At 45.9% G+C, this 67,478-nt stretch overlaps 1 protein-coding gene across 1 annotated transcript; it reads right to left on the bottom strand.

The window, feature by feature from the left end:
* Positions 1 to 11,048: 11,048 nt before the first annotated feature.
* LOC122922416 (probable carboxypeptidase X1) lies at positions 11,049 to 61,133 on the bottom strand. Its single transcript, XM_044273016.1, has 14 exons — positions 60,812 to 61,133; positions 48,289 to 48,393; positions 35,927 to 36,036; positions 32,179 to 32,318; positions 31,969 to 32,053; positions 22,916 to 23,066; positions 22,168 to 22,256; positions 21,327 to 21,450; positions 20,734 to 20,930; positions 20,478 to 20,657; positions 19,947 to 20,244; positions 19,729 to 19,868; positions 19,189 to 19,291; positions 11,049 to 11,967 (listed from the first exon to the last, which is right to left on the bottom strand). The coding sequence occupies exons 1-14, from the start codon at positions 61,065 to 61,067 to the stop codon at positions 11,708 to 11,710; spliced, it is 2,238 nt and encodes a 745-aa protein (XP_044128951.1). The 5' UTR covers positions 61,068 to 61,133; the 3' UTR covers positions 11,049 to 11,707.
* Between the last annotated feature and the right edge of the window lie 6,345 nt (positions 61,134 to 67,478).

Raw genomic sequence — 67,478 nt, 5'->3', positions numbered from 1 at the left:
CCCACCATCTCCCACCCCAACCCCTATTTTACATATTTACATATTAAAATGCTTTCATGCTCATCTAAAATCCATTTATACAAAACATATATACAAACATATATACAAATGTAATAATTATATGCCAGCCGTATATAAAAAACAAATATACAAAACACAAACAGAAACCTTAACTTAAATACTAACTATTAAACCCTTCACCAACCCCCACTGCAAACAGACAAACTGATCACCCTCAAGTTCAAAGGGAAAAGAAAGCCCTGAGCTCTGTCAGTCCGTAAGTTCATCCCCAGTTGGACTGGGGTCGACCAGTTTGTATCACACACAATTATTTTTTTTATTTTATTTTTTTATATATTTTTTTATATATTTAACCTTTTATTTAATTTTTTTTTTATATATTTTTTTAAATATATATATATATATATATATATACATAACACACATCCCCCCTTATATACACATATATACATATATCCCCCTCCTCCCCCCACACCCCCCTCCCAACCTAACTAAGCCCCACTACACCTTTACTAATATAATACAACATAACATAATATAATATGATATAATACGGTACAAATTACTACTTTCCAAAATCTACAACACCGAACACTTCCACAACTTGTCGGCTATGGTTCAGTAGCCCGTAAGCCTTTTCATCCTATTCTTATACAAAACAAAACAAAATTCTAACTGTGTCTTCTAGATCAGCCCACCACCAGGACAAGGAGTATTACTCAGTCAGGGAACCCCAAAACAAAAGCCCCTCCACAGGCGAGAGGCCTTGGGGTCCCCCCACTTTTCATACTCCAGAGAGCGCACCTTCACCAGGTCACCCATAATGTTCCTATATACCGTTTCCACTGGGAGGATTTTACGACTCGTCGAAACTAGACACCGTGCACACCAGATGTGATGCCTAACCACTGCACTAACTAAAAATAAAGTGCGACGGTCCCTGCCACCAAGGTCTTTGAATGCGCCATAGGCCCATTCCGCATAAGACAAGGCGGCCAGCCTGGGCCAACCGATGGAAGCCCCCACCCTTTTGTACACCTCTATATTAAAGGGACAGTGAAGCAGGAAGTGGTCCATGCTTTCTAGCACGCCCCCACACTCCTCCCGGGGACAACCCCTTTCCTCGGAGTTCCTGCACTTCATATTATCCCTTACATATAGCTTTCCATGAAAGCAGCGCCAAGTCACATCCCAAACCTTCTTAGGGATCCTTTCTGAATTAAGCAAAAGTAGCCCACCCTCCAGATCCTGACTTGGGCAATCCTTCAAGGCCAGCGGCGCCTGGAAGAAAGAAGACATGACCCCTCTGTCAAGGGAACCCCTCGACATGGTCTCTATCTCAGTCCTTCTCAGGCCCCACCGCCTTATGATCTTCAGAACCGGAGCAACGTAAGCCGGGAGATGTCCATGTGACGCACGCAGGTCTTTCACACGCCCTCCTGTCTCCCATTCCTGGAAGAAGGGCCGGAACCATTCCCTACAGGAAATTACCCACAAAGGAGCCCTCTCTTTCCAGAGGTTTGCAATGTTTATTTTCAAGAAGGTATTTGTTAAAAATACCACTGGGTTGACCATATCCAACCCGCCTAGTCTCCTTGTGCGGTAAGTCACCTCTCTCCTGATTAGGTTCAGCCTATTTCCCCATAACATCTGGAAAAAGAGGCTGTAGACCGTTGCCCAGAGAGAGCCTGGCAAGACACAAACACTGCTCAGATATAAAAGCACAGGAATCAGGTAAGCTTTGCACAAGTGAACCCTTTCCCTGAGGGATAAAGACCACCCCTTCCAGCGGTCCACCCTTTGGGCGACATCTTTCAGTCTACCCTCCCAATTTTGTTGATGATAATCCTCATCTTGGCCAAAGTTGATGCCTAAGATCTTTACTGATTTCTGGGGTTCTGGAAGAGTGCCCTGGAGATCGAAGACAGGATCCCCTTCCCCCAGCCAGAGAGTCTCACATTTGTCCCGGTTAATCTGGGACCCGGAAACTTCCGAATAGCGATTCACCTCCGACATCACCCATCCCACCTCCTCTTCCGAAGAGGTAAAAATAGAGACATCATCAGCGTACGCTACCACCTTCAGAGATGGCCCCCCCACCGCCAGTTCCATCCTCACCCCCGCCAACGGTCCGCGATCTACCCTTCTGATGAAAGGATCGATCGCAAACACGTACAGCAGAGGGCTTAAAGGACATCCCTGGCGGACACCGGAAGCCACCTCAAAAGGACGACCCAGCCAACCATTAACCAACGGGAAACTCTCGGCCCCTTTGTACAAGGTTTTTAGCCAATCTACAAACCTCCCGGGTAGACCATACCACAAGAGGACAGACCACAGGTATTCGTGATTCACTCGGTCAAAAGCCTTAGCCTGATCCAGGGATAACAAAAGCCCCTTCCAAAGACCCGCCCTGCCCCGTTCCACGGCCTCCCGGACACTGAGAACGGCGCTAAAAGCGCTCCGCCCGGGAACTGAACAATGCTGGGACCCCGAAAGGAGCTTCGGCGCAAATTTCGCCAGTCTGCAGAAGAGTATTTTTGCCAAAATCTTTCTGTCCACATTGAGAAGCGATATGGGTCTCCAATTCTCAATGCGGGATGGATCCCTACCCTTTGTCAGAAGAATCAGGACGGACTTTCCCATTGACCTTGGCAGATTGCCCGAGGAAAGACACTCGTTATACACCTCGGTCAAGAGAGGAACCAATTGTTCCCTAAAAGTCTTATACCACTCGGATGTTAAGCCATCCGGACCTGGCGATTTTTTGGGCCTGAGCCCATCAATGGCCAGTCTCACTTCCTCTTCCCTGATAGGTTCTGTCAAAATATCAAGAGAGGGGTCCATTCCCGCCCCGGGAATCGCCCCAGCCAAGAAAGCTGAAAGACTGTCCCGATTCAGTTCTTTCCTACCAAAGAGGTGAGAGTAGAAGGACCTGACGACCTCCAGGATCCCTGATTTGGACCTATTCAGGGAGCCTGTACTGTCAACCAGGCCCATCACTAGTTTACTTCTTACTGCCATCTTACAGTTCCCGTAAGGGTCGGGCGAGCGGTATTTCCCGAAATCCCTCTCGGCAACCAAAGAGGCGTACCTATCATACTGACACCTCTTGAGCAAGGATTTTACACGAGAGATATCCTCGCGGCTATCTCCCGTCGACACAAGTCTTTCAAGTTTCTTCCTCAGTTCCTGGTACAGACGGTATCTGTCCCAGCTCCTGAGGTTAGAGAGCTTTCGGAAAAACCTCGCCGTCCTTTTTTTAAACATCTCCCACCACTCCGACTTACTGTTGCACATGTCCACCAAAGGTTCCTGGCTCTGAAGGAAATCCTCAAAGGATTGTCTTACCATCGCTTCTTCCAGGAGAGACGAATTCAACTTCCATATTCCTTTTCCCATGCGGGGAGTCTCTGTAACATTCAGAGAGAAACTAATTAAACAGTGATCGGAGAATTCCACTTCCTCAGCTTGTAAAGCCGAAAAAACAGCCTCCTCCTTTAAATAAAACCTATCTATTCTAGACCTACGATTTCCCTTATTAAAGGTGAAATCCACGTGATCCGGTTTGTGCCGTAAATGAGCATCCACCAGACGAGCTTCCTCAACTATTCTACTCAAGACGACGCCATCAGTATCCAGCCCACCTCTGGGGACCCCCCTATCACAGACTCTAGTCACATTGTTAAAGTCTCCTCCAAAGATCACTTGTCGGCTGGTAAAAAGAAAAGGCTTAATCCTCATAAGAAGACATTTACGGTCCCACCTACTTTGTGGTCCATAGATGTTGATTAATCTTAATTCTTGTCTTCCCATGAGGACATCTAGAATCAGGCACCTTCCCATTTCCAACTCGATAATCCTCCTGCATTCTACTCTTTCGGCGGTTTTAAAAAGGACCGCCACCCCGCTACGTGGCTCGGCCGCAAGAGACCAGAATGACGGACCGAGCCGCCATTCCTGCTTGGCTTTCGCCAGCAACTCAACACTTGTTAACCAGGTCTCTTGCAAAAATAAAATATCAGCATCAATACGGCTGAAAAAATCAAAGGCCATAAAACGGGCCACGTCTGACTTAATGCTAGCAACATTAATACTTGCCAGCGTCAACAGGGTGAGTTCCGCCATCATACATGATCGAGTTGGATAGCTTTCTTTTTCCCCCCTCCACCACCACTCTCCTCATCATTATCTCCTGATCCTTCATTTTCCTTTTGCCTTTTCAGACACACTGATACATCCATACCGTTCTGTTTGCCCACGGAATCAGGCTTAGCCCCCCCTCCAGAAGAAGGAGGGCAGGGCCCGGCAACCTGCGAGGAGGCCTTTGCGCCCTCCGGTACCACATCCTCCTCCTCCCCAACTGGAGTTGGGGGATCCTCGTCAAGGACCTGATACCGGTTGGAGAGATCCACAGGAGGGGCCCCGACTAATTCTTCCTCTGGCATCTGGTCAAGGGTGAGTGGGACAGATGAATCCCACTCCAGAGAGGGCTTGCGACCCTCTCCTTTCTTTTTCCTCCTGCTCCGTTTGTTCCTCCTATCCCCCAACCACCTCCTGTAATCCTCGTCCATGCTTTCGCCGTACGAGGATGCGGATGTAGCAGAGGGGTTGGCTTCCTCAGGCTGAACCCCAGGTCCTCCCTCCTCATCGCTGTACCCTGGGTCGCTACAACCTGGATCCCCAACTAAAAGGCCTGCCGGAGAATCAACTAAGGGACCAGCTGCCGCCTGCTCCCTATCCCTACGGCGTTTTTCTTGCCGTTTAATCCTGGAAGGCCTTAAGTTCTTAACTGTACCCTGTCTGCTTCTTCCAGTGCTGGTATCACCGGCACTCGTCCCTTCACCAACCGGCCCAGTCCCGGCAGCAGGCCCTTCTTCAACAACAGACCCAGCTTCATGGCTAGCATCCGCTTGAGTCCGGGCCCGGCCCTGAGCCTTGTTGGAAAAGGCAAGCGGACAACGACTGAAGGGATGACCCAGGTCCCCACACAGGTTACACCGAATCCGCCTACAGGATGCGGCAAGATGGCCAATGTCACCACACTTTGCACACTTGCGAACATCGCATTGTGCGCTAAAGTGAGTGGGACTACCACACCTATAGCAGACCTTCGGCTGTCCCTGATAGAAAACCATAATTCTATCTCGACCCAAGAAAGCAGAGGAGGGGATATGAGCAACTGAGTTGCCCTGTGCCCTCAGCTTTACGCTGAAGGTCCAGGCACCTGACCAGATGCCGTGATCATCCAAAACTTTGGCGGGGAATTGTCCAACCTCGCCATAACGACTGAGCCATGTCATAATGTCCACGCTAGAAAGTGATTCGTTACAGGTTAATACCGTCACTTTCTTGACCATCGTCTGGCGGGTTATAGCCTGGACAGAAAATCCCCGCCAGGCCGGGGTGTTCTTTGCCAGTTCATATTTAGACCAGAAGAGCTCAAGCCCCTCTGGTCTAACAAAACTAACATCGAAACTCTTGGTGCCGTAGGGATGGATTAGGGCAAAGATGTCATTTGCCACAAAGCCCATCCCCAGGAGAAGTTCCACAACGTCTTTCCTAGAAGGCGTTGCTTCTTCACTCCTCCAAGAGAGACGGGCCACATTCCTACGGCTCCCCCCAGATGTAGGGAGAGACCAAACGGTCTCTCCCGCTCTTTCCTCTCGGAAGGTTCTCAGACCATGTCTCTCTGTCCAAAAAGACAGTTTAACCGGTTCACCCTCCACCTGCATGGAAGTCTCTTTCCCCTTCCTCAGAGCCTCCAAGAGGCGCCGTTGCAAGTTACCATTACCTGATTCCTTGGGCAAAGAGTCACCTGCAGCCACACTAGCATATGATCTCCTATTTGGACTTACACAATCCCCTGCTTCCCTTGCAACCTGCCTCCTCCCATCAGCCTCTTCCTCCTCGACTTCCGTATCTGCTGCATAAGCAACTTCCAATTCCTCATTCATACTCTCACCAGTTATATCTTCATTTGCCTCACCATTCATTTCCCTATTTACATCCTTATTTGTAACAACGTCCTCATTCATACTCTCATTCATACTCTCATTCATACTCTCATTTGCGTCTCTTCCTAAGTTACCACTCGCAACATCTTTTACCATACTTACAATCCCATCGCTCTTCACTCCCCTCAGACTGGTCGGGTTCCCTAGAGGAGTACTGGCGTCATTGGGGGCAGGGTCTGAAGGGCCCCCCATTTCAGGAACTGCGGAGGACTTCCTATCCCCCACACCCCTCACCCTCTCTGCAGCCCGCAGAGCCCCCGAAGATTCTGCAACCTCCACAGACTTTAATGGTTTATTTACAGGTTTTTTTATAAACCTTCCAGATTTTGCTCTGGCCCTTTCAATTGTCTTTTTCTGATCCTTGTCCGCAGCCATTCCATCTTTCACCTTGTCCGCAACACTGTCAGGGGTTTTAACCCTGTCTGCCCCTGTGTTCTCCTTTCCACTGCAGGAAAGGGGGACACCTGCTGCCACCATCTCAGATTCATTCTCCCGTGCTGTTTGGCCCGATTCCACTACAGGAACCGCGCTGGGCTCAGCAATGGGTTCAGAAGGCACAAAACGTAACACTTCTTCCTTTATGATCTTCTTTTTCTTTTCTCTTACCACCTCATCTTCTGGGACCTCCTCGTCACCGAAATACAATTTGCCCACTGGGGATTCCAGCTGTCTGATCTCCACCATTAGTCTCCCCCCAGACCTGCCTTCATCCCCAGAGGATGACATAACTGGTTCAGAGGGGTCCCCTTGGCCACCCGGTAATGAGTCCACCTCTGATTCCACCGCCAACTCCTTCACCTTCCTCTGGCTTCCAGACCGCAGCCCTGACGGACTGGAGCCAGACATGCTTTCAAAGCGACAGTCATTTTTGAATTTCTCCATAAACGGCCCTCCATTTTTCACTATGGAGGCCCTCTTTTCCTCCAAAGTCGCAATCTCCTCCTCCAGCTTCTCCAGCCTGGAGGAGAGGACCGCTCTCTTACTTTTTGGTAGCATGGCCTGAGCTTTCACATTCCTCTGTTCCAATTTAAATTGTTTTAATTTCTTCTTTACTTCCTCAAGCTGATTTAGGAAATACGCCACCCTTGATGAGTACAATGAGGGGGTTTCAGTGGGGCTCATGACCCCCCAATTAAACAGTCTCCTGGCCTCTGCAGCTTGTACACCAGAGGAGATACCAGGAGAACCAGAAACACCAGCAACCACACCAGGAGCTAAGTCACTGCTAGTTACACCTGAAGCACCCCCTCTGGGCTGAGGCACAGAATCACTACTCCCAGCCTCACATACCTCACCCTTTGGGGTTCCAGGCTCCATTCCTGCAGCTGATCCAGAGACTTTGCAGGCTGCTTGTTCAGCAACCTGACCCGCCGGCTCTGCTCTCTGTTCACCCGCTGCCTGCTCAGCAGCCGGCCTTTCTTTCCCATCCAGCTTTCCTGGGTGCAGAGTTATCTGCTCTGAAGAGGAGCTCAGAGAGGATCCCAGGCTTGTTTTCCTCCCAGGACATCTCCTGACCACACCCGGTGCATTGCTGGAGTCACACAGGGATTCCTTCAGTGGATCTCTGCTGCTTCTGGTTGCTGCTCCTCTCCTGCCCGCAGTATGAGCGGGGCTGTCATCTGCTCCCTGCGGCTTTGCAGCCGCACGCTGCGGGGTTCTCTGAGGCTTACCACCGGCCGCCGATGTCACTTTACCGCTGTTTCTCGATGCTGGAGAATCAGGAGGTAAGTCTCCAGTTTCAGGAGGTCTTCCTGCCGCACGCGGGGTTCCACTCTGGCTGCCGGCACGTGTAGATAAACGGCGGCAGTCAGAGGCCCGAGGATCCATGCCTGGAGAACACGCCACCCCCTGGGGAAAGGGCAGCGTATCCCCCAGCACACGATGTCAGGCTCCTGCTCCTCTCACAGTGCAGCACAGAGGAAGAAACACAGCTCCTCCCACAGGATGTGATACACTGTGGTAATGGTAGACTGTATGGCTAGAGGCTGGATGTTATACACTGTGGTAATGGTAAACTGCATGGCTAGAGGCTGGATGTTATACACTGTGGTAATGGTAGACTGCATGGCTAGAGGCTGGATGTTATACACTGTGGTAATGGTAGACTGCATGGCTAGAGGCTGGATGTTATACACTGTGGTAATGGCAGACTGCATGGTCAGGGCTGGATGTTATACACTGTGGTAATGGTAGACTGCATGGCTAGAGGCTGGATGTTATACACTGTGGTAATGGCAGACTGCATGGCTAGAGGCTGGATGTTATACACTGTGGTAATGGTAGACTGCATGGCTGGAGGCTGGATGTTATACACTGTGGTAATGGTAGACTGCATGGCTAGAGGTTGAATGTTATACACTGTGGTAATGGCAGACTGCATGACTAGAGGCTTTATGTTATACACTGTGGTAATGGTAAACTGCATGGTCAAAGTCTGGATGTTATACACCTGTGGTGATGGTAGACTGCACAGCTAGAGACTGGATGTTATACACTGTGGTAATGGCAGACTGCATGGCTAGAGGCTGGATGTTATATACCTGTGGTAATGGCAGACTGCATGGCTAGAGGCTGGATGTTATACACCTGTGGTAATGGCAGACTGCATGGCTAGAGGATGGATGTTAAACACTGTGGTAATGGTAGACTGCACGGCTAGAGGCTGGATGTTATAAATTGTGGTAATGGTAGACTGCATGGCTAGAGGCTGGATGTTATACACTTGTGGTAATGGCAGACTGCATGGCCACAGGATGGATGTTATATACTGTGGTAATGGTAGACTGCATGTCTAGAGGCTGAATGTTATACACTGTGGTAATGGCAGACTGCATAGCTAGAGGCTGGATGTTATACACTGTGGTAATGGTAGACTGCATGGCTAGAGGCTGGATGTTATACACTTGTGGTAATGGCAGACTGCATGGCTAGAGGATGGATGTTATACACTGTGGTAATGGTAGACTGCATGGCTAGAGGCTGGATGTTATACACTTGTGGTAATGGCAGACTGCATGACTAGAGTCTGGATGTTATACACCTGTGGTAATGGCGAACTGCATGGCTAGAGGATGGATGTTATATACTGTGGTAATGGTAGACTGCATGGCTAGAGGATGGATGTTATATACTGTGGTAATGGTAGACTGCATGGCTAGAGGATGGATGTTATATACTGTGGTAATGGTAGACTGCATGGCTAGAGGCTGAATGTTATACACTGTGGTAATGGCAGACTGCATGGCTAGAGGCTGGATGTTATACACCTGTGGTGATGGTAGACTGCATGGCTAGAGGCTGGATGTTATACACTTGTGGTAATGGCAGACTGCATGGCTAGAGGATGGATGTTATACACTGTGGTAATGGTAGACTGCATGGCTAGAGGCTGGATGTTATACACCTGTGGTTATGGTAGACTGCATGGCTAGAGGCTGGATGTTATATACTGTGGTAATGGTAGACTGCATGGCTAGAGGCTGGATGTTATACACTTGTGGTAATGGCAGACTGCATGGCTAGAGGCTGGATGTTATATACCTGTGGTAATGGCAGACTGCATGGCTAGAGGCTGGATGTTATATACTGTGGTAATGGTAGACTGCATGGCTAGAGGCTGGATGTTATACACTTGTGGTAATGGCAGACTGCATGGCTAGAGGCTGGATGTTATATACTGTGGTAATGGTAGACTGCATGGCTAGAGGCTGGATGTTATATACCTGTGGTAATGGCAGACTGCATGGCTAGAGGCTGGATGTTATATACTGTGGTAATGGTAGACTGCATGGCTAGAGGATGGATGTTATATACTGTGGTAATGGTAGACTGCATGGCTATAGGATGGATGTTATATACTGTGGTAATGGTAGACTGCATGGCTAGAGGATGGATGTTATATACTGTGGTAATGGCAGACTGCATGGCTAGAGGATGGATGTTATACATCTGTGGTAATGGCAGACTGCATGGCTAGAGGCTGGATGTTATACACCTGTGGTAATGGTAGACTGCATGGCTAGAGGCTGGATGTTATATACCTGTGGTAATGGCAGACTGCATGGCTAGAGGCTGGATGTTATATACTGTGGTAATGGTAGACTGCATGGCTAGAGGATGGATGTTATATACTGTGGTAATGGTAGACTGCATGGCTATAGGATGGATGTTATATACTGTGGTAATGGTAGACTGCATGGCTAGAGGATGGATGTTATATACTGTGGTAATGGCAGACTGCATGGCTAGAGGCTGGATGTTATACACATTTTATAGCGGTCACACCTCCAGTCCTCGCACACAGCCATAGAGCCACCACCAGGGGGAGCTCACTACATATAGTTTTACCATCAGGTTAACCCTGCACAGTGCTGGGACGCTGTGGTTGGTGCTGTACATATTTTAGTCTGTAGTCAGCGGTTGAAGCATATTGTTTATTACTGGTTTGTACAGATATTACTTGACTAGCAAGTATATAGATTTGTATCTCCTCCAGGTATACAGTAGTAAACGTCACTCCTGTACATGACTTGTTCTACGCAGTCCCAGCCTGTCAGAACATCACAGTCAGAATATTCACGTCTTCATAAGGCACACCTTATCTTAAAGTCTAGCTCCACTGCTGCTTTTTTTTCTGTAGGAAATATTAGGTCTTGCTGCATAGCAATTGTACAAGAAACTACGAAGCGTTGGTATAAAACATTCAGCAAGACCTGAAAGTAAAGTAAGGTGTAGGTTGTTCTGATGGTGACTGGAGCCAATGGAGATAGGCTAGGGTTGTCTCATCCAGGACAATGGGGGCATATCGCTAGGATATGCCCCGATTGTCTTATAGGTGCGTGTCCTATATCGAGAACGGAGCTCCGCAAGGTGGTGGCTGGAGGACTCCGGACCAGCCACCACCAAGTCGGCTCCCCATACAAGTGAATAGAAGCGTACTGCGCAGGCGCGGCCCCTGCTCCCCTTCATTTCTATAGGGCCGACAGAAATAGTCGAGCCAGCCCCATAGAAAATGAATGGAGGGCGCATGCAGGGCTCCGTTCTTGATATTGGATGGGATCCGCACCTATAAGACAATTGGGGCATATCCTAGCGATATGCCCCTATTGTCCATGATGAGACAACCCTTTTAAGTCATTTATCTACAGGTTCAAGGAAATAGACATCCCCTCAAAGTGTTTCTGTAGATGAAAATCGATAGACTAGATCTGATCTTCCCAAAAAATTGTTGGATGTTTACATTGCTAAAGATTAACTCATAGTTGTCAACGTCAGGCCTGCATGGCCATACAGGACCTACTTCTATAAGATGTAGAGCGAGGACTTATGGCGTTCTTTTACTCATGTGTCTGTGGAGAAGAACTCACACATTTTACCAGATTGGACAATTCTAGCCTGCAACTTATTATCTAACACTGCAACTTCAGTCATATCTTACACAGGATATTCCCCTTCTATATGACCTCTAGACTCAATCGTCCTGAATTAAATTAAGCCTACAGCAGCTTCTCTACCATAAATGTCTGAAATAGTTCTCCAGTTTCCCAGTTCTACAGTGGGAAGCAGAAGACAACGATTATATGAGTCTGAAGGACTTGGATTTGTTGGGTAGTCTGACACTGCACATTCCTCTCTTGCTTTTATGTCCTTGGTTTGTACTTTCCGGCCATTCACTTGGGGCTTCTGGACTTCAGCTTGCGGTTCCTCAACTGTCGGATACGTAGTAGAAGCTCTTTGGGCAGCTTCTTTCCATTGGCCAGCAGCTCCTTCAGGCGTTGCTTTGGAGTCTTGGAGATGTAGAAATCACAGATGGTTGGACGGTCTTCATAGGAGACATGACAGTATTTAGTAGATGGGTGATATCCCTCTGCTTTTGCAGTGACTTCGTACTCTCCTGGATTCAGGAGACGCCAGTAATCTCCATCAACAGCTACAACAGAACATATAATATATTGTACTGGAACATAACATGCAATCATATTGTATCATCACAGGGTGTGTGTTACAGGATATATGTGAGGTGGACAATTCTACATAGTGTCCGCTATGGATACAGTGGGAGGGCAGAACCCTGACTGATGAGGAACTGAGGAAAGGAAAGCCTAAAGAATATGATGATGTATTTGCACAGATTTGCAGGCTGAGAGGAAGAGAAGAAATCCAGGTTGTATCCGCCTGAGATATCAAGCAAACTGTCAAAGTATGATTTGGAAAATGACTCTTAATAAGTCGACAGCATTGAATCACCACATGCCGCTTTGGGACACAGACCAGTCATTGGCTTCAGAGGCGCATCCACCTGGAAGTTTACAGGAAGGGACTAGAAGACCTCAGACTGGTAGAGGAGCCATAAAGGAGGGGCGGGAATCAGGAGAGTTGGGTGCAGCAGGTTTGGGTTGAGATTTTAAAGACATGCACAAAGCTGGACAACACCATAAAAGTGGTGACTGTACCATCTGCATCAAGAGATCTCCCTGTTTTGAATGAATAGAGGCAGAGAACTGGATGTTTTTCAGGGTTATGTTTAGAGGAACACTGGGGCATCATGTTCAGTCTACACAGAAATCATCAAAGTTTTCCCTTTTTTTTTTTTACTTTACTCTTTATCAACCATCAACGGTTTTTGTTTTCTACATTTTATGGATTTACGATGATCATTGAATCCACCTATTAGATCCTGATGGTACCTGTATTTGTACAGTTCTTGTCATCAACAGGGCTTGTTGTTACATTTCTATTAAATGTTGTTTTTTAAGATTGAAATTGGCTTTTATAAAAAAAAATTATCTGCTTGTTGGTCTCTGCTGTCTTGGTCAATTGTCCTCATCATGAATTATTTTACAACGGACCCAATATGCCAAATCTAACTCATTTTGATATTGTTTATTTTGAACCCTCTCTCACTTATTTCATTCCAATTTTGTCAATCAGTCAATTTGCCCAATTTCACAAGAGTAGTCTGAAATCTTCTCCTAGTTGGATTCTGCCCATTAACGGGACATACACCATACTGTGTGTCAGGATGATTTCCCAGTGGATATACACTACTCATAGAAAGTATAGGACATTTGGCTTTTGGGTGAAATTTATGGAAAACGCAAAAGGTTCACGCTACAGTGATATTATATCATGAAAGTCGGACATTTAGAGCAGAAGCAGCGATGGTGATTTCCTCATCTCAAACAATTTATCGAAACAAAAGCCGACTCCAGTGCTGGGTATACCGCCACAAAATGTCAGTGTCTCAGTAACGTGTCATGTGGCCTTGAGCATCAATTCCAGCTTGACAATGTTTCCTCCTGTTCACAAATCGCCTTATTGTCTGCTGAGGCATGGCATCCCACTCTTCTTAAAGGGTAGCCCTCAGGTCATTGAAGTTCTGGGGTACAGCGTTACGAGCCTCTACATGGCGACTCAGCTGATCCCAAAGGTTTTAAATGGGATTCAGGTCTAGAAAAAGTGCAGGTCACTCCATTTGAGGTCCCCCAGTCTCCAGCAGCCGTTCCCTAATGATGCGACCTCGATGAGCTGGCGCATTGTCCTCCATGAAGATAACATTAGGCCTGAGTTGTTCCTGCAGAGGCACAATGACCGGATTATGTTCTTCTAGTAGTATGGGCTTGTCACTGGACCATTCACAAAGTGTAGGGTAGTTCTGTATTGACTAGACACACCTGCCCACACTGTAATACCACCACCACCACCAAAGGCTCGTCTGGTGATGACAGTGGTTGATGCATAGCGCTCTCCTTGATGTCTCCAACATCGTTGATGGCCATCGTTTTTGTTCAGCGTGAATCGACTTTCATCAGTGAACAGCACTGAGGCCCACTGGTGATACTCCCTGGCCCATGCAAGATGATAACACCTGTGCCTGGTGGGGCAGTCAGGTTGTCTAGCACGCAGACCACGCTGATGTAAATGTTTTCGAATGCTCTAACATGACACTTGGGTGCCTTTTACCTCCCCTAAATGTGCCTGGAGTTGTGTGGCATTCATCATCCGGTTCCGCATGGCATTGTTCACAATGAAGCGGTCATCAGTGTGGGATGTGGCTCTGTCCCTGCCCTGTCCTTTAAGCCACACATCCAAACCCTCACCTCCACCTTAAGTTTCCAACTTGAGAACATCTCTCGTATTCGCCCCTTCCTCGCACGAGTCAACTAAAATACTAGTGCATGCTCTTGTCAACTCCCACCTAGTCTACTGCAACATTCTCCTGTGTGGCCTTCCATCCAGCACTCTCGCTCCCCTCCAATCTATTCTCAACTCTGCTGCCAAGTTAATCCACCTCTCCCCTTGTTTCTCCTCTGCCAATCTCTTCACTGGCGCCCCATTGCCCAGCGAATTCAGCTTAAAATACTTACAACTACATATAAGGCCGTACACAACCTGTCCCCTCCCTACATCTCTGACCTGTTTTCTCGATACATCCCCACAAATAATCTCAGATCCTCACAGGACCTCCTCTTCAGTTCTCCTCTCATCTGTTCCTCACACAATTGACTACAAGATTTCTCACGTGCCTCTCCCCTACTCTGGACCTCGCTACTCCAACACATAGGCTCTCCCCCAACATCCAAACCTTCAAGAGTAACCTGAAAAGCCAACTTTTCAGGAAAGCCTACCATCTGCAATGAGAATGCTGCCACCACACAGCCACAAGAGCAGCTTATACCCTTACCTACTGTGTTCTCCCCTTCCCTTATAGAATGTAAGCTCTTGCGGGCAGGGCCCTCTACCCCTCTGTACCAGTCTGTTAATAGTTTCTTGTTTACTGTGTTTTTTATTTCTGTGTAACCCCAGCTGGATGTACAGCACCATGGAATTAATGGTGCTTTAAAATATATCCGGTCTGAAGAAGCGCGACTTCCGCGCGAAACGGCCGTCGCCGATGCACATCGTGGCTATCCCGCTCCCCTGCCTGCACAGTATGCCGCTTGAATTGCAATAAAAGCAACCAGCATAACCATCGGTGAGTGCCGCGTCTCTCTCTATTTATCCATTTGAATACTACTTACCACGCTGAGCGCCGCCACTTTGGTTTTCAGAGGCAACTGCATGTTTATGGATCCTTGACAGATATAAGGCATATACAGGTGAACTTAGGTAGTAACGCTGATGTGGCGAAACCAACCTCGCCACAGTGTTTTGGAGGGGGCTGTTTACAAGTCTCCTGCCCCAGGATTACGGCCCTTTGAGATACTTTTGCTAACTTTTGAACCCCTGAACCTATTCAAGTGAATTTTGGATAGGTTTGTCCCCCAAGTTATACTGTTTAAATTGATGTAAGTTATATGTATGGACAATGTAACCTCACAAAGTTGTAACAATTTATAATAAGTGTAACTTGTCAGCTTGGGAGGAATATGCTGGGTGTGGTTCTATTGTCCCATTGTCCCATTGTGTGTTTAAATGGTGATGTCTGTCCTGTTGTCTCCACATGTGTATTGGCGATCTCCCTTTGTCCTGAGAGATAATTGGATTGCCTTCGGTTGTCTCTGGGACAGAGAGGAGGAAACCATGATGCATTGTGGGGATGTGTTGTATCTGTTCTGTGTCGCAGTCTCCCTTCTGGTCCTCTAGGGGGCGGGAACGATTGGTTGCTGTACTTGCATTGTGTGTGTTATAAGGTATTGATTGGTTGGATTTCAAAACCCTGTGGGCAGTACTATGTATGTTTCTTATGAATAAAAGAGGCTGTACTTGAAGTACAGTCAGATCCACTGTTGACCCTCAAGACGGAGCCTTGTCTCGTTATTGGGGGGATTCCCTGTATGCTGTTAGAGACTGATTGCCAGGAGTGTAAGCTGACTGTATGCTTTTCCTGTTCGTCTGCCGGCAGCTATTCGCGAGGTTCCAGTTTGGAGTGCTATTTTGTATCCAGTTCGGGAGGTTGGTGTTCTGCAGTAGCTGTGCCTGTCTCTCAGAAAGGGGACATATCGCCTAAACGGATTTTAACCCCTTGTCTGCTGAAACGGTCCGTTACATTGGTGGCAAGCAGCGGGATCGTTCCTACAGCCAGAAGGTACAGCTACAGGAGACACCATTTCTTTGGATTTTACAACTTAAGGGCAACGCATGTCTCAGTACAGCGACCCTAAAAGCACCAGGATGGAACCAGCAGTGGAGTACAGATACTCTGTGGAGGAATTTGACCGTATGATGTGGTTGCGGCTGAACTTCTTCGGACCCAATCCAGCTGAGAAATACGTGAAGTTCGTGAGGAGTCTAGTGTTCAAGACCCTACTATACCGGGCAGAAGGTGATGGTCAGCTGCCACGTTGGGTGGACCTCCATCGGAAGTTACGGTTGCGGGACAGAGGGAGCCCAGTCTCCATTCCCCAGCGGCAGTGTGAAGTGCAGGGAGAGGAGAGCAGCGGCCTCCCTCCCCAGCGGCAGGCTGAGTTACAGGGGGCAGAGGTAGTTGTTCCTGCCCCCCAGCAGCAGAGTGATATGCCGGGAAGGCAGTGTGAAATGCAGGAGAGAGCAACGTCCTCCCTCCCCAGCAGAAGGCTGAGTTACAGGGGGACAGAGGTAGTTAGTTCCTGCCCGCCAGCAGCAGCATGATTTGTTGGGAACTGGGAGCCTAGTCTCCATTCCCCAGCGGCAGCTTAACGCACCAGGGGGAGACAGTAAGCCCCACAACTGTGCAGATGGGACCGAGGTCTCTCCACCGGTCCTGCAGGGAATTGGGAGCCTAGTCTCCATTCCCCAGCGGCAGGCTGAGTTACAGGGGGCAGAGGTAGTAGTTCCTGCCCCCCAGCAGCAGCATGATTTGTTGGGAACTGGGAGCCTAGTCTCCATTCCCCAGCGGCCATGTGATGTACAGGGAATTGGGAGCCGAGTCTCCATTCCCCAGCGGCAGGCGGAGTTACAGGGGGCAGAGACAGTCGGTCCTGTCCCCCAGCAGCAGCAGGATTTGTTGGGAACTGGGAGCCTAGTCTTCATTCCCCAGCGGCAGCTTAACGCACCAGGTGGAGACAGTAAGCCCCACAACTGTGCAGATGGGACCGTGGTCTCTGCACTTACAGCACAGGGGGTAGGGACAGTCGGTCCTGTCCCCAAAGCAACAGGGCTGTTTAGCCAAAGGGGAGACATTCGGTTTCTCCCTCCAACAACCAGACTCCAACCAGGCTTCTTCCGTGGTAGTGCTGGCACCAGGGCAGAGTCCTGCTGATCCCTGCCCACAAAGCAACCTCCTCTCCAAGCCAGGGAGCAACTCAGAGACCAGGAGTACCAGCTACCAATATAACCTTGGTGGATTCACTGGACAGAGACAGCCTACTAAATTCAACAGGTCCAGTATTTTGTTGTGGGTGGGCTGCCAGACTAACTCAGGTACCGACCGGCGTGAGGTCAGGTATCTGGTTAGTCTTCCCTGGGGGGGGGGGGGGGGAAGATGTGTGGCGAAACCAACCTCGCCACTGTGTTTTGGAGGGGGCTGTTTACAAGCCTCCTGCCCCAGGATTACGGCCCTTTGAGATACTTTTGCTAACTTTTGAACCCCTGAACCTATTCAAGTGAATTTTGGATAGGTTTGTCCCCCAAGTTATACTGTTTAGATTGATGTAAGTTATATGTATGGACAATGTAACCTCACAAAGTTGTAACAATTTATAATAAGTGTAACTTGTCAGCTTGGGAGGAATATGCTGGGTGTGGTTCTATTGTCCCATTGTCCCATTGTGTGTTTAAATGGTGATGTCTGTCCTGTTGTCTCCACATGTGTATTGGTGATCTCCCCTTTGTCCTGAGAGATAATTGGATTGCCTTCGGTTGTCTCTGGGACAGAGAGGAGGAAACCATGATGCATTGTGGGGATGTGTTGTATCTGTTCTGTGTCGCAGTCTCCCTTCTGGTCCTCTAGGGGGCGGGAACGATTGGTTGCTGCACTTGCATTGTGTGTGTTGTAAGGTATTGATTGGTTGGATTTCAAAACCCTGTGGGCAGTACTATGTATGTTTCTTATGAATAAAAGAGGCTGTACTTGAAGTACAGTCAGATCACTGTTTGACCCTCAAGACGGAGCCTTGTCTCGTTATTGGGGGGATTCCCTATATGCTGTTAGAGACTGATGGCCAGGAGTGTAAGCTGACTTGTACGCTTTTCCTGTTCGTCTGCCGGCAGCTATTCGCGAGGTTCCAGTTTGGAGTGCTATTTTGTATCCAGTTCGGGAGGTTGGTGTTCTGCAGTAGCTGTGCCTGTCTCTCAGAAAGGGGCATATCGCCTAAACGGATTTTAACCCCTTGTCTGCTGAAACGGTCCGTTACAGCTGATTTTCCTTTTTCCTCTCATCCTTGGCTTGCTTTAAAATATATAATAATAATAAAAGGACGTCCACTTCTCTGCCTTTCTGTGACTCTTCCAGTCTCTCTGTATCTCTGATACAACCTGCTGAGGACACTCTGTGACATTCTAAGCTCAGTGACTGTTTGAGAACATCCTGCTTGAAGCCTCGCAATGGCGAGGTTCTTTTGATCAATTGTGTCCTCTTGGTCTCATTATGTCAAAATGTGAACAGCATGACGAGGAGGACAGTTGAAATACCAATTCTAATTGACCGGGAAATTTATTGGACAATTCATGGATAAAACACCTGTTGTGAATTTTGCCGTTAAGCTCCTTGTTAAAGAACAGCAAGTTGTGCAAAAAGTACTGAAACACTGAACAGCTGGACATGTGCATTCAGAAGGTTAGTTCACCTGTAAGAGGGTATTTTAGGTTCATCCTAAAGTTTAACCCACAAGACAATTATCCCTAACTTTTTGTGAGTAGTGTATCGATCTCTACATGCGAAAATTGAGCGTCTTTATTAGTCATGATCCAAAATTTCAACTTTTTGCGTATTCATACTCTTGCACAGTGTCTGCATGGCTGCAGAAGTGGAAATAGGGCAAAGGATAACAAGAAAGTGTTTAAGACACCAGCAGAAGTTATATGATGGTCAGAAATGAAGTTCTAGATTAAGGATTTAATGTATATGTGAATTGTCAGTGTCGTAAGACTTGTACCGAGGAACCTGAGAGATGAAATGAATCTGGAGTCTACATGCAAATGTATGCAGCTTCAGACTGATGGAGGCAGGTGAATGCAAATAACTGCTCTACATTCACTATATAGACAAGTGTGACATCGTATACACCATTACCTGTGCGAATATCATGGTTGAGACCATCCACCACTATGACAGCTTCAGGGACTCCTTGGTTTGTATCTTTATCACGCACAACGCCTTTAATCCCACGATGAACCTGAAATTGGAGATACTGTAGGCTTTGGTTTTCTACACTGGAATGATTTATATGATCTAATATTAATGATCCTCCAGAGCTGCACTCACAATTCTGCTGGTTACTGATAGCAGCCAGCTAAATTTGGGAGAGAAAATGCCTGAGCTAAGCTCCTATAATGCATGAAGGGCAATTAGTCTTGTCTAAACCCAGATGGAGGTACAGATGTCTATATTGTCGATCAGTTGCTCTTGAAGCAAAATCGGAAAGAGTCCCATTGGAATGAATGAACCATACATGGATCTTTATGGATATGTCAGGTCATATAGAGGGAGAACTGTGTTTTGGCTTATGAAGAGGGGTCCTAATTGGGCACTTCACAATGACATGTCTACACTCCACCACTTATTTCTAATGGCATTCATTATGTAGATTCTTCATAGTGTGTGGCTGCTCACCTGCTCAATGTAGAGAAGAAGAGACTCCTTGTTATTCTCCCACTCAATGGGAAGTTCCGTCTTGTGTGGAAATTTATCGCAGGACAGCTCCACCGTCACTTCGAAGCAGTTGGTGTGAAGGTAGCTGAAGTCATTCATACCTGAGTGGAGAAGACAGTTATTCCAGTGAATGAGCCACCCGTCGGTGGAAGCTTTACGAGATGGGGCATCTCACTTACTGCCAGCCACTGTGTGCCAGTTTGCTCCATTGATGATGTTTCCAACCCTAATGAAGTTATCGTAGTGGCAGATCCTGCGGTTGTCATCAGACATGATGCGGTGACTAGATGCGTAGACCGTGGCTAGCCAGCGAAACATGGCATCATCTGCTGTGGGGGTCAACTCCTTGGCCATCCAGTAGGAACGAGCCATGTCAAAAGGATAGCTCACCACAAGTTCTCCACCATGCAAGTTAGCACTGAGGACAAATGGGATTTTCTGCATCCAATCAATGATGGCGCGGGTCTCTGGAGCCACCTGAAATGAAATAAGGTAGAGCATAAATCCAGAGAGGGAAAAAGGAGAACAGTTGAATGTGTCAAAAATCCCTGTGGCCATTAGCACCACATTTGGCTCCATCCTTAAGGGATTAACTGATCCTAAATTACTGCATGTACAACAATCCAGAGCTGCATTCGCAATTCTACGCTATTTAGGTATGCAGCAGATATACTGTATATGGTAGGATACTGTAGCTTCTGGTGACTCACCGTGGCATTTTCCATAGTGTAGTACTCAGGGATTGGGATATAATGGTTGGGGAAGTGCTCTGGGACCTGCTCATTGTCTTCTGCATCCCACAGAGGCGTGTTCAGATCGGCAAAGTTGTGGTTTAGATCAAGTCCTTGGTAATTCCAGCGACCGATACCCCAGCCAGACAGCTCAGATCCCTAAGTGAAGGAGACAGCTCTTAAAGTGCACAGTCACCATATTATAGAGGGGTCGAGGCAGGGATGAGTACTGTACCAGTTTGTAGGCCATTTCATATCCATCCGGGTTCATGGAGGGCAGGAGATGTATACGTGTCTCTTTGATGAGTCTCACAATTCTTGGGTTTTCCTTCTTGTACTCCTGACACATATACTCCATGAGGTTCAACATCAGCTCTCGACCCAACACCTCATTCCCATGCATCCCGGCCACGTAGCGAAACTCCGGCTCCCCTGTGATAGAAGACCTTGTCACTATCCATTAGAGCTTATGGCTAAAGTCACCATCTGTGTCTGTGTGCCCCGACCTGACCAGGAGATCTGCAATGATCATAGTGAATGGTCATAGCAGCCTCAGTGTTCCTACTCAATCTGTTATCAGTCCCACCAGTTATAGGGGCACCATTGCTCTCACTGTTATGGGGACACCGAGGATCTCATTGCTATGAGGGAATTGTAGATATCAGTATTAAGGGGCACTGTGGTCGTCAGTGTAGTGTAGGCATAGTCGCAGTATGTGGCACCGTAACGTTGCACTGTTAAATTCCCACACGTAGTCCTGTATTGGAATGAAATATATTCATAATTATACTTTATCATATTGGCTCTCGTGTGACCATGTCCTCCTACCCAGCTCGTGCTGTCCTGGGTTGTCTGATATCTCCATCACATACATTTTGAGCCCCAGGTAGCTCTTGCCGATGCTGTAGACACGTGTGATATTTGGACAGTCTTTGTTAACCTTCTTCATCAGCTGAAAAGACACATCAGAAAATTCCACATCAGATCCTCCTCAGATATTAGACAATGGACGATCGGCGGACAGTCCGACAGTTTATTGGCCTTTCGTCCTCCAGGCTGACTCTCAACAGAATTTTTTGGCTGATAGTTATCATAATATGAAGTTTATGGTCACATGAGATCGGGTTTTATAATGGAACCTGCTTTTATCATTATTATGATATTGTTATTACGTCCCTGTGTCTAGCCCTGGTCTTCAGTTGTACATCTCCTTGAACACAGTTGAACGTTTTCGAGGCATGCCCTGTGACCCGTGCAGAGGTCTTCGTACAGGGAAGGAATAGATAAGCTCTGACAATCACCTATTGTGAATGGAGGATTCTGTCTTATCTATACACATAGGTGATATCATTACAGGCAGGATTAGAATGACAGATAAGCAGATAACTGCAGTAAAGGATCTGTACAGACCAAGAAATGGTGCCAATTATTAGACATAGTGGCCAGTGCGAAAACTGCAGGATTTGGTTTTAGTTAAAATAGAAAAAGTGACTTGGAAAATTAAAAAATAACTTCATCAAAAATTATTTCAAAATATGTTAAACATAAAAAAGGGATTTAAACAGTCGTCCCTTTTCTGATGACACATTCCCTCTGCTGAAGTGAATAGGATTGAGCTTCAGTACCACACCCAAGCTGTTTTCTGTCTGCAGTCGTCAGTAATAATCACCTTACGCATCTCATTGTAGTTGTGGTGTTTAAATTCCAGCTTGTCGGTCGGCTGTGGTTCCTGTTCCCACATGAAAACAGTGTTTGGGTCTGTGGAGAAAGCCAAAATCTCACATTAACCCAGCATCTTCTCACACCCACACCTCTTCCTCATGGTACTGAGATGCTAAGTACAATCCACTGGATTCCATGTGGACTTGTACGTCCACTGGTGGCCATCTTTGATTCTCCGCTGAGCACCTGATCTATCTGTGGCGCCCAATGATTAAAGCACATCAGTAATGGTCACCTCACTACCTCTCCAGAAGAGCACTGGAGCTCATAAAAGTTCATGTTTTTGACCAGAGAGATTAAAGGGATTGGTGTGGGTCTGACACCCAGTACCCCCGCCGATGAGCTGTTTGAAGAGGAGGCAGCGTTCCAGCATCTGGGAAATGCAGTGCAATGATAAGTACTCACTCCATTCACTTGAATGGAGTGAGTACTTGTAATTATACTACCCTGCTGCTCCACAGGAAACTACGCGTATTGTAAAGACCAGGAAGAGGCACTCACATAGAGTGCTGCCTTCTCATCAAACAGCTTAGGATAGGCTATCAATATCTGATCATCGGGGGTCCAACACCAGGGACCCCCTCTGATCAGATATTGATGGTTTATCCTGAAGATAGGTCATCAATGCAAATCACTGCAAACCCCTTTAAGAAGGTTCTTATAGATGTCAGGAGGCCCCTAAAGGGATCACACACCTGGAAGAGGGCATCCCAGAATCTCTGCTCTCAAGCAGATAGTACCATTCTCGAACCATGTCTGTGGGTTGATCCTGATGTATCGTCCAACAATGGGGGTGGGCAGCTTGTTCAGTACTGGAGTGTCAGGGTCTTGATTGGCTTTAAAAATCTATGAATATGAAAAAAAAAGACATGAAGAAGAAGATGAGACATCAACAAGAAGAAGGTAGGACAATAACCAACAGACAAGACAATACTAAGACATCAACAAAAAGATGAACAATCAATAACAAGATGAGACATTAACAGAAAGAATAGACAATAAGAAAAAGATGAAAAATCTAAGAGAAGACAAGATATCAACAGGAAGATGAGACATCAACAAGAAGATGAGAATTTACAAAGAAGGGACATGAACAAGAAGAAGATATCAACGAGAACCAGAACAAGATGAGACATCACCAAGAAGATACCAACCAGAACAAGATGAGACATCACCAAGAAGATACCAACCAGAACAAGATGAGACATCACCAAGAAGATACCAACCAGAATAACCTGAGACATCACCAAGAAGATAACAACCAGAACAAGATGAGACATCACCAAGAAGATACCAACCAGAACAAGATGAGACATCACCAAGAAGATACCAACCAGAACAAGATGAGACATCACCAAGAAGATACCAAACAGAACAAGATGAGAAATCACCAAGAAGATACCAACCAGAATAAGATGAGACATCACCAAGAAGATACCAAGCAGAATAACCTGAGACATCACCAAGAAGATACCAACCAGAACAAGATGAGACATTACCAAGAAGATACCAACCAGAACAAGATGAGACATTACCAAGAAGATACCAACCAGAATAACATGAGACATCACCAAGAAGATACCAACCAGAATAACATGAGACATCACCAAGAAGATACCAACCAGAATAACATGAGACATCACCAAGAAGATACCAACCAGAACAAGATGAGACATCACCAAGAAGATACCAACCATAATAAGATGAGACATCACCAAGAAGATACCAACCAGAACAAGATGAGACATCACCAAGAAGATACCAACCAGAACAAGATGAGACATCACCAAGAAGATGCCAACCAGAACAAGATGAGACATTACCAAGAAGATACCAACCAGAACAAGATGAGACATTACCAAGAAGATACCAACCAGAACAAGATGAGACATCACCAAGACAGTAACAAGAAGATGGGACATCAATATGAAGCAGATATAATAAGAAGAGAAGACATTAATAAGGAGAAGAGGAGACATCGACAAGAAGACATTGATGCTTATTACAAGGTCATATTAGTTTTGTATATTGCAAAGTGAAAGCAGTTTCTGTAGTAGGGGCTGTAGAGCAAGATGATTCACTATTGATGGTGTTATTCTGTGCAGGACGTATTCCCATTACTATACATGGGGGTAGAGGAGCATCTGAGGCTCATTAAAGCCTGATGGAAAGGTGAGAGAACAAGCACCAGGCCCTCTGCTATCAGGACAGCCTGGTAACATGAGCCAGGAGGGGCTCCATGTTGTTCCTGTTATGGCCCTTTCCTCTGCATACTCCCACACTGTGGGGCAGGTACAGCGAGCAGATGGTTGTTCACCTTTTGTCCTTTATTGCAGTTGTGCAGATTTCCATTACTCGGAAGCCTTCCTCCGGCCATTCTTCATCGGACTGAAGATATTTGCATCTACAGCGGCTGTCCTCTTAAGCTGAATGATAACCAAGATGGTGCCCCGCTCTCACAGTAGCCCAACTATCCTAAATGCCCAGTCATATAATATGTGCAGCGGGATGCACCCCTGTATAATTAGGGAGGTTAGTCCTTCAGGACTCTAGGAATGCTGGGTGATCTCACAGTCCGGTAACAATTACTGTGCTGTTTCTGTTTAGAAATCTGGGCCGGCAGGACACCGAGGAGTTAACGGTTCCCAGGCTCCTTCCCGGCCAAAATCAGCAGGAGAACCAACGCTTTTGGCCACTGCACAGATTTTCATTCCAGGAACGGGAATTCTTCCAAGGAAAGTACCACAGGAGTAGCCGCTGAGACCAGAGCAAACACGGCGTAGAGAGGGATTATGTGTCTTCACGTGTTCTGAAGGCAAATAAACCAGGACCTGACCGCGAGCGGAGATCATCACCAAGGGCTCCGGACCACTCATCTCGACTGAAGTACTTAAAGTCGAGACATTGTTACTTTATAAAAAACCTTATTTTCTGTTACGCAGCACTTTGCAGTTTTCTCTATGCAACCTGCAGTGTAAAGAATGGAGGGTTTTTATTCTGGTTGTCATGGCTACTATCCCTTTGCCTTAACATTATGTTACTTGTGTAAGGTTTAGACTATTACAATATAGCTTTCTATGTCCATGAGTGTAGCCACGGAAAACGAAAGGGAAACCTCCATACTGGAAAGAAAACTATTGTTTCTTTCGACTTTTATAAAGAAAGTTTTATAGTTCCTTTAAGGAGACGCGGGGACACAAGATCCAGCTCTCTGCTCCTGAACGGTCAGGTCTATAAATGTTTGCCTGGTTTTACTGTCTGCTATAATGCAGTCCTGGAAAGAACCTGGGCCCCGGGCAGTGGGGGCCTGGAGCCCACCCAGCGGCTAACTCACTGTATATTACATGCTTTGTGCTGGAGTTGCAGACAACACGTGCAAAACATAGAAGGCGCACAGTCCTATAAAAAATAAAATAAAACTGCCCCCCTGCATCTCCAGGCCCCCAAGGGCCCCTGCAGCACTGCTAGTCCTGGAACATAGAATCAGGTCACGACGGCTGAGGCTTCTCCTCCTTACATAGAGCAGCCAAACATCTGCTATGGGCCGATCTCCTCTCCTTGGTATGGGGTCGGACTGTCCGTCCAAAGAATTTTCCAGCCTGAGGGTGGTGAGGTCCAGCAATCGGCAGCCCCATCTGATGCGGGCAGGGGAGCGGGTCACCTGCTGATCGGGTTTAGGATCCATAGGAGGCCTCACAAGCCTTTACTACAGTGTATGACCGGACAGTAGACATCCCTCAGCCCATGTCATCACACAAGGACTAGTCATGTCGAAAGCCACCTGTGTGCGCTCCACAGGATAACCACAGACATGACGGACACGCCAAGCCGTATCTCCTCAGTTCACGCCAGTCCGCAGTCTCCCTGATGTTCCCCGTGTCTACATTAAATTCATTATATCAGGGGGGTTCAGGGAGGACTGGCTCCAATCCCAGATGCACATAGAGAAGAAGGGATGGCAGCCGCGGCCTAAGAGCTGCCAATGAAAGCTCCTGCCCCAGAATAACCTCAGCACCAGCCAGGGGAGCGCTGAAAAGAGTCACTGACTCCAAACATCTGCTGTTCCAGGTTATGTAACACAGAGGTTCGGTAGATACGTCACCCCAAAACTACAGGGACGCAGAGTCAAGGAAAGGGCAGGAGGACAAGACAACTGCCCCTTCTGTCCATGAAGACGAGACCTTGCACCATAATAAGGGTCTGTTATGAGCTGTGGAGCCCCCTCACTGTGTATAGTGACTGGTCAAGGGATAGGACTAGACATGGACTTCACAGCTTTGGTAGGAAGTTGTGCCATTCGCGTTGCAGCCCTTAAGAATAATATCAATGTAAATACTTGCTAGATCACATCTATCAAACTATTACCACCATCATCTGCCCCATTCTGTAAGGAGCCTTCTGTGTAGCAATCCTAGGCGAATTCACCATCTGTCTATAGTTTTATAGACTCGCAAACAAGCTCCGTGTGGTAGAAGATGACATCTGGAACAGATTACGAGCCTTCGGAGACTCCTCAACCTCACTCTGCAGATCCCTCTGACCCGATCATCCCATCAATATTATGGGAATGCTCCCGTCTCCTACAGAAATATTATTTTATTTCTAAGATGTACAGTATATAGTGAGTGGGGACATCACAGATGGTCTGTGAATGGAGATAAGGCATGTGTAAGACATATACCCTCAGACAGGATATCTATAGACATGTATACCGCACTGTATATCTGGAGGAACTGCACTGTAGGTCGTTGGCGTGGGCCTGTAAGTACAGGTCAGGGGTAGCATAGGGGTTACCCCTAGGATGTCCTCATGTTATGTTTATGTTACTCTGGTTAATAAATAGAGGCGCTCAAGGGAGAACATGGAGAATGCTACTGGTATAGAGAGGACCAGCCACACTGTGGTAGTTAGCTAGCAAGTGATAGTGAGTGATGCTTGTCAGTTGGTGCGCCCTCTTAGGGACCTAAATAAAAGTTGGAACACTGACACCTGCAGCTGTGATGGTCCTGGGAAGAAGAACCTGTCATAGAGAGAAAACACCTGTAGAGAGCGGTGAAGCAGAGGTGCATGGTTGGGCCACACTTGCCGACTGTGAGAGCGTGCTTGGCCGATACCAAAGCTATCTTTTACCATGACTGTCACCAATGAAACACTACCAGGCAGCGTAGTCATTGCCCATCAAGTTGGCGTATCTTGACATATACCACTCAGTGGCCAAAAACATCCAGGGTAAAGTCCGAAGGTCACTACTGAACCTATGATGACTAGTGTCCACCAGTTCAAAGTCAGACGTGGCACCATCTCCCCCGATTATTATTATCTGGAGAAACATCGCCTCCATGTCCACAGGGTAATGGGTTCATGTCTTTTCCAGGTACAATGAACCTAAGAGAGAACAAATGTAAATAACCGAGAGCAGCAGCAAGTCCAAGATCTTCTGCCAAGGAACGAGTCCAAGTCATAGCGCGCCCAGTCCTCCCATCACAAACATGTCCTGAATAGTCCATCCTCTGCCAACACCGAATTGGAAGCAGACCTGACTGTACCGAGGACTCTCATCATGGCACAATGACCTACATACAGCAGGACTATGGCCACATGACGCCGTATCTGCTGATATAAACTATAGTCACATGACGCCGTATCTGCTGATATAAACTATAGTCACATGACGCCGTATCTGCTGATATAAACTACAGTCACATGACGCAGTATCTGCTGATATAAACTATAGTCACATGACGCCGTATCTGCTGATATAAACTATGGTCACATGACGCAGTATCTGCTGATATAAACTATAGTCACATGACGCAGTATCTGCTGATATAAACTATAGTCACATGACGCCGTATCTGCTGATATAAACTATAGTCACATGACGCAGTATCTGCTGATATAAACTATAGTCACATGACGCAGTATCTGCTGATATAAACTATAGTCACATGACGCAGTATCTGCTGATATAAACTATAGTCACATGACGCCGTATCTGCCGATATAAACTACAGTCACATGAAGCGTATCTGCTGATATAAACTATAGTCACATGACGCCGTATCTGCCGATATAAACTACAGTCACATGACGCCGTATCTGCCGATATAAACTATAATCACATGACGCCGTATCTGCTGATATAAACTATGGTCACATGACGCCGTATCTGCCGATATAAACTATAGTCACATGACGCCGTATCTGCTGATATAAACTATAGACACATGACGCCGTATCTGCCGATATAAACTATAGTCACATGACGCAGTATCTGCTGATATAAACTATGGTCACATGACGCAGTATCTGCTGATATAAACTATAGTCACATGACGCAGTATCTGCCGATATAAACTATGGTCACAGGATGAAGTATCTGCTGATATAAACTATGGTCACATGAAGCCGTATCTGCTGATATAAACTATGGTCACATGACGCAGTGTCTGCCGATATAAACTATGGTCACATGATGCAGTATCTGCCGATATAAACTATGGCCACATGACGCAGTGTCTGCCGATATAAACTATAGTCACATGATGCAGTATCTGCCGATATAAACTATGGTCACATGATGCAGTGTCTGCCGATATAAACTATGGTCACATGATGCAGTATCTGCTGATATAAACTATGGTCACATGACGCAGTATCTGCCGATATAAACTATAGTCACATGACGCAGTATCTGCCGATATAAACTATAGTCACATGACGCAGTGTCTGCCGATATAAACTATAGTCACATGACGCCGTATCTGCTGATATAAACTATAGACACATGACGCAGTATCTGCTGATATAAACTATGGTCACATGATGCAGTATCTGCTGATATAAACTATGGTCACATGACGCAGTATCTGCTGATATAAACTATGGTCACATGATGCAGTATCTGCTGATATAAACTATGGTCACATGACGCAGTATCTGCTGATATAAACTATAGACACATGACGCAGTATCTGCCGATATAAACTATAGACACATGACGCAGTATCTGCCGATATAAACTATGGTCACATGATGCCGTATCTGCTGATATAAACTATGGTCACATGAAGCCATATCTGCTGATATAAACTATGGTCACATGACGCCGTATCTGCTGATATAAACTATGGTCACATGATGCCGTATCTGCTGATATAAACTATGGTCACATGAAGCCATATCTGCTGATATAAACTATGGTCACATGACGCAGTATCTGCTGATATAAACTATGGTCACATGACGCAGTATCTGCTGATATAAACTATGGTCACATGACGCAGTGTCTGCCGATATAAACTATGGTCACATGATGCAGTATCTGCCGATATAAACTATGGCCACATGACGCAGTGTCTGCCGATATAAACTATAGTCACATGATGCAGTATCTGCCGATATAAACTATGGTCACATGATGCAGTATCTGCCGATATAAACTATGGTCACATGATGCAGTGTCTGCCGATATAAACTATGGTCACATGATGCAGTATCTGCTGATATAAACTATGGTCACATGATGCAGTTTCTGCTGATATAAACTATAGTCACATGACGCAGTATCTGCTGATATAAACTATGGCCACATGACGCAGTATCTGCCGATATAAACTATAGTCACATGACGCAGTATCTGCTGATATAAACTATAGTCACATGACGCAGTATCTGCTGATATAAACTATAGTCACATGAAGCCGTATCTGCTGATATAAACTATGGTCACATGACGCAGTGTCTGCCGATATAAACTATGGTCACATGATGCCATATCTGCCGATATAAACTATGGTCACATGATGCCATATCTGCTGATATAAACTATAGACACATGACGCAGTATCTGCCGATATAAACTATGGTCACATGATGAAGTATCTGCTGATATAAACTATAGTCACATGATGAAGTATCTGCTGATATAAACTATGGTCACATGAAGCCATATCTGCTGATATAAACTATGGTCACATGACGCAGTGTCTGCCGATATAAACTATGGTCACATGATGCAGTATCTGCTGATATAAACTATGGCCACATGACGCAGTATCTGCCGATATAAACTATGGTCACATGATGCAGTATCTGCTGATATAAACTATGGTCACATGATGCAGCATCTGCCGATATAAACTATAGTCACATGACGCAGTATCTGCTGATATAAACTATAGTCACATGACGCAGTATCTGCTGATATAAACTATAGTCACATGACGCAGTATCTGCCGATATAAACTATAGTCACATGACGCAGTATCTGCCGATATAAACTATAGTCACATGATGCCGTATCTGCTGATATAAACTATAGTCACATGATGCCGTATCTGCCGATATAAACTATAGTCACATGACACAGTATCTGCCGATATAAACTATAGTCACATGATGCCGTATCTGCTGATATAAACTATAGTCACATGATGCCGTATCTGCTGATATAAACTATAGTCACATGACACAGTATCTGCCGATATAAACTATAGTCACATGACACAGTATCTGCCGATATAAACTATAGTCACATGACACAGTATCTGCCGATATAAACTATAGTCACATGACGCAGTATCTGCCGATATAAACTATAGTCACATGACGCAGTATCTGCTGATATAAACTATAGTCACATGACGCCGTATCTGCCGATATAAACTATAGTCACATGACGCAGTATCTGCTGATATAAACTATGGTCACATGAAGCGTATCTGCTGATATAAACTATGGTCACATGAAGCGTATCTGCTGATATAAACTATAGTCACATGAAGCCGTATCTGCTGATATAAACTATAGTCACATGATGCAGTATCTGCCGATATAAACTATGGTCACATGACGCAGTGTCTGCCGATATAAACTATAGTCACATGATGCAGTATCTGCCGATATAAACTATGGTCACATGACGCAGTGTCTGCCGATATAAACTATGGTCACATGACGCAGTGTCTGCCGATATAAACTATGGTCACATGATGCCGTATCTGCCGATATAAACTATGGTCACATGACGCAGTGTCTGCCGATATAAACTATGGTCACATGATGCCATATCTGCTGATATAAACTATGGTCACATGAAGCGTATCTGCTGATATAAACTATGGTCACATGAAGCGTATCTGCTGATATAAACTATAGTCACATGAAGCCGTATCTGCCGATATAAACTATAGTCACATGATGCAGTATCTGCCGATATAAACTATGGTCACATGACGCAGTGTCTGCCGATATAAACTATAGTCACATGAAGCCGTATCTGCCGATATAAACTATAGTCACATGATGCAGTATCTGCCGATATAAACTATGGTCACATGACGCAGTGTCTGCCGATATAAACTATAGTCACATGACGCAGTATCTGCTGATATAAACTATAGACACATGACGCAGTATCTGCTGATATAAACTATGGTCACATGACGCAGTATCTGCTGATATAAACTATTGTCACATGACGCCATATCTGCTGATATAAACTATTATATTCTAGGCGTTATATGGCGGTACTATTTAATAAGTATGTATGCAGTATATACGAGGCTCCACCGCTCTGGTGATGGGTGTGACAAAGATCCTGCAGGAAATACCTGAACACAATGATAAAGGACATCAAAAATGAAAGGGGTGTGAGGGCCATAGTCCCTGGTGAGCCCCCCTTTATTATGGTCCTCTCATCCCTGTTAGGTCGGCACTGAATACGGTACAATGAGGCTGAGCTTACCACGTCCTCTGTGCCGTTCTTGCAGGTCTTCCACGTGTGGGTGTCATTGCTGACCTGCACCTTGTAAGATGTCACCCAGTCATCCCTACAGAGAAGACAGAAGGACGTCTGTAACTGGTTACCTTCACTGGTACATTGTAACAAACCCTTCAGCTGTTATCAGGACAGATCTGCCGCTTGTAGATGTGAAAAAGATTAATCCATACTCACGTCCATATGGAGTTCTTCCCCTGAGTGATGACTCCTGTGAAGCGAGTCAGACGCCTGGCATCAACTTCTAACCACTGATTCTTGTTCTTCTCCCCAGCGCACCAAGCGCCATCATAAAAATCATCATCATAGATCCCCGACTGGAAAATGCGTTATAGAAGAAAAAGAGCATAATACATGAGAACACGGGCTGTGTGCATATATTACATTACTTTTACTGTATTATCCTCCAGAGCTGCACTCACTATTCTGCTGGTGCAGTCACTGAGTACATACATTACTTATCCTGTACTAATCCTGAGTTACATCCTGTATTATCCTCCAGAGCTGCACTCACTATTCTGCTGGTGCAGTCACTGAGTACATACATTACTTATCCTGTACTGATCCTGAGTTACATCCTGTATTATACCCCAGAGCTGCACTCACTATTCTGCTGGTTCAGTCACTGTGTACATACATTACTTATCCTGTACTGATCCCGAGTTACATCCTGTATTATACCCCAGAGCTGCACTCACTATTCTGCTGGTGCAGTCACTGTGTACATACATTACTTATCCTGTACTGATCCTGAGTTACATCCTGTATTATACTCCAGAGCTGCACTCACTATTCTGCTGGTGCAGTCACTGTGTACATACATTACTTATCCTGTACTGACCCTGAGTAACATCCTGTATTATACTCCAGAGCTGCACTCACTATTCTGCTGGTGCAGTCACTGTGTACATACATTACTTATCCTGTACTGATCCTGAGTTACATCCTGTATTATACTCCAGAGCTGCACTCACTATTCTGCTGGTGCAGTCACTGTGTACATACATTACTTATCCTGTACTGATCCTGAGTTACATCCTGTATTATACCCCAGAGCTGCACTCACTATTCTGCTGGTTCAGTCACTGTGTACATACATTACTTATCCTGTACTGATCCCGAGTTACATCCTGTATTATACCCCAGAGCTGCACTCACTATTCTGCTGGTGCAGTCACTGTGTACATACATTACTTATCCTGTACTGATCCTGAGTTACATCCTGTATTATACTCCAGAGCTGCACTCACTATTCTGCTGGTGCAGTCACTGTGTACATACATTACTTATCCTGTACTGATCCTGAGTTACATCCTGTATTATACTACAGAGCTGCACTCACTATTCTGCTGGTGCAGTCACTGTGTACATACATTACTTATCCTGTACTGATCCTGAGTTACATCCTGTATTATACTCCAGAGCTGCACTCACTATTCTGCTGGTGCAGTCACTGTGTAAATACATTACTTATCCTGTACTGATCCTGAGTTACATCCTGTATAATACTCCAGAGCTGCACTCACTATTCTGCTGGTGCAGTCACTGTGTACATACATGACTTATCCTGTACTGATCCTGAGTTACATCCTGTATTATACTCCAGAGCTGCACTCACTATTCTGCTGGTTCAGTCACTGTGTACATACATTACTTATCCTGTACTGATCCTCAGTTACATCCTGTATTATACTCCAGAGCTGCACTCACTATTCTGCTGGTGCAGTCACTGTGTAAATACATTACTTATCCTGTACTGATCCTGAGTTACATCCTGTATTATACTCCAGAGCTGCACTCACTATTCTGCTGGTGCAGTCACTGTGTACATACATTACTTATCCTGTACTGATCCTGAGTTACATCATGTATTATACTCCAGAGCTGCACTCACTATTCTGCTGGTGCAGTCACTGTGTACATACATGACTTATCCTGTACTGATCCTGAGTTACATCCTGTATTATACTCCAGAGCTGCACTCACTATTCTGCTGGTTCAGTCAATGTGTACATACATTACTTATCCTGTACTGCTCCTGAGTTACATCCTGTATTATACTCCAGAGCTGCACTCACTATTCTGCTGGTGCAGTCACTGTGTACATACATTACTTATCCTGTACTGATCCTGAGTTACATCCTGTATTATACTCCAGAGCTGCACTCACTATTCTGCTGGTGCAGTCACTGTGTACATACATTACTTATCCTGTACTGATCCTGAGTTACATCCTGTATTATACTCCAGAGCTGCACTCACTATTCTGCTGGTGCAGTCACTGTGTACATACATTACTTATCCTGTACTGATCCTGAGTTACATCCTGTATTATACTCCAGAGCTGCACTCACTATTCTGCTGGTGCAATCACTGTGTACATACATTACTTATCCCGTACTGATCCTGAGTTACATCCTGTATTATATTCCAGAGCTGCACTCACTATTCTGCTGGTGCAGTCACTGTGTACATACATTACTTATCCTGTACTGATCCTGAGTTACATCCTGTATTATACTCTAGAGCTGCACTCACTATTCTGCTGGTGCAGTCACTGTGTACATACATTACTTATCCCGTACTGATCCTGAGTTACATCCTGTATTATACTCCAGAGCTGCACTCACTATTCTGCTGGTGCAGTCACTGTGTACATACATTACTTATCCTGTACTGATCCTGAGTTACATCCTGTATTATACTCCAGAGCTGCACACACTATTCTGCTGGTGCAGTCACTGTGTACATACATTACTTATCCTGTACTGATCCTGAGTTACATCCTGTATTATACTCCAGAGCTGCACTCACTATTCTGCTGGTGCAGTCACTGTGTACATACATTACTTATCCTGTACTGATCCTGAGTCACATCCTGTATTATACTCCAGAGTTGCACTCACTGTTCTGCTGGTGCAGTCACTGTGTACATACATTACTTATCCTGTACTGATCCTGAGTCACATCCTGTATTATACTCCAGAGCTGTACTCACTATTCTGCTGGTGCAGTCACTGTGTACATACATTACTTATCCTGTACTGATCCTGAGTTACATCCTGTATTATACTCCAGAGCTGCACTCACTATTCTGCTGGTGCAGTCACTGTGTACATACATTACTTATCCTGTACTGATCCTGAGTTACATCCTGTATTATACTCCAGAGCTGCACTCACTATTCTGCTGGTGCAGTCACTGTGTACATACATTACTTATCCTGTACTGATCCTGAGTTACATCCTGTATTATACTCCAGAGCTGCACTCACTATTCTGCTGGTGCAGTCACTGTGTACATACATTACTTATCCTGTACTGATCCTGAGTTACATCCTGTATTATACTCCAGAGCTGCACTCACTATTCTGCTGGTGCAGTCACTGTGTACATACATTACTTATCCTGTACTGATCCTGAGTTACATCCTGTATTATACTCCAGAGCTGCACTCACTATTCTGCTGGTGCAGTCACTGTGTACATACATTACTTATCCTGTACTGATCCTGAGTTACATCCTGTATTATACTCCAGAGCTGCACTCACTATTCTGCTGGTGCAGTCACTGTATACATACATTACTTACTCACAAAAAATACATTTTGGATCTGTGAATATTTGGGCACAAAAGAGTAAAACGTACAAGAAGAAGTGGCTCAGACTTTCCTCTTCTCGAGAGAGGATTAATTTTTTGTAATAAATGTATTTTTAGCAAAAGAAAATACCATGAATGGAAAGAGCTTCTGAACACGGAGACACTTAAAGTGTCCATGCTCTGCAGCTGAGATCCAGTAGGACATATGGGCATCTGGCTTATTTATGTGGCACCATGTACGGTCACCATTCACTAGAACTGGCACCACAAGTGCCAGCAGCTCCTCCTCGTGGGCATAGCATGTAAGGTGTAGATGTGTCACCCACCTGTATGTTCAGGCGTCCTCGGTGGGAGCCCAGTCCATACTGTTTTATACTGGAGGCCCTCAACTGGGGGTCAGACACCCTCAAAGACTCCAGTCCCAATGGGGGACAATCTGCCAATAAAGAGAAGCATGAAGCATAAAGACAACCCAAAAATCAGGTCACAGAACATCCCTCATAAAATAGACCACACTGTAAATATTAGATCATAGCCTCAGTATTATCTGTATAACACCTTGATATTGGCTCAACGTTTTCATCCTTGAGGTGCACATGGGTTTGTTGAGCTCTGGTGGCTTGCCTGAGATGTCTCCACCTCATTTCCAAAGCAGACCATCATCAAACTATATGCAAAAGTCACCAAGAAACGTTTAAATCGTATGACCAGGTGACAGCTGGAGGACTCGTCAGATGTCTCTTAGTATAAGCTCCACATGTTGGATATAAAACCTGTCAGACTCTATAGGGTCCTCATGGCAGATGAGATGCCAGTGGTCATGAGTAAGCAGAATTATGGAAGACAACAACAAGTTTGGCCTATAATTCCTTCATCTGTTACTACACAGCATGGAAACCACACAATTTCTCTCATCCCACGCAGATTAGGGCCTCATGTTCCTGTATCTAGTGTCAAGCATCTGAAAATTGTACTTTTTCTTCTACAAGTGGTGAACATAACCATCAAATTACTGGTATAGATAGAATGTGTTTGGGCTGGGGGTACAACTGCTAGGACCTAACATTAGATGATGTTACATGGACACCTCAACAGAGTACTGTTAGTATAGCCATGGAGCACCAGATATTTAAATCTTCAAAATTCCAGGTCTGCAGTTGAGATAGTCCACTCGGGACCCTGACGAAAGAGGTCACATTGCCACCGAAACGTGTTGAAGGAGAGTCCATCACCGTTACTGGTGGCACTGAGCTGCTAAACACAGTTTTGCGGGAGTAGAACCGCCAGCTGGGGCTTCTCCACTATGAAGATGCATCAAGAGGACCTATGGACTCCACAGAGCAGCAACAAACAGCTGAGCAAAATATCATGACTGCAGACCTGGTTGAAATTAAGAAGGTTGTGACACCAACTCGCTCACTACAAAAGGTATCAGCGTCCCTATTAATATGACTGATGTGCGGAGGTTATACCATCTTCTATGGATTATAGCTCTGGTGGTCACAGTGTAGGGCATAGGCTATAATTATACTGATTCAAAGTAGTAAGCAGCACTACAAATCCCATCATGGGATAAAACATACCAGTGGTCCCGGTACCTAAGAATCAGGTCCAGACAGTGGTGCCCGCGGAAAAAAGGTCCAGGCTAGGGGTCCCTTCGGATAGCAAATTAATAAGGATATCCACAGCACTCTTCAGTTTATGCAAAAAATAATAATTTCTTCTTATTCCATCAGCAGCATACAATGCAACGTTTCGACTTAAAGAAGTCTTTATCAAGGATTAAACCACTGGACTCCAGGAAGGAGAAACTGGACAATTCATCATCGAGAACTGAGGAACTAAACCACTGATCACCAGCGACTGGAGACTAAACCTGTGATCACCAGGAATTGATCAAGTAAACCACTGATCACAAGGAACTGAGGAATTAAACTACCAGAGACCAGGACCTGAGGAATTAAACCACTGGACAACAGGAAAGGAAGGGTTTAAACCACTTATCACCAGGAATTGATCAAGTAAACCACTGATCACAAGGAACTGAGGAATTAAACTACCAGAGACCAGGATCTGAGGAATTAAACCACTGGACAACAGGAAAGGAAGGGTTTAAACCACTTATCACCAGGAATTGATCAAGTAAATCACTGATTACCAGGGATGGAGAAATTTAACCACTGGACTCCAGATTCCTAGAAACTAAACCACTGGATGCCAGGAACTAAACTATTGATCACCAGAGACTGACGAATTAAACCACTGTTTACCTGGATTTGATCAACTAAACCCTTGGACACCAGAGACTGAGAAATGAAGCCACCAATCACTAGGACCTTATCAACTAAACTACTGGACACCAGGGAGTGGGCAACCAAACTGCTGGATACCAGAGACTAAGAAATTAGAAACTGGATTTCAGTACAGCGGGGACTAGAACCCGATTCACAAACAGTATTGGAAAGGAAACCTTTAAGAGAACTGAGACAGGAGAACTTGAGTATTGGCCTGGCTGGGTTTGTGGGCTCTAGTCTGAGCCGGGGGAATTTGTATGTTCTGCTCATACACCGCAGAATATGTTGGTACCATATAAATACTGTGAAATAATTTGAGGAGCCATATCCCACATGCGACCTTGTTGTTTTGCATTCTTCTACAGTATTTGTGAAATCTTTCTGAACCAAAGTTTTCCAGAATTTTCAATGTGTTCCCCCGGGACGGTGAGTCATTCTTCTATGATAATACCGTTATAACTAACGTCTTCTTATCTCCTATCACTTGTGGCCAAATCTGAGAGCAAAACATCTGGTGATGATTTCCAGAGACAGGAGGGACGGAGAAGCTCCAGAGCCGCTCATATAGCAATTAAAGGGAAATATCAGGTGTAATTGGAAACCCCAGGGCTCCAGCCGCCATGTCCTTCTCAAACATTTCTAAAATCTGCCCCTGATTCTCCAAACACTCTCCATCTATGTCTGTATTTACATGTAAGCTACGCTGAGGGGCTGGTATCATCTCCTACCCTACAGTCTAATAACATCTGGAGTGGGGTGAGGAGATCTCAGGAGGACATAAGATCCGTTTTCCTGCCTAGGACTCATTGATATATAAACAAAGGCTTCCTGATGTCTGGATAACACAGGAGCCGCCCGCCCTCCGCCACATCTGCTCCTCATTGACGGATTTGCTGACTTTGCCACATTTCGTGAACAATGTCCTATGAATACAGATCTGTCCTCTGGTCAAGGGCGGATTAGGAAATTAAAGTGGCCCAGAAAAAAAAATGTTGTAGACCCAAATTGACAGAAGGCAGGGCCAAAACAAATAGGTGGGGCCAGCAATACCATATTGCAGAACATAATACCGCCCCAGCAGAGCCAAATGCCTCAGTGCAACACAATAAACTGCCCCAACAGCATCAGAAACAAAATAATGCTCCAGCAGCACAAAATACCTCCTGAGAAGCTGCCCCTCTGTGTTGGCCAGTGTCAGCTGCCACGTTCTGTCCTCCTACTCCAGTTGCTTCAGGAGGCTCATACAGTTGAATTCTGGAATCAGGAGGCACCTGTGGTCCCCAGCCAGGTACATAATAACTTGACGCCCCCAGCGTTAATTAACTTTGGAAGCAACAGTTCATTACTTACCTGGCTGGCGGCCATGAGGAGGGCAATTTCACTGTAGAATCTATGGCCAGTCCGTCCCTGCCTCTGGTACTGATAGCGACCCGCCAGAGCCAGCCTGCTCCAGAAACTGCGCAATCAGCACTGGGTGGGTACTGAGCTAGAGGGGACCTATCCACCATCACTGATTTATTATAGGGGGTGTCCCATCCTGGTCCTATGAGATCATGTGCCACTCTCTACAGCCCATGACCCTGAGCCACTGTCTATTCCCTATGCCACTATCTATTCCCTATGCCACTATCTACTCCCTGTGACTCAATGCCACTGTCTGTTCCCTGTGACTCAATGCCACTATCTATTCCCTATGCCTTTATCTATACCCTATGACCCTGAGCCACTATCTATTCCCTGTGACTCCATTCCACTATCTATTCCCTATGCCACTATTCCCTATGACCCTGTGCCACTCTCTATTCCCTGTGACTCGATGCCACTATCTATTCCCTATGACACTGCCTATTCCCTATGCCTCTTTCTATGCCCTATGACCCCGTGCCACTATCTATTCCCTGTGCCTGTAGCTATAGACCCCTATATACGCACTATAACCTTATGCCACTATCTACACTCTATAACTTTAAGTCACTATTTATACCCTAGTGACCCTAGGCTACTATGTACAGTATGCCCTACTATGCTGTGCCAATGTCTTGCCCTATAATCCTATATTAATAACAACACCCCTTGACCATATGCCACCATCGAAACCCTATAACCTTATGCCACTATCTACATCCTATGACCCTACACTTCTATCTACACCCTGTACTACTATGTATGCCATACTATTCTGTGCCACTGTCTATGCCCTATAATCCTATATTACTAACACCCTATGACCCTCTGATTCTATCTTCACCCTATAACTCAATGCCACTATGTACACCCTGTGCCACTGTCTATGCCCTATGACCCTATGCTCTTACCTACACCCTATGATCCTGTGCCACTCTCTATGCCCAATGTTCCTATGCTCCCATCTACCCCCTATAACTCTAGGTCCCTATCTACACCCTCTGCCACTATCTATATCCAATGACGTGATGCCACAATCTACACTCTATAGCCCTATACCACTCTCTATACCCTATGCCACCATGTGCACCATATATCACTATCTATGCCAATCACTCGATGCCACTATCTACAACCTCTACTAACACCTTATGACCCAATGCCACTGTCTATGCCCTATGACCCCATGCCCCACCCCAGGCCCTATGACCCACAGGAAATTCATTATACACACACATGGCGCTAGCTGCACCCATAGTCCCTGATCAAAACCCTGTACATAAAACAACCAATATGTATCAGTTATCTTTTATTTTATTGGGAATTTTTTAAAGTAAAATATAAAATCAGAAAAATTGAATTATCTTTGAGAACAATTTTTTCTAATAAAAAATTAAACTTTAAAAACAGAATAAAGCATGGCGCAGCTCTATGACGGTGCGCATACGGCCGCACTACAACAACGTGCCATCATGTAATAGGTACCCAGATACTGTGAGTACGGAGAGCACAGGTTCACTTTAAGAAGCTCTCTGTATATACCGTCTACGGTGGTGGGTATACAGCAGCAAGGGTTAATTCCCAAGAAGTCTCCAGCCAGCGGCTGCAGTGGACAGAATAGTGAGAGGTCTTGTAAGAAGCTGCTGCAAAAATCATTAGGAAAGAACAATATTTACTCTGCGGACTGAAAGTGCCTCAAAAGTAAATGCCCCCCCTCCCCAGGACCGCGCTCGGCACAGATGGCTGATAACAATAAACAACCATGAACCTGGAGAAGAAAGTGAGGTTGTAAAATGTTGAATTGCAGAAAAGTGCTGCCATGTTTGTCTAATGGTCACATTGAACGTTCTTAGTGGACAATGCCATGTCATACACATAAAGTGATCTCATAACAGATCGTATGAAAGGGGAAAGTTCTACAACCTCAAGTATCCGCCCCTGTTGTCTCTCAGAAATGGCCATTTGTATCTGACACTGATATGGCCAGCTGGAGTCCACGATGATGGCAGTGATGGGAGGAGGAGAGCTCAAATCACATCTGGAGAACCCCGAGCCATGCGGAGAGATGTTCTATGGATGGAAGGGGCAGAAGTGGGGCAACAGTTGCCAACATGTCTGGTGCAAGTCCATGCACTACAGCATGCCACAGTCCATAAAATGAAGACCTAAACAACCTCAATCATACAGACACAGCCCATATGACAAGGACCTTAATGACCTGAACAAATTCCATCATCAAGCCACAGCTCATTACATGAGGAACCGAACAACCTCTATCAATGGGCCACAGCCGAGAACACAGAGCCCTGAACAACCTCTATCTTCAAGCCAAAGCTCATAAGAACCTGGATGACCTTCATCATGAAGCCACAGCCCATAGCATGAGGACCTGAAGGACCTCCATTGTCAAATGACAGCCCAAAACATAAAGGGCAAGAATGAACTCCATCGTCGAGCCACAGACCAGAACATGAAGACCTGTACAACCTCTTTCATTAAGCTACAGCCAATAACATGATGACTTCCATCAACGAGCCACAGTGTAGAACATAACGATCTGAATGACCCCCATCATTGTGCCATAAGATGACGACCTGAATTACCTCTGTCATCAAACCAAAGCTCATAACATAAGAATCTGAACAACCTCCATCATAAAGCTACAGACCATAGCATGAGAATCAGAAGAACATCCATCATCAAGCCACAGCTCTGAACATGAAGACTGTGCATCACATGTTTTCTATTATCCCATGACTATCAGTGGGTGATGACCAATCTCTGAGATAGCTGTATACATGAGGTCCATAGATCATAGGTGGTGCATCGCTAGGTCATGTGAAGTCACATAGCTTTCAGCTACATACTGGTTCTGATTGTGTTGTCTGCTCGGTCATCTGGCCTCTTCCATGTGAACATCATTATAGACTTGAGATGTTAATGGTCAGCAGATCGGCAGGATGTCCACAGCCTCATCCTATGTGCAGTGACTCATCTGGACATGTGCATCCAGTGTGTGTCCCCAAGCCTTTCATCCCAGTTGTTTCATAATTCACACGTCCTGTCTACCATCATCCTAATCAATGAGCCCTTGTATCTCATCTCCACATAAAAGTCCATGCCGCCCACATTCCCCAGATGTTTTAGATTAGAAACTTGTTCTGAGAGTCACCATTGCTAAAACCATAACTGGAGATCTACAATGGCCTCAGAAATGTAAATGCTGAACTATTAGAGGTCTTAATTAGTGATGAGCGGCAGGTGCAATATTCGAATTCGCAATATTTTGCGAATATTCGTCATAAATTCGCAAATTCGCCATTATTTTCTTGATTGCGAAAATCGGCAATTAATGATGCGCATATTTTGGCGCAATACGTGCAACTTCCCATTTTAGCAGGTCTGACTACATATTACTGATTGGTGCACTAAGTATTGTTGTGAACTTGTGACATCACAGCACTATGTATAGAGCATGTATGTATGGACAGTAATCCCTATCACACTACCTAACTCCCTGCACTGGAACCTATCAGCTCCACTATATCAGGATATAACCTACATGGACTATCTGTATTATATATATGAGCTAACTAACTAATGTAATTGGATAAGATATACGGATCCAGATGAAAGCACAGAGCTCAGCAATGTCACCGCTCTCTCTCTTAGATCTGCAATGTACTGCACACACTGGCTGCTGGGGAGGTTCTTATATAGTAAGGGGTCGGCAGCTTTCCTATTGGTTGTTAGGGATGTTGCTAAGCTCTGACAAAGACATTGCAGCCTTCTCATTGGCCCACAAGCAAGAAGGGAGGTTACTGATGAAAAAAATCTAGAATATTGGAGAATACGAATATATAGCGCTATATTCTAAATTTTCAGTGGCGATATTCGCGTTTAAAATTCGCGATTTGAATATTAGCGCCCAACACTAGTTTTAATATACAAGCATATTAAATGTCCTATATCTGGATGTCCTTTTTCTCCACAATAGCAGGTGAATAGTGATGGACGAACATCATCCGGGACGGTTCGCGAACGCGAGTTCACAATCAAATGTTCACGAACCACACGTTCACGACAGGCCCCTTTGACTTTAATGGCAGTCGAACCTGAAAAACCTTGCAGCCACCAAATACTTACTAGAAGTACACAAATAGTCCCACAACATGGACAGTGACATACCAGAGGGGGATCATTGTTATGCATCTTAAAGGGAAACTCTCAAAAAGTGCCCTGCTGGAGCCTAGAAAAAAAATTTTTTAGGCCACAGGAGTACAGGCCCCAAAAATTAGACATTCACCGTACAGAAAAGAACTTGTGATGATGTGGCTGGAGGTACATTACGCGGTCACTGAATACAAATTTTACTGTCGGCCAGTACAGGCCCCAAAAATGAGGCATTCACCTGACAGAAAAGGCCTTTTATGCCGCTGTATATACAAGGACCATTCTTTGTTCTGGGTGGTGGCGGATATGTGTGGGCTGGCATGAGGAAATTTAATTACACGTGGTCGTCACAGGTGTTGAATTCCTCAAAGATCCATGCCTCATTCATTTTTAGAAATGTGAGGTAGTCCACACTGTCGTGAGCTAGGCGAGTGCGCTTATCGGTCACGACCCCCCCTGCTGCGCTGAACGTGCTTTCGGACAGGACACTCGATGAGGGGCAAGCCAAGAATTCCATGGCAAATTGTGCCAGCTCTGGCCACAGGTCAAGTCTGCACATCCAGTAGTCCAGGGGTTCCTCGCTTCTCAGAGTGTCCACATCGGCCGTTAACCCAATGTAGTCAAAAACCTGTCAGTCCAGGCGTTCCCTGAGGCTGGATCCGGAGGGCGGCTGTCGATAGGTTGGCTGCAAGAATGCTCTCATATCCGAAGTGACCAACACATCTTTAAATCTTCCTCTTCTTGCAGGCGCGGTAGGATTAGTACCCCCAACTGTTTCGCTGTGGGTGGAAATTCCTTTGCCAGGACCCGCAACAGCACAATGCAGCATCTCTTACTGCAAGGCCTGGAAATGCTGCATTCTGCCAGCCCTCTGTGATGCTGGTAACATGTCTGCCATTTTGTGTTTGTACCGGGGGTCTAAGTACGTTGCCACCAAGTACTGGTCCTTGCCCTTTATGCTTTTTATACCGGGGTCCCTCTTCAAACACTGGAGCATGAAGGCCCCTATTTGCACTAAATTAAAAGTGGTGGAGCGCCCTGACTCCTGCTCATCTCCCAGGAGCATGTCGTCCTCGGTCTCCTCCCCCCAACCACGGACAACACCAGGTATCCCCGAAAAGTTTAAAGTCCCCCTCAAACCTGCTCTTCTTGCTCCTCCTCACCCCCAGCCACCATCCTCCTCTGACTCCTCTTCAGACTCCTGCTGACTTTTCTCAGATGGAGTAGCCCCCCCTGGGAATTCATTCAGCATTGCGACTTCCTCATCTTCCTGCTCCTCGACTGCTTGATCAATGACACAACGCAATGCACGCTCCAGAAAGAAGGCACAAGGTACGATGTCACTGATGGCGCCCTGGCTATGACTGACCAGTTTGGTGATGTCATCAAATTGGCGCAGAAGTCTGCATGCGTCGCTCATGAGCCACCATTGGCGCTGTTAAAAGACACCAAGCTCCCCAGAACCTGTCCTGCTGCAGAGTTCGTACAGGTAGTTGTTAATGGCACGTTGTGACAGCACGTCAAGCTGTCACAAATCAGATGTCTGACGATCAAATGGTGTCACCATTGAACGTCAGCAAGGCGAGCCATGGCCATTTAAGATCTTCTAAAATGGCCAGAGATTTTCCTGGTCTGCGGAGCCATGTGCTCACATTCTGGAAGCGACTGAAGTGACTGTGCATGGTAGATGGCTCACTTCAGATACATTTATACAGTCTGCTCTTTGCCTACTGTGCCCTGCGAGCTCTGCCTGCTTCTCCTCCCTCTCTGCTGCACCGTCTCTCCCTCTGAACTCCCCTCCTGTTCCTCTCTTGTGGGCACCCACGTGACGTCCATCGACACGTCATCATCGTCACCTTCACCACCACTGACATTTGAGATATTGGAGTAGACAGCAACAGCGGGGAGCACCCTCATTGGGCTGATCTGGGTACTGTCATCAGACTTCCAGGTGGCAACAGTTGCTACCTCCTATTCCTCATCCGATGTCAAGAATGGCTGCGCACCAGTAAGGTTTGGGAATGGATGGGAAAATAATTCTTCTGACTCAAGTGGAGGGGCTATGGTGGTGGTGTATTTGGGGGTTCACACAGCAGAGAGTGAGGAGGGTGCAGATACAGAGGATGAGGGGGGGTGCAGAAGTGGAAGGCTGAGTGAGCACTCTCAACCAACTCTGGTGAGCCCTTTGAAGTAATCGCACGTGCCTTCTCCAACTTCCCATTTAGGCTCCAGCCTGGTGCACCTGCCCGACCCCTACCACCCCTGCGGAATGGCCTGACTCTTCCTCTGTCTGTCATATTCAAAATTACCCTGTGCCTAAGTCCCTAGAGAAGAGCAATATTTGTGGAAGCAGGTATATCGCAGGCCTCAATCAATATTTGGTGGAAACAGGTATATCGAACCCCTTAATCAGTATTTTGCGGAAGCAGGTATATCGCACCCCTCAATCAATATCTGGTGGAAACAGGTATATTGAACCCCTTAATTAGTATTTTGTGGAAGCAGGCATATCACAAGCCTCAATTAATATTTTGTGGAAGCAGGTATATCAAACCCCTTAATCAGTACTTTGTGGAAGCAGGTATTTTGCAGCCCTCAATCAATATTTTGCGGAAACAGGTATATTACACCCCTCAATCAATATTTGGTGGAAACAGGTATATCGAACCCCTTTATCAGTATTTTGTGGAAGAAGGTATATCACACCCCTCAATCATTTTTTTGGTGGGGGAAAAGGTATATCACACCCATTTAAATTAGTTGTTCCAATAGCGTTTTTCCCTCTGTATAGCTGCGGTATCGCAGCAGAACCGCACACAACTGCTGCACAATACAAATGCACTATAATAAACTTTCTATGTTAGAAAGTATATTATAGGTATATCGCACCCCTCTGTGTATCACACCTATCGATAGCACACCTATACCAGTCCTTTAAAGGACTTTTGTGGCCCTATTAGCTAGCGTTTGGTGTCCCTAACAGCCTGTCCCTGCTCCACACAACAACCTCTCCCTACACTGGCAAAACACTGAATGTAAAATGGCAGCCAGATCAGGTTCTTTTATAGGGTGGAGGTGTGTCCACCGGGCGAACCGCAAGGCCATCTCTACAGGTGAGTATGCCTGACTACTGGAATTTTGGTGCACCTACAAACCTGTTGAGATGGAGTGCATGTGCAGGTACTATAAAGTGGTGGAACCACAGTTTACCTGCATTTATCCCCCCCAACATAATGAGTGTATATATGGTAAATATACTGTGTTGTATTGCGCTATACATTATCTGTTTGCATTTGAATGTATGATTGCAGTGTTGTTATTTGCTGTCACTAGATATCACTGTTGAACCATAGATTATTAAAAGAGGCTGCAAGCAGAAAGTGAGTTAGTGTGTGTGAGTCCACATGAAGGGCTTGTGGGGAGTCTGCATGGCTAAGACAACGAATTGTAAGTCTCAGGGTGCCGGCTCCACCAAGGCAAGGTCTGGGCCTCACTAAGCACTGAGAAGCTATCTGAAGGTTGTGGAAAAGAGAGAGAGGTGCTGAAGTGGGTCTAAGGGTGCAACCCAGGAACAAGTCAAAAGGAGGGGAGTTAATCTTAGGACAGAAACCCAGTGCTTCATATGAAACTGATCTTCCTGTGCTAGATTTAAAGAGAGACAGTAAGTGTTATCTAAGGAGACATTGAGAGGTCCCATAACCCACTCACAAGTTATATTGCAAGAACTGGACTAATTAGAGCTATGATTTCTCAGCCATTGTGTACTATTAATTAGTACCATTCAGGCTGAACCGGTAATCAAGTAGTGGGTAGCTACCTCTAGTTCCTTATTGCATGTTCTAGGCACACAGTACATCACAATTATTGCTGTGGATATTGTGCACTGGTAGAGGGTGGCCTCTTGCAGAACACTGGGAAGTGATAGATGTGGGTCTAGGTGCAATTAAACTCTGGTGGGACCTTCCATGGAGGTCGAGGTCTCTAAGCCTCAGCAAAGCTCATTGTCAAATTGTTTCCAAGATATGAAGTTAATAAAGAACTTTCATTTCAAGACAAGCATGTCCCAGGTTCTTTAAGGTCCAGCACCCTTTGCAGCATCTATGATATCAAAAGCTTTGGACATCAGAGTCAATATGTTTTCCTCTTAACTCCCTTATAGAACTAACATATGGGACCCTAGGTTAGGATATAAAACCTTTCCTCACTAGAGTAGGATGAAACACTGAATATTGTGATTCTTGGCTATCGTTCCTGGCTAATACCCGAAGAAGCCCTCAAGAATGTTCCAAAAAAACCTTATGATTCAAAAAAAAAAAAGGACAAAGACTCAAGTGATGGAGGAAGAACCTACAACAATGTCTATGTGGGACATGACCAGGAAGATAAAGCACTGCCTATAACTGTCACTGCCTACAGCTGTCACTGATGTAGACAAACATGTGATTGGCTTCTTACATGTTTCTACAAAAAATTTAAGGAATTGTCCACTTTTTGAAAACCTATCAATAACTGCCCTTTCCTGGTCCACCTGGTCACTAGTTTGGTGCCTTACTCTTCATATAAGATGCTCCACTATATGTTACGTCATAAAATGTAGACTTTCCATTAATTGTGTTGGAGACCCTGCTGGTGAAGCCTGCTCAGGCCTTGGCATTTCTGAGGCAGGTTTCCATTTATAATAACTTCTATCACCACTTCATAATTTTAATTAGCATTTGCTTGACTTATAGGGCGCAGTAGTCATTAGTGCAGTTCTCATCTACACTCACGTGTCAGACTGCTCTCATACAGGGATGGATCATGCATTCAGTACATACGTTCCTCTTCGGTTCCTCCTGCTCCTGGACTGGTCTTTTCCTCTTTCACCTTCGTCACGACTTTCACCGTTTTGACTATTTTAACCTTTTTTTTCGCCACCTTTTCTATAAAATGCAAAACAGGACATGGGGTGATTTGTCTGGTGCCTGGTTATAGATCCATAGCATGTAACCCACATCCCATCCAACATACATACTGTCCTACACGCATCAAGTCCAACACGTATCCAATCTAACATACATCCAGTCCTGACATACATCCCATCCTACATGCATGCTATCTCACATGCATCCAATCCTACATACATCCAGTTCCAACATATATCGCGTCCTGCATGCATCTGACATGCATTGTCCAACATGCATCCTCTTGTACAGTACATGTATCTTGTACTACATGCCTTCCATGTGACATGCGTTCTGTCCACCAAGCAGTTCATGTTCTGCACACACCAAGGGAAGCCTATGTGCCTCGCCCCAGAGATTATATAGGTTTATATTGCATACAGCTGATACTCTGAATCTGGGAACATCTCTCTAAAGCTCAGGTAGCATTTACTTTGGATGGGCCTTTTTTAGGTATGTAAATAGGGTTTTTCCCAAGACGAAGCCCCTTGTTATGGCCTCTTGATGTAAACATGGCTCTTTAAGTGGGAGTTCTGCCTCTACCTCCCTGTTCCTGCCGGGCTCCTGTGTTCTCTGCAGGATGATGAGGCCAACTCTGGGTCTGTATAAACATGGAGTAGCTGCAGTGACTGTAGTGAGGAGGATCCTGGGTCTCCTGGCTGCACCCATCTGTGTCACCCCTATCTGTCTACAGTCCCACCGCACACAGATGCTGTAACAGAGCCAGATGCTTTAACAAACCAAGGATCCTTTAACCTGGCGCCTGACCATGAATGGAGCATGACCATGACTGGGAAATGACCATGACTGGAGCATGACCACTACAGAGAGATCATATATCACATATCTCGTATGCACCCTTGCAAATTGGTGCCTATGGTACACGTGAACTATTAGGTGGGTACATCTGTGGCACCTATAGCATCCATTCCTGGGGGCATGTAATGGAGGCATTTGTAGCTGCAACATTTTGATATTGGGGCCTATTATGGCTTATTTATTTGAACTTTTTAAGAACCTAGTAACATTAATAACTTGCTTGTGAAAAATCAGGGATGATTATGAACGATGATTTTGACCTTCATGACCATGTAAATGGCATTGATAAATACGTTGTGGGGGATCATGAGGCACAGGATGAAGGTTTTCATTGGAAGATGATGATGGACCCAGATACATACATCCACACACCCTCACATAGACCACATGCAGTGGTGGACAGGCACCAGGTGGATGACCCATGCAGCGGTGGGCACTTTGAGCCAGCCTTAGCTGAGCGTGATGAGTGGGCAACCAGTAACATGCAAACCATGAGCAGGGCTCACACAGTGCGTATGTAATATATATTGCACTTCCGCAGGCCGTGGACATCTGCACAGTACTGTGGAGATGATAGATTATCCACTGAGCAAAAAAGCATGCAAGGAGGTGACATCATCATGTGAAGAAACATGCAAACTGCTGGCCTGCCATAGTGACATCTATACATCTGCATGACGTTTGAAGTCCTTATCCTCCACATTGTCAGACCTATGACCCTTGAATGTCCTAGTAAAGGCTCCCAAAAAGCTTAGGAAAAAGGTGCCATCTGCTCTGATCTTATTCAGAAAACAACCTCATGATTAGGGATGAGCGAACTCGAACTGTATAGTTCGGGTTCGTACCGAATTTTGGGGTGTCCGTGACACGGACCCGAACCCGGACATTTTCGTAAAAGTCCGGGTTCGGGTTCGGTGTTCGTCGCTTTCTTCGCGCTTTTGTGACGCTTTCTTGGCGCTTTTTGAAAGGCTGCAAAGCAGCCAATCAACAAGCGTCATACTACTTGCCCCAAGAGGCCATCACAGCCATGCCTACTATTGGCATGGCTGTGATTGGCCAGAGCACCATGTGACCCAGCCTCTATTTAAGCTGGAGTCACATAGCGCCGCCCGTCACTCTGCTCTGATTAGCGTAGGGAGAGGTTGCGGCTGCGACAGTAGGGCGAGATTAGGCAGATTAACTCCTCCAAAGGCCTTGATTAACTGATCGATCTGCAGCTGTGGATCATTGAGCTGCTGATCCTCAATTGCTCACTGTTTTTAGGCTGCACAGACCGTTTGTCAGTCTCATTTTTCTGGGGTGATCGGCGGCCATTTTGTGTCTTGTGGTGCGCCAGCACAAGCTGCGACCAAGTGCATTTAACCCTCAATGGTGTGGTTGTTTTTTGGCTAAAGCCTACATCAGGGTGAAGCTGTCACACCAAGTGCATTTATCCAGCAATAGTCTGTTCATTTTTTGGCCATATACAAAATCAGGGGCAAGCTGCGCCTGTCACCAAGTGCATTTAACCCTCAATGGTGTGGTTGTTTTTTGGCTAAAGCCTACATCAGGGTGAAGCTGTCACACCAAGTGCATTTAACCAGCAATAGTCTGTTCATTTTTTGGCCATATACAAAATCAGGGGCAAGCTGCGCCTGTCACCAAGTGCATTTAACCCTCAATGGTGTGGTTGTTTTTTGGCTAAAGCCTACATCAGGGTGAAGCTGTCACACCAAGTGCATTTAACCAGCAATAGTCTGTTTATTTTTTGGCCATATCCCAGTCTAATTCTGTCACTAAATCCATACCGGTCACCCAGCGCCTAAATACTAGGCCTCAAATTTATATCCAGCTAAATCTGTCCCTAGTGCTGTAGCTGGGCGAGTTATTTAGTGTCCGTTCAAGCACATTTCTTGTTCTGGGTTGAAATACAATTCCCAATTTAGCAATTTCATAATTTAGTGGTTCCTGCTATATCAGAGCTATTTGAAATCTATCCCTAAAAGGGTATATAATATTGAAGGTGCACATTGGGTCATTCAGAATAACTTCACACACACCCGCTACTGTGTATTTCCAAGTCTAATTCTGTCACTAAACCCATACCTGTCACCCAGCGCCTAAATACTAGGCCTCAAATTTAAATCCCTCTAAATCTCTCGTTACCGCTGTCCTGTTGTAGCTGGGAAAGTTATTTAGTGTCCGTCAAAGCACATTTTTTGTTCTGGGTTGAAGTACAATTCCCAATTTAGCAATTTCATAATTTAGTGGTTCCTGCTATATCAGAGCTATTTGAAATCTATCCCTAAAAGGGTATATAATATTGAAGGTGCACATAGGGTCATTCAGAATAACTTCACACACACGCTTCTGTGCATTTCCAAGTCTAATTCTGTCACTAAATCCATACCGGTGACCCAGCGCCTAAATACTAGGCCTCAAATTTAAATCCCTCTAAATCTCTCGTTACCCACCGCTGTACTGTTGTTGCTGGGCAAGATATTTAGTGTCCGTCAAAGCACATTTTTTGTTCTGGGTTGAAGTACAATTCCCAATTTAGCAATTTCATAATTTAGTCGTTTCTGCTATATCAGAGCTATTTGAAATCTATCCCTAAAAGGGTATATAATATTGAAGGTGCACATTGGGTCATTCAGAATAACTTCACACACACGCTTCTGTGCATTTCCAAGTCTAATTCTGTCACTAAATCCATACCGGTCACCCAGCGCCTAAATACTAGGCCTCAAATTTATATCCCGCTGAATTTGAATACAATACATTGGGCCAAATAATATATTTGTTGTTGTGGTGAACCATAACAATGAGAAAAACATCTAGTAAGGGACGCGGACGTGGACATGGTCGTGGTGGTGTTAGTGGACCCTCTGGTGCTGGGAGAGGACGTGGCCGTTCTGCCACATCCACACGTCCTAGTGTACCAACTACCTCAGGTCCCAGTAGCCGCCAGAATTTACAGCGATATATGGTGGGGCCCAATGCCGTTCTAAGGATGGTAAGGCCTGAGCAGGTACAGGCATTAGTCAATTGGGTGGCCGACAGTGGATCCAGCACGTTCACATTATCTCCCACCCAGTCTTCTGCAGAAAGCGCACAGATGGCGCCTGAAAACCAACCCCATCAGTCTGTCACATCACCCCCATGCATACCAGGGAAACTGTCTCAGCCTCAAGTTATGCAGCAGTCTCTTATGCTGTTTGAAGACTCCGCTGGCAGGGTTTCCCAAGGGCATCCACCTAGCCCTTCCCCAGCGGTGAAAGACATAGAATGCACTGACGCACAACCACTTATGTTTCCTGATGATGAGGACATGGGAATACCACCTCAGCATGTCTCTGATGATGACGAAACACAGGTGCCAACTGCTGCGTCTTTCTGCAGTGTGCAGACTGAACAGGAGGTCAGGGATCAAGACTGGGTGGAAGACGATGCAGGGGACGATGAGGTCCTAGACCCCACATGGAATGAAGGTCGTGCCACTGACTTTCACAGTTCGGAGGAAGAGGCAGTGGTGAGACCGAGCCAACAGCGTAGCAAAAGAGGGAGCAGTGGGCAAAAGCAGAACACCCGCCGCCAAGAGACTCCGCCTGCTACTGACCGCCGCCATCTGGGACCGAGCACCCCAAAGGCAGCTTCAAGGAGTTCCCTGGCATGGCACTTCTTCAAACAATGTGCTGACGACAAGACCCGAGTGGTTTGCACGCTGTGCCATCAGAGCCTGAAGCGAGGCATTAACGTTCTGAACCTGAGCACAACCTGCATGACCAGGCACCTGCATGCAAAGCATGAACTGCAGTGGAGTAAACACCTTAAAACCAAGGAAGTCACTCAGGCTCCCCCTGCTACCTCTTCTGCTGCTGCCGCCTCGGCCTATTCTGCTGCTGCCGCCTCGGCCTCTTCCTCCGCCTCTGGAGGAACGTTGGCACCTGCCGCCCAGCAAACAGGGGATGTACCACCAACACCACCACCACCACCTCCGTCACCAAGCGTCTCAACCATGTCACACGCCAGCGTTCAGCTCTCCATCTCACAAACATTTGATAGAAAGCGTAAATTCCCACCTAGCCACCCTCGATCCCTGGCCCTGAATGCCAGCATTTCTAAACTACTGGCCTATGAAATGCTGTCATTTAGGCTGGTGGACACAGACAGCTTCAAACAGCTCATGTCGCTTGCTGTCCCACAGTATGTTGTTCCCAGCCGGCACTACTTCTCCAAGAGAGCCGTGCCTTCCCTGCACAACCAAGTATCCCATAAAATCAAGTGTGCACTGCGCAACGCCATCTGTAGCAAGGTCCACCTAACCACAGATACGTGGACCAGTAAGCACGGCCAGGGACGCTATATCTCCCTAACTGCACACTGGGTAAATGTAGTGGCAGCTGGGCCCCAGGCGGAGAGCTGTTTGGCGCACGTCCTGCCGCCGCCAAGGATCGCAGGGCAACATTCTTTGCCTCCTGTTGCCACCTCCTCCTTCTCGGCTTCCTCCTCCTCTTCTTCCACCTGCTCATCCAGTCAGCCACACACCTTCACCACCAACTTCAGCACAGCCCGGGGTAAACGTCAGCAGGCCATTCTGAAACTCATATGTTTGGGGGACAGGCCCCACACCGCACAGGAGTTGTGGCGGGGTATTGAACAACAGACCGACGAGTGGTTGCTGCCGGTGAGCCTCAAGCCCGGCCTGGTGGTGTGTGATAATGGGCGAAATCTCGTTGCAGCTCTGGGACTAGCCAATTTGACGCACATCCCTTGCTTGGCGCATGTGCTGAATTTGGTGGTGCAGAAGTTCATTCACAACTACCCCGACATGTCAGAGCTGCTGCATAAAGTGCGGGCCGTCTGTTCGCGCTTCCGGCGTTCACATCCTGCCGCTGCTCGCCTGTCTGCGCTACAGCGTAACTTCGGCCTTCCCGCTCACCGCCTCATATGCGACGTGCCCACCAGGTGGAACTCCACCTTGCACATGCTGGACAGACTGTGCGAGCAGCAGCAGGCCATAGTGGAGTTTCAGCTGCAGCACGCACGGGTCAGTCGCACTACAGAACAGCACCACTTCACCACCAATGACTGGGCCTCCATGCGAGACCTGTGTGCCCTGTTGCGCTGTTTCGAGTACTCCACCAACATGGCCAGTGGCGATGACACCGTTATCAGCGTTACAATACCACTTCTATGTCTCCTTGAGAAAACACTTAGGGCGATGATGGAACAGGAGGTGGCCCAGGAGGAGGAGGAGGAGGATGAGGAAGAGGGGTCATTTTTAGCACTTTCAGGCCAGTCTCTTCGAAGTGACTCAGAGGGAGGTTTTTTGCAACAGCAGAGGCCAGGTACAAATGTGGCCAGCCAGGGCCCACTACTGGAGGACGAGGAGGACGAGGATGAGGAGGAGGTGGAGGAGGATGAGGATGAAGCATGGTCACAGTGGGGTGGCACCCAACGCAGCTCGGGTCCATCACTGGTGCGTGGCTGGGGGGAAAGGCAGGACGATGACGATACGCCTCCCACAGAGGACAGCTTGTCCTTACCCCTGGGCAGCCTGGCACACATGAGCGACTACATGCTGCAGTGCCTGCGCAACGACAGCAGAGTTGCCCACATTTTAACCTGTGCGGACTACTGGGTTGCCACCCTGCTGGATCCACGCTACAAAGACAATGTGCCCACCTTACTTCCTGCACTGGAGCGTGATAGGAAGATGCGCGAGTACAAGCGCACGTTGGTAGACGCGCTACTGAGAGCATTCCCAAATGTCACAGGGGAACAAGTGGAAGCCCAAGGCCAAGGCAGAGGAGGAGCAAGAGGTCGCCAAGGCAGCTGTGTCACGGCCAGCTCCTCTGAGGGCAGGGTTAGCATGGCAGAGATGTGGAAAACTTTTGTCAACACGCCACAGCTAACTGCACCACCACCTGATACGCAACGTGTTAGCAGGAGGCAACATTTCACTAACATGGTGGAACAGTACGTGTGCACACCCCTCCACGTACTGACTGATGGTTCGGCCCCATTCAACTTCTGGGTCTCTAAATTGTCCACGTGGCCAGAGCTAGCCTTTTATGCCTTGGAGGTGCTGGCCTGCCCGGCAGCCAGCGTTTTGTCTGAACGTGTATTCAGCACGGCAGGGGGCGTCATTACAGACAAACGCAGCCGCCTGTCTACAGCCAATGTGGACAAGCTGACGTTCATAAAAATGAACCAGGCATGGATCCCACAGGACCTGTCCGTCCCTTGTCCAGATTAGACATTAACTACCTCCCCATAACCATATATTATTGGACTCCAGGGCACTTCCTCATTCAATCCTATTTTTATTTTCATTTTACCATTATATTGCGATGCTACCCAAAGTTGAATGAACCTCTCCTCTGTCTGGGTGCCGGGGCCTAAATATATGCCAATGGACTGTTGCAGTGGTGGCTGACATGAAGCCTGATTCTCTGCTATGACATGCAGACTAATTCTCTGCTGACATGAAGCCAGATTGTCTGTTACGGGACCTCTCTCCTCTGCCTGGGTGCTGGGCCTAAATTTATGACAATGGACTGTTGCAGTGGTGGCTGACGTGAAGCCTGATTCTCTGCTATGACATGCAGACTGATTCTCTGCTGACATGAAGCCAGATCCTCTGTTACGGGACCTCTCTCCTCTGCCTGGGTGCTGGGCCTAAATTTATGACAATGGACTGTTGCAGTGGTGGCTGACGTGAAGCCTGATTCTCTGCTATGACATGCAGACTGATTCTCTGCTGTCATGAAGCCAGATTGTCTGTTACGGGACCTTTCTCCTCTACCTGGGTTCTGGGCCTAAATTTATGAAAATTGACTCTTACAGTGGTGGGTGACGTGAAGCCTGATTCTCTGCTATGATATGAAGACTGATTCTCTGCTGACATGAAGCCAGATTCTCTGTTACGGGACCTTTCTCCTCTGCCTGGGTTCTGGGCCTAAATTTATGAAAATTGACTCTTACAGTGGTGGGTGACGTGAAGCCTGATTCTCTGCTATGATATGAAGACTGATTCTCTGCTGACATGAAGCCAGATTGTCTGTTACGGGACCTTTCTCCTCTGCCTGGGTTCTAGGCCTAAATTTATGAAAATTGACTCTTACAGTGGTGGGTGACGTGAAGCCTGATTCTCTGCTATGATATGAAGACTGATTCTCTGCTGACATGAAGCCAGATTGTCTGTTACGGGACCTTTCTCCTCTGCCTGGGTTCTGGGCCTAAATTTATGAAAATTGACTCTTACAGTGGTGGGTGACGTGAAGCCTGATTCTCTGCTATGATATGAAGACTGATTCTCTGCTGACATGAAGCCAGATTGTCTGTTACGGGACCTTTCTCCTCTGCCTGGGTTCTGGGCCTAAATTTATGAAAATTGACTCTTACAGTGGTGGGTGACGTGAAGCCTGATTCTCTGCTATGATATGAAGACTGATTCTCTGCTGACATGAAGCCAGATTGTCTGTTACGGGACCTTTCTCCTCTGCCTGGGTTCTGGGCCTAAATTTATGAAAATTGACTCTTACAGTGGTGGGTGACGTGAAGCCTGATTCTCTGCTATGATATGAAGACTGATTCTCTGCTGACATGAAGCCAGATTGTCTGTTACGGGACCTTTCTCCTCTGCCTGGGTTCTGGGCCTAAATTTATGAAAATTGACTCTTACAGTGGTGGGTGACGTGAAGCCTGATTCTCTGCTATGATATGAAGACTGATTCTCTGCTGACATGAAGCCAGATTGTCTGTTACGGGACCTTTCTCCTCTGCCTGGGTTCTGGGCCTAAATATATGCCAATGGACTGTTGCAGTGGTGGCTGACGTGAAGCCTCATTCTCTGCTATGACATGCAGACTGATTCTCTGCTGACATGAAGACAGATTCTCTGTTACGGGACCTCCCTCCTCTGCCTGGGTGCTGGGCCTAAATATATGCCAATGGACTGTTGCAGTGGTGGCTGACATGAAGCCTGATTCTCTGCTATGACATGCAGACTAATTCTCTGCTGACATGAAGCCAGATTGTCTGTTACGGGACCTCTCTCCTCTGCCTGTGTGCTAGGCCTAAATATATGCCAATGGACTGTTGCAGTGGTGGCTGACGTGAAGCCTCATTCTCTGCTATGACATGCAGACTAATTCTCTGCTGACATGAAGACAGATTCTCTGTTACGGGACCTCTCTCCTCTGCCTGGGTGCCGGGGCCTAAATATCTGAGAATGGACTGTTCCAGTGGTGGGTGACGGGAAGCCAGATTCTCTGCTATGGAACCTCTCTCCAATTGATTTTGGTTAATTTTTATTTATTTAATTTTTATTTTAATTCATTTCCCTATCCACATTTGTTTGCAGGGGATTTACCTACATGTTGCTGCCTTTTGCAGCCCTCTAGCTCTTTCCTGGGCTGTTTTACAGCCTTTTTAGTGCCGAAAAGTTCGGGTCCCCATTGACTTCAATGGGGTTCGGGTTCGGGACGAAGTTCGGATCGGGTTCGGATCCCGAACCCGAACATTTCCGGGATGTTCGGCCGAACTTCTCGAACCCGAACATCCAGGTGTTCGCTCAACTCTACTCATGATCCATCATTTTCATGCAACTTGTCAACATTGAGTGAGAACCCAAAAATCTATTCCACATTCTTAACCACAAATGGCACCATCCAGGACCTTCTCATGGGTCACTCTTAGAGATGAATGATTCAGACATTCCTTGTGATATAGCCACACACCAGCCCAAATCATGTCCCTCTGATGGTTCCCAAGCCCTTGTCCTACAGTTGCAGACTCTACAGTGTCTATACAGGATCCACGAGTTATGTCAAAGTCTCCATTCCTAACCCAAAGATCAGATGGACACAACATTTTAATGTAATTATCAAAAAGTTCTGTTACACTAAAGCTGGTGATATGCGTAGTCCATGTGGACAGAAGTTCATGTCTTATATCTGGGACAGATGGATAATATTCTCAGTGTACATGGAGGATGCTTGGAGATGGGCTGGAAGACTGCAGTGAAGTGTTGTTTTAGTGAAGTGCAGAATTACACCTCAATTGTCTTGATTGGATGTATCCCTGGAAAATGTCTTACTAATATAGGTTGTGATGGCAGTGGAGATGTGGTGGTACTAGTAAAGGTGGTAGTGATGGAGGTGGCAAAGTGGTGCCCATGGTGCTTGTAATAGGCGTGATGATGGTGAAAATAATGTTGTCGGTGATGGTGGTCGTGTATAAAGTGCCGGTTATGGTGGTTTTGATCGATGAAAGTGGTGGTACAGTGGAGATAGTTTTGGTATAGTAGTTACGTGGTGGTGAAACTGAAAGCAACAATGGTGTTATAATGAAATAATGGTTGTGTAAATGGTGGTGGTAATAATCGTTGTCATCCTACTGGTGAAGACAATGGTGATAGTGGTGGAATAACCATGTTAAAAGTGGTGGTAATGGTAGTGGTATAGTGGATGTAATGGTAGTGGTAAAGGTGTTGATAGTAATAATGGAGGCGTTAATGGCTGTGTAGATGGTGATGGTGGTGGTGATAGTGGTTGTGAAGGTGGTGGTGAAGGTTGTAATACGGTGGTGTGAAAGTGATAGTGGTGATAATAGAGGTTGTGGTTACGGTGTTGAAGTTTACCTGCAGACACCTCTCTTCTATAAAATCTACCTGCAGACACCTCCCCTCTATAAAGTCTACATGCAGACACCTCCCCTCTATAAAGTCTACCTGCAGAAATGTCTCCTCCATAAAGTCTACCTCCAGACACCTCCCCTCTATAAAGTCTACCTGAAGACACCTGTCTTCTATAAAGTCTACCTGCAGACACTTCTCCTCTATAAAGTCTACCTGCAGACACCTGTCCTCTATAAAGTCAACCTGCAGACACCTGTCCTCTATAAAGTCTACCTGTGGACACCTGTCCTATATAAAGTCTACCTGCAGGTACCTCTTCTCTATAAAGTCTACCTGAAGACACCTCTCCTCTATAAAGTCTACCTGCAGACACCTGTCCTCTATAAAGTCTACCTGCGGACACCTCACCTCTATAAAGTCTACCTGCGGACACCTCTCCTCTATAAAGTCTACCTGCGGACACTTCTCCTCTATAAAGTCTACCTGCGGACACTTCTCCTCTATAAAGTCTACCTGTGGACACTTCTCCTCTATAAAGTCTACCTGCGGACACTTCTCCTCTATAAAGACTACCTGCGGACACCTTACCTCTATAAAGTCTACCTGCGGACACTTCTCCTCTATAAAGTCTACCTGCGGACACTTCTCCTCTATAAAGTCTACCTGCGGACACTTCTCCTCTATAAAGTCTACCTGCGGACACTTCTCCTCTATAAAGTCTACCTGCGGACACTTCTCCTCTATAAAGTCTACCTGCGGACACTTCTCCTCTATAAAGTCTACCTGCGGACACTTCTCCTCTATAAAGTCTACCTGCGGACACTTCTCCTCTATAAAGTCTACCTGCGGACACTTCTCCTCTATAAAGTCTACCTGCGGACACTTCTCCTCTATAAAGTCTACCTGCAGACACTTCTCTATAAAGTCTACCTGCAGACACTTCTCTATAAAGTCTACCTGCAGACAATTCTCTAAAAAGTCTACCTGCAGACACTTCTCTATAAAGTCTACCTGCAGACACTTCTCTATAAAGTCTACCTGCAGACACTTCTCTATAAAGTCTACCTGCAGACACTTCTCTATAAAGTCTACCTGCAGACACTTCTCTATAAAGTCTACCTGCAGACACTTCTCTATAAAGTCTACCTGCAGACACCTGTCCTCTATAAAGTCTACCTGCAGACACCTCACCTCTATAAAGTCTACCTGATCACACTTCTCCTCTATAAAGTCTACCTGCGGACACTTCTCCTCTATAAGGTCTACCTGTAAACACCTGTTCTCTATAAAGTCTACCTGCAGACACCTGTCCTCTATAAAGTCTACATGCAGACACCTCTCCATTATACCTGTGGACAACTCTTCTCTGTAAGGTCTACCAGCAGACTGCTCTCCTCTGTAATGTCTACCTGCGGACACCCCTCCTCTATAAAGTCTACCTGCAGACACCCCTCCTCTATAAAGTCTATCTGTGGACACCTGTCTTTTATAAAAAGTCTACCTGCCGACACCTGTCCTCTATACCTGCAGACAACTCTCCTCTATAAGGTCTACCTGCAAACACCTTTCCTCTATAAGGTCTACCTGTAGACTGCTCTCTTCTGTAACATCTACCTGCGGACACCCATCCTTTCTCAAGTCTACCTGAGGACACCTTTCTTCTATAAAGTCTACATGCATATTTATGAGGTCTACCATAGGTTATATATGAGGTCTACCTTACGTCTTATGTATGAGGTCTACCTCACGCTCCATACATGAGGTTTACCTGCGGTATCCTAATTATGGTTACACATATACAGTATGAGAGGTTCCCCTGAGGTTACATATATACTGTTTGACATCTATTTCTTCAAGTATTTGATGTGTGACTTTAGCTTGTAGCAGAAGATTAGTGCAGCCAGGCAGTATGATGGGGGTCATGCTGATTTGGGACAAGGGCTATGTTCTCACCTTTCTTGTCTGCAGGTTTCTCCTCAGACAACCTCAGCCATCTGTCTTTAGGTATAGGCTCCTCCAGATCCTCACTGACATAGACTGTGGGCTGCACGGTCCCATTGGCTCCTTGAGTGCTTGAGGGGCTCTTGCTCTGTGTCTTGTTGCTGACACTGAAGACCAGGGTGGCAGTGACATTCTTGGGTGCAGCAGAGGCCCCCCAGATGCAGACAGCAGTGCAGAGCACTGACAGCACAATGGGAGTCACATACATTGTCACTGGAGAGCAGAGTCCTCTACTGAACTCAACAAAGGGGTTTTAAGGGATAATTCTGCAGCATTGAATCCTCTGCCCTCCCCTCTCTCAACCTCCCCTCCTCCTCCTCACCACCAAACTCTCCCAGCCCCCACCCCAAATTCCAAGAGATTCCAGTGGGGAGCTGAGGAAGAGGAGGCAAAGCACAGAGTCAGCAGAGAAAGCCCCGCCGCAGGAGAGATGTCAGCTAACGGCTCTATTAGTACTGCTACTACCAATACTATTAATATTACTACTAGTACTACTGCTACCAGTACTACTACTATTATTACTATTTCTACTACCAGTACTACTACTACTAATACTACTATTATCAATACTAAAACTAACAATACTGCTATTATTGCCACTACCAATTCTACTAATATTACTATTATTACTGCTACCTATTCTACTAGTACCACTACCAATACTACTAATACTATTATTACAGCTACTACCAATACTACTACTATTGTTTTACTTCTACTACCAATACTACTTCTAATATTACTTCTACTACCATTACCACTACTAATATTACTTCTACTACCAATATCACTACTAATATTAATTCTACTACCAATACTTCTACTAGTATTACTTCTACTACCAATACAACTAATGTTACTTCTACTACCAATGCTACTACTACTATTATTATGTATACTACCAATACTACTACAGGGAAAGGTCACAACCTGACAATCCTTAAGCCTTTCCCTGACTGCTAACAACATGAACAAATCCCAATGGTAGAAGTGTTCATGCACTGGAACCTAAGCCCTGCTGCAACTGACACAAACCCTCAGCTAGGGAGCAGGCGATAAGACAACCGGTTCCTTGCACAAGATGAAGAAACCAGTGTCTTCCTAAGGCATAGCCAGGAAATATAACAAAAGGGAAGAAAGGAGGACTTATCTCAAGACGGATATAGAGCAGGAGATCCACCAAGCCCCAGCAGAGAACTCCAGAAGAAACTATAAACCGCAAGGGCTATAGTAAGAGGCGGAGATAAATAGCATCACTAACAAACTAATGAGAAGAACCTGTGAGGAGGTGGGACCCTGCCCAACACCACAACAAAGCAATCTGTCAGATAGGCTCACATGCCGCAAGTCTGACAGATCTTCTCAGATCACTAACAGGGCAGGGCATGACACCCCCCCCCCCCCCCCCTCTACGGGTGACCTCCGGGCACCCAGGACCAACTTTATCCAAGTGTGCCCTGTGAAAGTCCCTCACAAGGCGCCCAGCATTCACATCGATAGTCGGAACCCACATTCTTTCCTCAGGACCGTATCCCCTCTAATGCACAAGGTACTGAAGGGAGCCCCGAAGAACACGTGAGGTGAGTATTCTGGAGGTCTGAAACTCCAGATTTACATTTACCAAAACCGGAGTAGGAGGCAAAGGAGATTGTTCAACAGGTTCAACATACTTCTTTAACAAGGATATGTGAAACACATTATGGATCTTCCAGACCTACGGAAGTTCCAGACGAAACGCAACCAGATTAACAATGGTAGAGATTTTGTAAGGACCAAGAAATCTTGGGCCCAACTTTCAAGAGGATATCTTCAACTTAATGTTCTTAGTGGACAACCATGCCAAATCACCCACACACAGGTCCGGACCAGTCATACGTCTCTTGTCAGCCATGCGTTTATATCTTTGGCCCATTTTTCTCAAATTAATTTGAATCGTCCGTCGGATAGAAGACAAGAAGTGAATCTCTCCTCTTCAGGTATCCCAGAAAAGGTACCAAACTGAGGGTGAAACCCATGGCCACCAGAATGTCGGGGAAATAAGATCCACTGTGGATCTACTCCCAGGGTGTCCCGCAAGGACAGTATCATGATGTTCCTTGAAGGAACAAACAACTTCTCTGAAGGACAGGAATCAGGTGCCTCACCTTGAGCCCCCAACACTTCCACCTCCAGCATCAGCCAAAATCAAAGTGGGATCCTCCGAATCTCCCCCCCAGGAAAGCTACTTGACAAAGCATCCGCTTTGACGTTTTTGATCCCAGGACGATAAGTGACCACAAAATTGCAGGTAAGCCAGATTCATATGGTCAGTAATTACCATACTCAGATGAATCGCTCCTTCTAGCCAATGACGCCACTCCTCAAAGGCCAATTTGATGGCCAGCAACTCTCTATTTTCAACATCATAATTTCTTTTGGCGGTAGAGCGTTTCTTTGCGAAAAAGGCACACGGGTGCCATTTGCTAGGAGAGGGACCCTGCAACAAAACTGCTCCGACTCCCACTTCTGACGTGTCAACCTCCACAATGAAGGGTTGAGACACATCGGGTTGCATCAGAATGGGAGCTGAAGCAAAACATTCCTTTATGGCAAAAAAAGCCTGTAATGCCTCTTCTGACCAGACAGACAAGTCAGCACCCTTCCTAGTCATATCAGTCAAAGGTTTGACAACCGTGGAATAATTCAGGATGAACTTTCTGTAGTAATTTGTAAATCACAAAAACCGCATCAGAGCTTTCTGATTTTCTGGCCGGTCCCATTCCAGTACCGCACGGACCTTTTCAGGATCCATGCGAAAACCTGAGGCAAAAAGTGCAGCTCCTGGACAAAAAATACACATTTCTCCAACTTAGCATACAATTTATCCTCCCAAAGGATCGATAATACTAGTCTTAAATGATCCTGATGAGTCTCCATATCGGGTGAGTAAATAAGTATGTCATCGAGGTAAATAACAACAAACCTCCCCACCAAATGATGAATAAAGTCATTGATAAACTGCTGGAAGACTGCTGAGGCATTAGTCAAACCAAAGGGCATGACCAGGTTCTCGAATTGACCCTCAGGGGTATTGAAGGCCGTCTTTCATTCATCCCCTTCCTTAATTCTGATCAGATTATAAGCCCCTCTTAAATCCAACTTAGAAAACACCTTGGCTCCGACAATCTCATCAAATAAATCCGGAATCAAGGAACGGTGATAAGGGTCACGGACAGTAATGAGATTCAGTTCCCGGAAATCTAGACATGGTCTATGTGGGTCCCGTCTATTTTTTTAACAGAAAAGAAGCCAGCTGCCATAGGTGACTTAGATGGTCTAATATGACCTTTTGTCAAACTCTCGGCAATATACTCTCGCATAGCTATACTTTCTCGGTTATATAATCTTTCCCAACCTGATTTTGGCAATTTAGCTCTGGGAATAAGATTGATGGGACAATCATACTCTCGGTGTGGGGGGGGGGGGGGGGGAGGGCAAGTCCTGATCTCCACCCTCCGAGAATACGCCCAAAAAATCATATAGAAACGGAGGTAACACCTTAGTGGAAACCACAGAAATAGATGCGCCGAGACAGTTGTCCATACAAAAATCACTCCAATTACTGATTTGTCTAGTTTGCCAATCAATGGTAGGATTATGTTTGGTCAACCATGGTAAACCCAGAACCAGCGGAGCAGGCAAACCTTTCAGAACAAAGCAAGAAATTGATTCAACATGAGAATCACCCACCCTCAAATGAATACTCTGCACAATATGAGTTAGACATCTTTACGAGAGAGGAGCGGAATCTATAGTAAACACTGATATCTCTCCTTGTTTAATGCGCTAGTTATAAAACCATGACTCTGAACAAATTGATAATCAATAAGATTAACCCCTGCGCCACTGTCCCAAAAAAATTCTAATTCAATATTTTCAGAGTCTAGCAAGTATGGCAGGCAGGAGAAAATTGGTACTGCAGGTAGAATACAAATATACCTGTTCTGACTCCTCATTCACGCTACAAAGAGTAAGGGAACTCGTTTTTCCTTTGAAAGAACCCCCCTTTTTCTTTCATTAGCACTTTGAGGTTTAATAAAAAAGGACACACATTAATGAAATGTCCTTCATTACCACAGAAATAACACAGTCTTCTCTGCACTCTAGAGTTCCTATAACCAGGGTAAGAAGAGACCTGACCTAACTGCATAGGCTCATCTCCAGTCCCTGGTTCCATCTATCAATCCGTATGGCTAGGGTCATGGCCGCCTCCAATGAATCAGGGTTTTGATGAAACGCAAGGTAGTCTTTTAGTCTCTCCGACAGCCCCTGACAGAACTGACTACGGAGAGCTGGGTCATTCCACTCCGAGTCAGTCGCCCATCTGCTGAATTCAGCACAATATGACTCAGCAGAACGTTCTCCCTGACACAAGCTACGCAGCTTAGATTCAGCCAGAGAGACCTGGTCTGGGTCATCATAAATCAGGCCCGGGGCTCTGAAAAATTCGTCCACCGATCGGAGGGACTGAGAACCAATCGGCAGAGAAAGAGCCCAAGACTGAGCATCATCTTTCAGCAGAGAAAATATAATTCCCACTCTTTGATTTTCGTCACCAGATGAAATCGGACAAAGGCGAAAATATAATTTAAAAGGATCTCTGAACCGGACAAAGTTATCACTTCCTCCGGAAAACCTATCTGGGAGAGCGACCTTTGGTTCAAGGTTGACCTGGTTTGCACCGGTGGCGCCAGACGCCCAGAGATCTCTGACACAGTGCAACCGAATTGCAGAGGTCTGCTACCTCCAAAGACAATCCCTGCATGCAATCAAACAGAGCATCAATAGCATCCATTTTGCACAGAGCAAGGGAAAAAAAAAATGACGGTATGGGCGGTTTTTAATGTCACAGAAGGTGAGGGAAGGAAAGCAAACCAAACAGGACTAACAGGTAACAAAACACCAGGCTAGTTCCCACAGGGAACAGGGAAAGGTCACCTCCTGACAATCCCTAAGCCTTTCCCTGACTGCTGACAACATGAACAAATCCCAATGGTATAAGTGTTCATGCACTGGAACCTAAGCCCTGCTGCAACTGACACAAGCCCTCAGCTAGGGAGCAGGGGAAAAGACAACCGATTCTTTGCACAAGATGAAGGAACCAGTGTCTTCCTAAGGCCTAGCCAGGAAATACAACAAAAGGGAAGAAAGGAGGACTTATCTCAAGACGGACTGAGAGCAGGAGATCCACCAAGCACCAGCAGAGAACTCCAGAAGAAACTATAAACCGCAAGGGCTATAGTGAGAGGCGGAGATAAATAGCATCACTAACTAACGAGCAGAACCTGCGAGGAGGTGGGACCCTGCCCAACACCACAACAAAGCAATCTGTCAGATAGGCTCACGTGCAGCAAGTCTGACAGATCTTCTCAGATCACTCACAGGGCAGGGCGTGACACCGGGTTTGCACTTGCGTCAACGCATTCTCTTGTAGGTTCCGTTTGTGATTCGTAGACGGTACGCAGAACGGAAGACGCATTCCGTTTTGATCCATCATAATACAGGTCTATGGCAGCCGAACGCATCCGTCCGGTTCTGTCGACAGGACTTTCTTTTCCATTCTGGATAACGGAAACCGGACGGATCCGTTCTGCTGCCATAGACCTGTATTATGATGGATCAAAACGGAATGTGTCTAAAGGTTTCCTTCTGCGTTCCGTCTACGAATTCCGTTATAAACGGAACCTGTACCGGAATACTTTAACGCAAGTGCGACCCCGGCCTTAATGAAACTACTAGTACTATTAATAATAATTGAAATATAAACTGAAGCTACTACTAGGAATACCAGTACTTCTGTTACTACTACTAATCACTAATAATAATTGTAATGTCAGCTAATGAGAGTACTACTACTACTATCACTACTAGTACTGTTATTATTACTACCACTAATACTACCACTACTAATAGTAATATCAGCTAATGATACAACTACAGAATCCATACAGCTCGGGAGATACGGCAGATTAGATACAGCTCTGGAGATATTACAGATTAGATACAGCTCTGGAGATAATACAGATTAAATACAGCTCCGGAGATACTGCAGATTAGATACAGCACTGGAGATACAACAGATAAGATACAGCTCCGGAAATACTACAGATTATATACCGCTCCAGAGATACTGCAGAATAGATACAGCTCTGGAGATACTACAGAATAGATACAGCTCCGGAAATACTACAGATTATATACAGCTCCGGAGATACTACAGGTTAGATACAGCTCCAGAGATACTACAGATTAGATACAGCTCTGGAGATACTACAGATTAGATACAGCTCAGGAGATACTGCAGATTAGATACAGTTCCGGAAAAACTACAGATTAGATACAGCTCCAGAGATACTACAGATGAGATGCAGCTACGGAGATACTACAGATGAGATACAGCTCTGGACATACTACAGATGAGGTACAGCTCTGGAGATACTGCAGATGAGATACAGCTCTGGAGGTACTGCAGATGAGATACAGCTGTAAGAAACAGTCATGTAATGTCTCTAAGTTTCATTATCCTGGTAAATTGTGTTAAAATTTAATGTATAATGCTATTTCAGTAATACAGATAAAT

The sequence above is a fragment of the Bufo gargarizans genome, unplaced genomic scaffold, assembly GCF_014858855.1.
Source record: "Bufo gargarizans isolate SCDJY-AF-19 unplaced genomic scaffold, ASM1485885v1 fragScaff_scaffold_339_pilon, whole genome shotgun sequence".
Classification (NCBI taxonomy): Eukaryota; Metazoa; Chordata; class Amphibia; order Anura; family Bufonidae; genus Bufo; species Bufo gargarizans.
Note: the sequence above shows the minus strand (reverse complement) of the source record. Positions and strands in the feature narration are given on the sequence as shown.

Bases quoted from the DNA above. Each gene is read 5' to 3' on its own strand.
- LOC122922416 (XM_044273016.1), bottom strand. From the start codon at position 61,067: ATGTATGTGACTCCCATTGTGCTGTCAGTGCTCTGCACTGCTGTCTGC. The intron at 32,054-32,178 runs GTGAGTATGGAT...TCTTCTCTGTAG, and splicing joins GGGAAGAACTCCATATGGAC to GGATGACTGGGTGACATCTT. The intron at 20,245-20,477 runs GTGAGTCACCAG...ATTTCATTTCAG, and splicing joins ACACTATGGAAAATGCCACG to GTGGCTCCAGAGACCCGCGC.